Source organism: Akebia trifoliata, chromosome 3 (assembly GCF_017979445.1).
Source record: "Akebia trifoliata isolate Shusen 1 chromosome 3, ASM1797944v1, whole genome shotgun sequence".
NCBI classification, from domain to species: Eukaryota; Viridiplantae; Streptophyta; class Magnoliopsida; order Ranunculales; family Lardizabalaceae; genus Akebia; species Akebia trifoliata.
Window position 1 is genome coordinate 48031321 of NC_141377.1, and position 72089 is coordinate 48103409.

Below are 72089 nucleotides of genomic sequence, written 5' to 3' on the forward strand. Positions count from 1 at the left end.
TACATATTGCTTTGTTCCCTTATTATGAAGGCATGTTCTTTTCTATCTGAATTTCAGAAAAGTTAAGTGTACTTCAAGAATAACTGAAATAGTTCATCCTATTACTATTAACTTCTCTCTAACATGGTCATCCACTTATCTCCTAGGAATTAAATTCAATAGATTTACCATAATTATACTCCATGGCATAATTTTTTTTCCTTTATATTACAGTCACGAGTTGCGAACACCTATGGCTGCAGTGATTGGGTTGCTGGACATTTTAATATGCGATGATTGTCTAACAAATGAGCAATATGCAACAGTTACCCAAATTCGTAAATGCTCAACTGCTCTACTTCGGCTGCTAAATAATATTTTAGACCTTAGTAAGGTGAGAACCTTCGGTCAATTTTACTTTTGGTGAATGGAGACATGTAAAAAAAAAACTATAAATACGGTAGAAACCAACTTATTTGTTATATTAGATTGTAAGGTTGACAATTCCAGTCAGTCTGGGATATGCCCCCCAAGAATAGCCTTCCAAAGAAAATCAATTTATTAATGTTATTCATAAATTTTTGTAGGTTGAATCTGGAAAACTAGTACTGGAAGAAGCTGAATTTGACTTGGGACGAGAACTCGAAGGACTGGTGGATATGTTTTCTGTGCAATGCATTAACCACAATGTGGAGACTATTCTAGATCTCTCTGGTATGGTTGCACCCAATCATTTGAAACTTATCAAACCAATCTCATAAAACTCATCATCATCGAAGCCTTATCCCAAAGATTTGGGACCAGCTAAATGAATCATGTTCCTCCATTCTGATTAGGATTCAGGTTACGAAGTGGTAGTTTTTACACTTTCTGCCAACCTGATGCAACCCTCCTTTATCCAGTCTTGGGACCGGCAATGTAGTGTGAAGGAAACACTACACAGGCAGAGTTAAACCCATCTAAGAAAACTAACGCAAAATAATTAAGTCTAAAAACTGAAGTCGTTAATTATTATCCTTTGTTGGGTTATGTCTTCCATTCTTGATATATGAAGAGTTGTCGTGAATTCAACCTGGATCTTTTGATGATTTGCTAACGACCTGTATGATCTGTTTATTGAACCCATTTGGTTTGGACTTGGATCCGACTTGTTTACCCTCTTTGTAACCCTAAGTATATAAAGGGTAAGAGATGAAACCCTAAAGAGGTTGGAGAGATATACGAGAAGCAGAGAAATTGTAACCCAGTTCTTCTTTGGTTATCATAGTGAAATCGTCGTTTTCGCCGTGGAAGTAGGTCGATGCTTTGACCGAATCACGTATATCTTGTGTCTTGTGAGATTATTTATGTTCTTATTGATTTATACTTCAGATCTGAGGGTTTTTTCTAACATCCTTAATACGATGTCTTTTTAATATTAATTCCATCTTTCTTTTGTAGATGATATGCCAAGACTAGTTCTGGGAGACTCTGCCCGAGTGGTACAAATATTTGCAAATCTCATTAGCAATTCCATCAAGTTTACATCGTGTAAGTGGAACTTTGGTATCACTATCATTAACTGTGTCTTTATTCTGTATCTTGAATTGTTAAGTGGATCTAATTTAAGAACCATTATGCACTTTGAGAGAAAAGAAAAAGACCTGAGAGAATATTAGTGGTCAATCTCAACTGACAGTCTGGTACACTAGAAATTCACACCTCGTAGTAGATCGTCTAAATACTAAAAGCATAGGTTGTTTAGTCATTCGTTGAACAATAAATTTGTTGGGTGATAAACCAGGTGCTCCTTCCCAACTAGACAAATGGATGCCAACTGGAAGTACTCACTTACCTAACGTTTAGTTATTAAGTTTAGAACTAAAACAATATCCCAACCTGGTTGGTCCACTAGTATTACTCGGTCAAGCCTATTCACACCAAAACCAAGTTGGTCTACCAGTATTACTCGATCAAGCCTATTCACACACACTAATAAATGTTAGAAACAATGTACTGGTTTTTGAGGAAAGTGAGCGAAGAAGATTGAGATAAATTCTGATTTCTTACTTGAATGTAATAAAACAATATTTATCTATAATTAATGATTGAGGCATGGATGAAGCACTATCCTAAAGCAAATTTCGCCCCTACTACGGTACTGCAGTTCTATAGGTGTCCACTCTCCAAGATACAACAACCCATGCTCCGAGGGGGTACTCCGATTTGGAACGTTACAATGAACTTGATTAATTGAGTGCTCTCTCAGTGCAGTAATATTATAATGTAATATGTCGATTAAACAGAGAATATAGAAAAGAATTCGAAGTGGGAGTTCAGTGTGTAAAACCGACTAACCAAAAGATTTACATAGAAGAAAGGTGGCTGTCCAAACAGTCACAGAACCCTTTATTCGTGTCTCTCTACAATTTAAAATTTCAGTTAGAAATTTTAAAACAAAAATTGTGTAAAAATCTAGGTCAATTAAGACCTAGACCCAAGCCCGGTGCATGCTTGTGTGTGTTAAATGCGCAGGATGTGTGATGCCAACGCACACAAACTAAGGGATTTCAGAGGTTGGATCCAAATTCCAATTGAAACCCACTAGAACCTTGGGTTTCCCTCTTGGGCCCCTACGTGTGCGTGTATGCACACCCACTACCTCTACTAGCTTCAAGGCTAATAGAAACACATGACTATAAGAATTGCATTCTAACTCTTCTTCTAATCGATGTGGGACTAAGTCAACACAAGAGAAAAACAACAAAACTACCACTCTAAAAAGCAAAAAGCAAAAAGTAAAAAAGCAAAAGCAAAAGTGGAATGGGTGTATACCCAAGGGTTATTGCCCAGAAAATAAAGGGTTTTCCAATTCACCCTTTAAAATTCCAACAATAAATTGATTGTAAAGATGAGGATGTTGAGATGGATGAGTAGAAAGACTAGGAAAGATAAAATTAGAAATGAATACATATGATAAAATATAGGATTACTCCAATAGGCTATAAACTAAGAGTGGAATAAAGAAACATGTCATTTAATCAACCCCATATCTTTGGGATAAGGCTTTGATGATGGTGGTGGTGGTGGTGGTGATGAAGCCTAGTCACACATACTGTCCATGTGCAACGATTTTCCTCTCAATAAACGTACATTTGGATCACATTGATGATTCCAATAATCTGTTGGAATATCAGAGTAATAAGACTAAATCAAATCCATTCTCACAGAGATCAGGTTGAGCTGCCCAAGTTACATCAAATCAGCTGAATCTTTACGCCTTGGGTGGGAGCAGCCTTTGGATCTTGAATCACCTACCAAGTGATGAATTGGTCATATTCCACCAACCATTCAGTTCTGTACTGAAAGGTCTTATGGTTTCCTATGCATGAGAAACTTTTGTGATGAATTTTTCTGTTCTTTAAGGAGAGAAGAATAAGTATTATGTGCAGACTGCTTAGTTAAAATTTTCGAACAGCAAGTAGCTATTAGAAAAAAAGATCAATTGGAATATCTAAACAAGAAAATAATACAGAATTCCAGCAATAAAATATGAATCCATTTATTAGACTAAGTCAAGAGTGAGCTTGAAAATTTTACATTTTTTTTAATTTCTTACAGCGGGCCATATTATTTTGCGGGGATGGTGTGAGAGCTCCAATACTGCTACTTACACTGAGAGGTTTCCACTTGATCAGAAGGAATTACGATCGAGTCTCAAAACAAAGTCAAAGCAATACGGAAACCATGCAAAAAGCATCTCCAAGAAAAATAATAGAATTGTTCTATGGTTTGAAGTTGACGACACTGGCTGTGGTATGGACCTTATTGCTTTTTGAACTACACTACTAATTTGCCAAAAGCTTCTTGTTCTAGATAAATTGGTACTCATTTTCTTCTTCTATAGGAATTGATCCAAGCAAATGGGAGTCTGTATTTGAAAGTTTCGAACAAGCTGACCCCTCGACAACTCGAACGTAAGCAGTTTACATGGTCTTACTGCCCTTCTTGGTGTACTTAAATCAAAAGAAACAATAAATCCACAAGTCTTATATTATAATGGCCTAGTCACATGGTGCAGATGTTTGTAAATCTAGACCATCCTCTCGGTCAGCTAACTCTTGGCGTGTGTCACACTAAAATTACTTGAATCCAATAAGCTTATCCATCTAATTGAATCATCTGATTTTCATGGTTAGTGAAGTAAAAGTAAATGGCCCAAGGAGAAAAAATATATTATGTCATTGACCTTAATTTTTGTGCCAAATGTGAAGCAACATATAACCCATCTTTAGATTTGTCTAGATCAAATGAGCAGGTACACCCTGTCTACCATTAATTCCCATTTTGAACTTCTGATAATATCAAATTTCTGTGAAGTCTATCCAACAATGTACATGCATGTGGAACATGTAAATTATGAAGGTTCCATGACATTGTTCTGAACCTATTGTTTTTTTTTCCAGACATGGTGGGACTGGTCTTGGCTTATGCATAGTGCGCACCTTGGTGAGTCAAAACATTTGCAGTATTTCAATCCTTCATGGCTGTCAACTTTAAATTTCAAAACAATGTATATTAAAACAAGGGGAATGCTCCAATGAGGATGAAAGTAATAGACAAAACCACATTACCGCACCTGTTTTGTACATATGGAAAATAGTCAATGGTGTCAGAAATCATAACTTGGTGGCCAACAGTTCCACCTAGATATTAGAAATTTATAGATCTATTATAAGTGTCAGATGGATTTCTAATATTGCCTGATTCTGCCTTGTGCACACTCTTCTAAGTATAATATTCAAACCATTCTAGATATGCTTTATTTTCCTCATATGATGTGGTTGTCTTCAGGCTAACAAGATGGGTGGAGAAATCAAAGTTGTGAAGAAGGATGGTCCAGGAACTCTAATGCAATTATACTTGGTTCTCCATACACCTGTCGATGAAACCAGACCGAATAATCAACTAGAATTCACCAAACATAGCTTAATGGTGAGCAACAAGACTTAACTCTGATTTCATTTTTCTTTCTTAATATTTTTGGCAATAACCTTCCGATCTCCTTATTATGTTCACTGCAAAGAATGATATGCATCAATTTTTGGGATGAAAAACTCTCAATTCCAATGCAAACATTCAAATAGAAAATCTTTTCTGGAGTAGTCTAACGGAAACTCAACCAGTCCAGTTGAGAGGTTATATATGGAATCTCCCTACCAACTAAAACAGAAGAAAAATCAATATTAATTCAGTTGACCTGATTAACAACTCGACATAGTAAACCCTCGGCCTATGTTTTGTTTTTATTTTTTGGTGGGAGAAAAAGACATTAGACTTCAAAATTGCATCAATTTGTTTGGCTTCAGAGTCAACATGCCAAATTTTGTATATTAACATTAATATACTTAAAATGTGAATGCAGGTGATGCTTGCTCTTAATGGAATTATGGGTAGATCTATCATGTCCCTATGGTTAAGGAAAAATGGAGTTTTCACCTGGGAAGCATCCGAGTGGAATGAACTAACCCAGATACTTCAGGAGGTCTTTCATGGAAGCAATACAATCGCCAAGAAACAGTATTCAACTAGTGAAACTTCAAGACCTGAAGAAGTAGACACCCAAAACCTGACTCCAAAAGTTGTCATAGTAGTTGATGTAGGACTACTTGACCTAAGCACAAATATATGGAAAGAGCAGCTTAAGTTCCTAGACAAATATCATGGGAAGGCAAAGTTCGCATGGACGTTGAATCATGATACCTGCAATGCTATTAAGATGGAGCTTCGGAAGAGGGGGCATTTATTGATGGTAAATAAACCGCTATACAAAGCAAAAATGATTCAGATTTTGGAAGCCGTCATAAAAGAAAGAAATCTTGAACTTCAAGGAAAAAGTTTTAACTGTACAAGAGCTTCTATGATGCAAGGTGATTTGCATGAATGTCTTGAAATCGATCAATTTCATTATGATGCCACCAGCTCAGAGGATTCTGATGTGTCCAATGGAGGAAATTGTGCATTTCATGTCGGAGAAAAACCTCTGCCACCTCATTCTTTACATTGCAATGGGTTTGAGAACAGTTTAGTTGAACTCAGTCAAGTTTGTTCAACTAAGCCCACTTCGTATAATAATAATCAGGAACAGTTTTCTAATGCATCACATGGAAGAAAAGTATCCCTATTAACGGAATTTGATCAAAGGATCGTAAATAGTCCTAAAGAGCAAGATCATGCAAATTCAAGTAAAATTGTCCACAGAAGGAAATCTCTTGAAGGCTTGTGTATACTTATTGCAGAAGACACACCAGTACTACAAAGGGTCGCAACAATAATGCTGGAAAAAATGGGGGCCATGGTCAGAGCTGTAGGAGACGGACTTCAAGCTGTAGAGGCTCTGAAATGCATGTTTAGTGCAGAGGAGTGTACAAGGTGGGAATTTCCCTTGAAAGATGGAGAAACCATATCTCAAACAGAACTTCGGGAATTCCCGCCATTTGATCTGATCCTCATGGATTGCCAGGTAAGCAAGTTTGTATCTTACCTTAATTATGAAAGTTCAGTTCCTAACCTTGCAACGTTTCTTTGATTACTACAGATGCCAAAGATGGATGGTTACGAAGCAACAAAAGCAATCAGGAAATTTGAGGAGGGGACCGGCTCACACATACCAATTGTTGCTCTGACGGCTCATGCAATGTCATCGGACGAAGCCAAATGCTTGGAGGTGGGGATGGATGCTTATCTAACAAAGCCAATAGATTGCAAGCTGATGTTGTCCACCATTATTTCCCTAACAAAGAGGACGGCCTGATATGTATTCACAAAGAAGTGAAACTGTAAGAGGTCATGTACTGACACCAGTAAAGAAGCCTGTTGTCTGAGGTAGTATTCGGATGTCAATTTTAAAAACGTTCCAAGAAAAGCAGAACTTGCAATTTTCCACATGAAAGATGAAGTATTGCATGTGCTATATAGATGTTCAATATAACGATTTCAAGCATGTTACAGATCTTGTACTTTTATATCATTTTTCACATAAGCTGGGTATCAATCCTCAACTTTGTGGTTGCGAACTGTGAGCCCAAGCCCAAACAATACAATTTGTTCATGAAGTGTGAATGTCATACCTCTACACATAACACGCCATGCAAATCCCATGTGTGCATGTTAGGACATGTATAGAAGCAAACTTGCATGAATGACATTCAAAGTATTTCTACATGCAAAACTACCCATCTACATGCATGACTGCATGTTCATTAATACATATTACATACGGTGCAAACATGCCTAAGTAGGCTTGTATTTCTTCTTCTTCTTTTCACCTTTACTTTGTTGATGATCAAAATACATGAATACATTCACGCATAGATGTGAAAATCTTATTTGCATACATGCATAAGAGGTGGGGAAAATGGGAAATCAGATGTCAGACTGTCAGAGACATTAGACCAATTAATTTCAAATTCTAATCTTTGAACATAGTTATGCGGCAAATTCTTACTATTTAACAAGATTTATGGCTTGTGTTTTGGTCTAGACCTTTAGTCTGGTGTCTTGGTTTTTATTATTATTATTACATCTTTGTTTTCTGCCAAGTTCTCAAACAGTCTAAAAATGGTGTCCAAGTTCTCTTCATTGCTTCTCTTATATTTTCCCAAGAAATCCTAGCCACCCATTGAGTGATTTATCATTCTTTCATTGATTTGGGTTGTTTACAATGAAAAATGATGAAAGATGGTGAAACAAAAAGCTCATGTTTTCTTACTTCTTGCAGGCAATTAGTTGTCTCTTTGTATGCTGCTACGCTTCATATTATTGATCACACACAAAATTTGAGGGTGTTTTCTTAGAAAGTGGAAACTTTTTTGGTGCAATAAGTATATTTCTTAATTTTATGAAATTCAAGAAACATCTAAACTAAGCCAAATTCAGATCTTGTTCAATGAATTGAGCTTGGAGGGTGCGGAATTCAACACAAGCTCATCCTATGAAATAAGATCAAGGCCTGAATCTTGCCCATGCCTCTCATGGGCGAGGCATTGGCTTGAAAATAATGCCCCTCTTTCATATTTTAGAAATTTAATCCAGTCATAAATACAATGTCCTTACCCAAACATATTTGGCTCAGCTTGAGCAGCTGTAATGTTCTTAAAACAAGCGGATATTAAATAAGATTTACGTTCATAGAATAAAATGTTGAGCAATCATGAAATAACAAGTGCCCACAGATGTAAGATGACAGTGTTGAGTTGGATGACTCAGACAAAGGGCCTACTGGAGAAGAAAACAAAAATAGATAATTAGAATCAAGCATGTCAAAGAGAGACAAAACAACAATGACCAATGACAACACCCATGAGAAATGCTTTGTTGTTATTTAGAGATTCTAAAAGGACAGGAAAAGTGTATATTTTTCCATAAGTAGAAACATGTATATATTAATATTAACCAAAGTACTCAAGGCATTAACTGTGATCTGTATTTACAATAACAAAGCCTTACCCAAAGATTTAGCTCTGCTAAATGAATCACAGTCCTCCATTCTACTCTGTCCAAAGTTGTTTATTATAGAGAGTGAACTGATGCATCTTGCTAATGGGGAAGTAAAACTTATCTTTTAGTGGGAGTTGCCTTTGAACTCACTTATAGTCAAGCTTCCATATGCACATTGGTTTCCTAGGTAGAATGTTTATATATATATATATATCTTTGAACCTAGTTGGTTCCAAGTTTCCTAGGAAGAACACTATTATGCCTGTATAAGCCGAGATCATTCGCGCTCAAATTATCCCCTCTCATACCCCTTGAATAAGTTTATGTAATTGACTATGTATGTATTGAAGTGGTAGAACTTCTCCCGTCTTCTCTTTTATTTATCAATTAAGTTAAAGGGCACTCATTGTTGTGGTTTTGTTCACCTTGAATCCATTTTTGTTCTATTCGGTTGATAAATTTTGGGCTCCTAACTTCGATTAAGATTTGGAGACTTGAATTAGGGGTTGTGGGTATGTTTTTGTTTTCCCACAGTTAGTAAGTGCATTAGGGCCTGTTTATAGCATTAAGAGTTGAGAACATAATAGAAAGTGAACTCTCAAGCACTAAGTTGTGACTGTGAGTTGGTCTTACCTAACAAGAATGTAGACATCAAAACACCACAGAGAAGATGAGGACAGTTAAATCATTTCCGATTGGTCTTTCAAAGAAGACTGAAGTCAAGGGAGTTATGTCATCAGTTTGAAAACATCAGGGATGTATAAAGTATTTGACCAAAACATAAATATATTTTTTTTGGGAACGGGGAAGTAAAGGCTAAAGGAGAGAGTTGCCTTGTCGCCCAAGCTCCATTCACTCGCTCTCAAGTAGTCTCTCACCTGCAGAGCTACATTAGCAGAGGCAACATATAAGATCACAGAAGAAGAAACCTAAAAGACAGAAGAAGAAGGAAACAGAAACACAAGAAAATGGCTCGCTACGATCGTGCGATCACTGTCTTCTCTCCGGATGGCCATCTTTTCCAAGTCGAATACGCACTCGAGGCCGTACGAAAGGGAAACGCAGCTGTGGGTGTCCGAGGCACCGATACGATAGTTCTTGGTGTCGAGAAGAAGTCCACCGCCAAGCTTCAAGATTCCAGGTCTCTCTCTCTCTCTCTCTCACTCTCATGTAATAGATTTGTTCTTTAGATCTCGATAGAACCTTGAAATTGACGTTGTTCATGTTTGAAGTGAAAGGAATTGGGTTAGGGTTTTGAATCTTTTTTGCTATACCGTATCTGGACTCTGGAGAATGTAGATCGAAACGGAAACCTAGATCTTGATTCTTGAATTAGAGCACACGTTTTTTAATGTTAGTTTGAAGTGAAATCTGTGAGAAATTTCAAAGTTTCTGGTTATTGTGATTGTGAAATTTTATGAAAAGATTTATCATTTTGACATAAGTTTTGGAGAATTCACTGGTTGTAGATATTTCCATGGTTGTGCCTGCCTGCCCCACAGCCATGAAATTTCAATAACAGTCTCCCATTCGATTAACACGGACAACATAAGTTGTGTGCGTCTCATAGTTATAGTCAATCTGCTCTTTCTCAGTCGGCCGTCACTCTGTAGGGGCTGGCACGCCCCTATTAGAGCAGGGTTTTCTTCCATTCCCGTTCTTTCGTCTTAGGCTTCCCCTTGCTGTCAATACCAATTCACGGAGAAGGTACAAGTTCATTCCATAATGAAAGAAAGTTCTTCATTTCGAAACACCAAGGGGTTAGCCTAGTGGAAAGCCGAGCCTTGATAAAGCTCCCCAGGAAGGGTAGGTCAAGCGTTCAAAACCCCACAAAGCAATGAATTCCTTGGACAAAGCAATGATTTCCTTGGAGGGTCCTGTTGACCCTCAACTCAACCAGTTGCACGTAGGACTTTCCAAGGGGGCGGTGCGTGTGTCCATGGGATTAGTCTCACCCGAAGAGTGGGGATACCCACGATAATCAGAAAAAGGAAAAAAAGATAAGTTTCATTTTGAGCCTAGAGTCGCAGAGAAAAGTTCTTTTTTTAATTTTTTTTTTTTTTTTAATTTTTTAACTTTTTAATTTTTGCATAGAATAGTGGTAGGAAATAAAGAATTAGACTTCTAGGAACATCCCAACAAAGCTGGCATGAAAAATCTAATATCATACTTAGATCAATTAATAGATCTTTACTAGGCAGTCAACCGTTCACTAATTTCGAAAAGGAGAGCCCCATCTTTGGAGTGTGTGCATTGGAGGGAGGGTCCAAATTGCCCCTCATCTGGTAGTAGAATGATGCACACTGCCTGCATCAGCAAATTGTTTAAGAACATCTTTATATGATGAAGTTTCCATTATTTTTATTTTCTATTCATTTGGTTCTGTATTATTTTTTTTTTTTTTGGGGGGGGATACAATAGGCTGGGTTTGGCTTTGAACAGATCTGACCTTGGCTGAGCACAAGCTATTTCTTCTTATCCATCGCAATGAACTCTTGTCTAGATTGGGTGTAGTTAGCATCTCCTGGGCAGGACTTTGATGGAACCTGGTCCTGGCCCTAGCTATCACATTTTCTTTCTTGGAGATTTTTTATTTTGTGCTTGTAATCATTATCCAAATTTGCCTTATCTATTAATTAAAATTATTTTCTGACTTATCAAAAAAAAAAAAAAATTAAAATTATTTTCTGCTTATCTTCTTCAGATCAGTTAGAAAGATTGTTAACCTGGATGATCACATTGCACTGGCCTGTGCTGGTCTAAAAGCTGATGCACGAGTGCTGATAAACAGAGCACGGATTGAATGTCAGAGCCATAGGCTTACAGTCGAGGATCCTGTAACTGTTGAATATATCACACGCTACATTGCTGGCCTCCAGCAAAAGTATACACAGAGTGGTGGTGTCAGACCATTTGGCCTTTCAACTTTGATTGTGGGTTTTGACCCATACACTGGTGTTCCATCACTTTATCAAACAGATCCATCAGGGACATTTTCTGCTTGGAAAGCTAATGCAACTGGGAGAAACTCGAACTCTATGCGAGAATTTTTGGAGAAAAATTATAAGGAAACTTCTGGGCAGGAAACTGTAAAGCTGGCAATTCGTGCATTGCTTGAGGTATGTTGCTCTTTCAATTTAAATTTTATCTTTTCCTATAGATAGTTATTATTGAATAATTCATCTAGGTTATATATTTTAGGTCAGCTTTCTCCTGCTCTCATTTAGTTCTTTTGTCCTAATTAAAAAGCTGTTGCTAATGTAATGCATGTTGACTATCTGTACTTGTTGTTTCAAGTTGGTGATGTTAGATGCTCTCTCTTTTGATTGATGAAGTCAATGTTTTCAGACATTGATCGTGAGGCATGAGGCAGGCTAGCACCTTGAGGTGTTGGGTGTAAACCTAATATGCCAAAAAGTTTAACAAATAATATAACATTTTATAAATAATTAATATTAAGAATTAGAAAAATTAGAGTAACCACAAACATTTTCCAATCCAAGTTTGATATCCTCATTATCAAATTCCAATTTTAGTCCCCTACATTAGCTGTATTATTAAGTAGTACTGTTTAATATTTCAGCAAAAAAGAACTATTTTATTTTTGAATACTTAAATTTTTTTGCAGTAAAGGAGTATTTTATATTTATTATGAAAATTCTTCTAAATATTATTTTCAATAATTTTCTCTACATGATACTAAATACTACAAAAAAATTATTTATGGATGAAATCAATTCAACAATTTTATTTTGCATATCATCATCATCAATGTTGATAAAATCTATGCCTAGGCTCCTCTTTGGTGCGATTCTGTGAGTCTCCACGCGCAGTTCCTTGGATTGTTCGTTATCTCTTTGAAAAAAGAGGGGTGGGAGATTTTTTGGACTGCTCCTCGATTGGGCTGTCTTGGGACTTGGGCTTTAGAAGATTGCTCAACGATTGGGAGATTGAGGATGCTCAGGGTCTCTTGGGTTTGCTTGGAGCGGTGGCGGTTAACCTAGAATGTGAGGATGAGAGAGTTTGGAGTTTAGATAAGAGAGGTGTGTTCTTGATTAAATCTTTCTACTCCAAAATACTAAACCCGTTGGGTACATTTCCGTGTAGAGAGGTTTGGGGAGCTAAAATTCCGTCTAAGATTGCTTTGTTTGTTTGGGTGGGGGTTCAAGGGAAATTGTTAACATTGGATAATCTTATGAAAAGGGGGATCATTTTGGCCAACTTTTGTAGTCTTTGCAAATTTGTGAATCTCATCATCCTTCATTGTGGGTATGCTCGCAAGATTTGGTCTCATTTCCTTTACTTATTTGGCTCGGTGGGGTGCATGCCTAAATCTCTTTGGAATGTGCTCGATTGTTGGGCCCACCGGGGAGAAAGTTTCCAAGACTTTAAGAGGAAATTGTGGTTTTTGCTACCTTTTGCAATTTGGTGGAGCCTATGGTGCGAAAGGAACAACAGGGTCTTTGTGAATCGTGTTTGTGAAGTTCACAATGTGAACATTGATATCCTGGGCCCCATATATTGTGTCCCAAAAACTTCTGAAATTGTCCATAGAGAAGTCATCTGGTCTATTGTTATCTGGAAAGCCACGTGTCTTCATCTTATTAAACTTGGAATAAAATAAGGTAATCATGGTTAGATAAGTAACCCAAGGTAAACTAACCATAGTTAGTAACTAAATACGTTAGGAAAACCAAAGGGCCCTCTCTCGACTTGTAGATGTCACAGATCGGAACACCTTGTCAATCTCAATGGCCTCTCAAGATCAATTCAAAACCCAAGTTATCTGGAAGAGGCCGAACAGTAAACTCCTCTGTATACACATTCTTGTCGAAGTTCACCACTCCCTCTCTAATCCATTCCTTCCCTCCAAAATCCGTCTCATTAATATATTGACATTATAAATCACAGATTTCATAACTTCTGTCATTTGGAGAGAGAGATGAAGTGGAATCCTAGTCCTCTCATTGGAATCAATGAAATCTGGGCAGTCTGGGATGTTGAGAAGATTTGAAGGAGAAGGATGGGTTGCTTGGTCTTGCAAAACATCAAAAGAGTCTGTTACATTGTTCCTCAACTGCAACTCCATTCTGCATGAGCCTTTATTGGAAACTAGGTTTACCTTAGGTTATCGAGTCTCATATTTAAGAGTTAGACTGGTTTACTTTTGGACAGATCTTTGTTTCAGGTGTACGCCTTTAGCTGTTTTTGCGTTTCTTACTTGCAGCCTTGGGACCTTTATAGTGGGCCTGACTGTGAGACACGCCACAAATACCTTTGAAGACACTAGTTGAAATCCTGGCATTTGTATTGTGAATCTAAAGGGAAACTGTAAAATGATTTAATCGTGGAAGGATAACTTATAATTAAGAATTGAAAACTTTGAATATCAAAGAGGACAAGTTTGAATGATTTGGAAGATGAAATTGAATACTTGTGGGAATTATATATATATTTACATTTACATTGGGGATTGCAAATCGACAACAGAAAACAAAAAATTCACTTGAACAACATCAATTCTAGCTTATATCAACTAATTCAAGCATGACAAGCAATCCATTGGAGGAACCTAACCATTGTCTATTGCTGATTTTCTGATCCAAACCATCTATTTGATAGTGGTTATGTAAAGCCTCCAACCTATGATTTCATTGGTTGTCCAAAAGCCGGTGACTTTGATACGAAGGTTGGTATCATGAAAGTTTTATGCTCTCATGAGGATTGATGGGTACAGTACACATGCATTGAACTGGAGCATGGACTGAGAATGTATAATTCTGGGATCAATAGCATTACTCAAATTATGTCTTCTCACTAAATCAGGGCTATGTTTGTCTCCGGGGTAAGAGTTTTAACGAGTAGTCAGTGCAAATTTTCTTACCCCATCAAAGACAACAAGAAAAACAGTGCTAATAACTAAGTTGTGCACCATCAGCTAGGATAGTAAATTTATCTAACTTCACCTAGAAACTATAGAAAATCAAGATTTATTCAAATTCACAAACAACTTTGAATCCCTGAATGTTTGATTATGACCTAAAACTTGCAACAATGGGAGTCAATAAAAAAGGAAGCAAAACAGACCGACTTGTTCACCAAAGAATGAAGGAAATAAAAAATGAATGGTCTTCATAAATGAGAGTCAGCCATGCATTACTTGTAGGATTTTGTGATCTATGGTATATTTTCTTCTATATCAATATATGTTGAACATACTGGTGTATGTATCATGTATTCACATACATTGAAGGGCATTATCTTTTCTAAGGCTACTTAATTGATTTTCTTTCATGCTTAGGTTGTTGAGAGTGGGGGAAAGAACATAGAGATTGCTGTGATGACAAAGGAGCATGGGCTGCATCAACTTGAGGAATCTGAAATCGATGCCATTGTTGCTGAGATTGAAGCAGAGAAAGCAGCTGCAGAGGCTGCTAAGAAGGCCCCTCCTAAGGAAACATAATTCTCACTAGGTTTTTATACTTTTGAGACTTTTAATTTCTTGAAGAATACTTTTTTGTCTTTCCTTGAATTTCGGATTTATTTACTGTTAAGCATTATTCAGGTTTCATTAATACATTATACTGTGGCAATGTGGTAATTATCTGCTGGCTTATCTGATGAGCTTAAGTTCCGTTATGTCCAAGAGTGAATGGATGTTAAATCGATTTCCTCTTGTAAAATGTGAACTTGATTTTGTAAGATTATCCATTTGTGTTTGTGTTTGTGTTTGAAATGCATTTTTAGCATTGAAAAATGCTTCAAACTCGAAGTATCATTGACAAATACAGAGAATCACGTCCTGCTTCTACGGAAAGCCAAAAGTGCCATAAGTGAGAAGCTATACATACCTCTGCTTGTTCGACAATTGTGGGAACATTACAACTTTTAAATTACATGATTTTTGGATCATATTGTCCATATTTGTTTATTTCATTGTTAAAATACTACTACAATGTTTTTAAGATAATAAATTGATGATCAAAGATACAGAAACAAATTCTAATATAATTATCAATACATCCAAAGAAGCTATATCTCAAAAACAACTCCCACCAAACAGGACTATTGCAAAACCCCTTATTTGTAGCCAGTGAGAACCAGTCACAAGAATTGGTAAATTTAGGAAAAAATAATGGTTAATCGTATTCTGAAAGACAAAATGTTAGATGAACTTACAAAAGCATTCATACAATAATAAAAATAAAATAAAAAAGCGAAAAAATCTTAAATTAATAAAGAAGACCAAATAATCTTAATAAAATATATGAGATATTAAATTTGAAGAACATAGAAAATGAAAATTTTGAAGTGGTAAAACTAAATTTGAAGTCATGTAGTTCTAATTGAAAGATGAACAATGAAGAGTGATTTATGTTGACGGACTTAATATGTCAAAGATTTAAATGATGGCGATGGTGATGTTGATGATGATAAAATGATCATTATGGAAACCAACGAATGTTGGGCATAGTGGCCAGGGCGTCTCTCTTCAAAAAAGAGAGGTTTTGAGTTCAAACCCCCTCATTGGCCACCCACATGAATTTATCACAACTTATTTGGTATGTGTGGTTTGTGAGGTATTGCATGTACATGAGGGATTTGGGTGAGACTAGTTGCCTTGCCTCCTAGTCAGATTTATGAGTCTGAACATTGCATCATTGGGAAGAAAAAAAAAGAGAAAAAAGTGACCAATTTGGCATTGGGTCACCTTGGACTTTTATGAAATCCAGTGAACCGCTAAGATGTGAAAAGAAATGGAATGTCTTCCTACCTCCGCCGTATTTTGGACCCTCATTCTATAATCCAAGCACATTGGACATTATAATTTTCCTTAACAATGATGGATGGGAAGTAGTCATTTTCTTAAATAACAAAGTATTAAGGATCTTAGAATAAGTAGGAATGGAATGGGAACTCGGACATTCCTTAGCTTTCAGCAACTTTCAAATAACTTTAACTAAATCATGGATGGGTAGTGACCGAAGAGGGTTTTTGATTGGTTTAAGGAGTCAAAGAGTTTGAAACTGATCACTCTCGGTGGAAGTCGATGCTATTTTTTTAAATTTAGCAGGTAGCAGCTGCAGCTATGAGTAGTTGGTGTGATGAAGCTTGGAAGGTTCATGGAAGCTTCTAACATTTCTACCTAACTTGGTTTGAAAAAGGCATCAAGTGATGGGTGGTTGGTGAGACTTCATCACTACTGACCTCTTTTGTTTGTTTATGTCCATATGCTGACGTTACTTTTGGAGCAGCTACCACGCGTATCTCCTTTTGCTCTTTTATTTATTTATTTAGTATTGTTGTTGGGTTCAACTCGACTTTTTAAAATTTAAACGAATAAACATAGTTAAATATGGAGAAATAGAGAGAACAACAAGAGCATGATAATTTTTTATGGGATTCATTGCAAAATTGTCTGATTACATTAGAAGCCCATTTCTCTCCATCTTTCATGTGAGATCAATCCTCTATTTGTATTTGGGATAAGTGATACATCACAGTGACACACTTTTATTTTATTTTATTTTAAATCATGATGTTTTCAAAGTAAGCAATCGAATCATTGAACAATTAGTGAGCTATTGCTTCGTCTAGTCATATTAATAATCACGTTATGTATTTCTTGAAAATTCCAATGCCTTGCACTTGTCGCTCAAAAGGGCCATCTAATTTTTGTTGTATGTATATGTATATGTAAATGTTCAACTTTATTTAGTAAATAAATGTATAAGTTCTCATAAATGATTCTTGACTATTATTTTGATCAAATTTTTTTTATGATGATTATATATCAGTAATCAAAATAATACTTTTTTTATTTTTATTTTTTATTTTTTCCTTATTCATAGTCTAACAAGAGAATATCAAAATATTCCATCTCTTTGGACTTCAAAATGTGCCATAATACATTTATAGAAGGAACATATCAGACTTCTAATGCTAAGAGAATAACAAATTATCTTCTACAATTAATGTGAATTTTGGGTAGGAGTGTGATTATAATGAGTTTGACAATTCACATAGGTTTTATCTATTTAGATGGTCCCATCAAATTCATTCTCCCAACTGTATCCCAGTACTCTATTTCTAAGAGGTTTTGCATTTAATCGAGGTTGGTGGCATGGTACCTCAAGATATGTCATATTCAGAATTATAACATTAAAAAGAACTGAGAAATAAGAGGTTGAGATCGTTTGAGGTTGGCCATTTGTCGATGTGGAGCAACAGATATAGAAAAAAAAAAAAAAAAATTGAAAATATTATAATCTAAACAAAAAATTAAATAATCAATTTCTTAATTTAATTTTATTCCTTAACCGCAAAAAAGTCTGATTGAACCAAATGGTCCGATAACAGATTTTATATAAAAAAAATCAATTTGATTTTTGAATCACCAGGTTTTGTGAATGCTTGTCTTTTTATAAAAACAAGAATCTTTCCTAAATGCACTCAAAATAATACTTGAAGTAGTACTATGTGTGCAAAGAACCATCGATTTTCCTCAAATCTTAAGACTCAAATCTCGAGAGAACACATCTATGGTTTTGTGCTTACTCAAGTATACTCTGATCGATGCTCCTCCTGTCTAATTTCAAGCCATTTTTGTAATTTTCTAAAAACAAATGAAGGAATTTTAGGGTAAAAAGAATGCATATTTTTATTTTTTATATAAATATGTAAGTAATATCAGTTCAACCTAATTGAATCAAGATCCTACCCAGTTGGACCATTTTGAAATTTTATAATAATAATAATAATATTGACTATTTAAAGAATTATTGAAAAAGATTCACAATAAATGCAGAGAAAATCTAATATTCACCAATTATGGATGTTGGTAAGACTTTGATTTGGACCCCCACTAATAATTATATTGCATTGTGACAGTGTCAGTGGGTGACCGTTGTCTAGGTCAATCTTTGCTACCATCATCATAATCAATTAACATCTAAGTATAGACACCCTTAAATCGTTCTGTAAGGTGTTAAAAAATCCTCACATATTTTAAATATTGTTCTAACATTATTTAAGATTGTTATTTTATTTTTTTAATTTGGCATAATTAGATCAACATCATCATCTTCAAGATCTCATCTCAATAATCTAGATTTGTTCTAATGTACCTTATTCCTCCATTTAATTCTATATAAAACACAATAATGTTGTTGTTAGTGGTCTGGTGCCTAATCTGAACTGCATGAGCTAATCAACTTTTTTTTATAATAATAATAATAATTATTATCATTATTGTTGTTGTTGTTGTTGAAATGAGTTAGGAAGCCTATGAACTCAATGTTGCAGCCCTTAATTTGAATCCCAAATTAGATAAAAAGTTAAAAAAAAAAAAAAAAAAAAAAAAAGAGAAAAATACCCGTATTGCTTAAAATTAAACTTTAAATAATAATAAATAAAAAGAACACCTTGGGAAAACAAATCATTGGCCCTATAAATGGATAAATCCCACCAATTTTTCCAAAATAATTAAGCCGGCCAAAAATGAATTGAGGTAATAGGAAAAGATATTAAGGCACATACATCAATGGAAGATGAGGGGAGTTTAGGAGTGGTCATGGGGACATTTATCATAGAATAATGATTTTTTGATGCCCACTTCTGACATACACCCCCTGATGTGGCATAGGCTAGAACAATAGATCTTTATAGTCGGATACACAACCATGCATATTTTTGGGGATGTGTTGTTGTGTGTCCAAAGGAAAAAGATTTGTGGTTTCTAGCTCAAGCCACGTCAGGGAGTGTATGTCAAAGGGGTGTCAGAAAATCATGACTCTTTAACATAAGGTTCCAATGAAACTCTAGTAGAGATATTTGATGCAAGGGCAAATATGATATTTTAAGGCAAGTTATATAACTCTTGTGTTATTTTGAAATAATATTTCTTGATTTTTTTAATAAGAAGCTGGATGGTATGCACCTCCTACACCTCCACACATGCCACGAAAGTCACAATTCAAGGACTTAATGCCTAAAATCTCTCATTTTCAAAATTTCCTTGGATTGTGGCATGTGTTGAAGTGTAGGAGGAGGGTTTCAATCATCCACCCTGGGTGCATATGATCGGGATTCTTTTTTTTTATTATTATCACATATATCACTAGACCTAGGGATCCGAGCTCACAATTATAATCACCTCTTCTACTCTATATGTATCTTGGGCTGATCATTATACAACTTAGAGGAAAAGAAAAGGGAGAAAAACATGATTTTTGCACCATAATAATTAAAAGTTCCTCTAATATGTTGGAATTGATAATCTAGTTGCACCCCAATCTCATCTATTCTCCTGGTTTTGAGTAAAAGTGCAATCAAACTGGAAGATCTTTTGCAAGAACAACAAAGAAAAGGGGAAAAGAAAAACATTACTACTCCCATTAGTGGACAGAACATTATACTACATTACCTATATCAACTAAGTTAATATTGTAATATGTGTTAATAATTATACAAGTTGAAATAAGAGAAAAATAGAGAGTTGCCCATAATAAGATACCTTTTCTTTCTCTTCTCTGTTACTGCATCAACCCCAATTCAATTAAATTTTATCTCATAGCTTCTGTAATCCAACACTCCACCCTTGAAGCCTGAGAAATCACTGCTACTACTACTATTGCTGCTGAAACAACTGCACTCTTTACTATTTATCAAACCCAAGCAACAAGAGAAACATAGACTTATCTTCCCACCATTCTTCAATTGCTCTATTGGGTTTTGACAAGGAGGACTAATTTGAAGCTCAAGATTCAAGTCTGGAAATTGTTCTTCTTCGCTTTGGCTCTTCTCTTGTGTGGATTCAAACCCACAAACAATCTTATATTCTTCTTTAGCAACAACAGAAGTAAAAGATATGGTTTTAGCATCTGATACCGACTCATTTATCGGTCGGTGTGTCGTTGGGTCTACTCCTCGACTCAACAATTTCCTCCTTATGTGTGTGTTCCAATAATTCTTTATCTCGTTATCTGTTCTCCCTGGTAGTTTCCCTGCTATAAGGGACCACCTATAACAATAACAGTAACAATAACAAACATCATCATCATCATTAATCAAATTCTGTCTTTAAGTCATATATGTTCATGTATGCTAATAATAACCATTAAAGATCTAATGATCCATTTTAACAAATTGAATTGAACTCTATATATTGTAACATATAATTCAATGATGAGTAGACTTACTTGTTACCAAGTATGCTATGTAACTTGATAATTAGCTCATCTTCTTCTTCGGTGAAGTTACCGCGTTTAAGATCCGGACGTAAATAATTGATCCATCGAAGCCTACAACTCTTGCCACAACGATGAAGACCTGCAGCCTTGGGAAGGGACCTCCAACACCCTTCACCATGGGCTCGTATATATGCGATAAGACGATCATCTTCTTCTTTGGTCCATGCTCCTTTGTTAGTGTGAGATTTCTCACAACAAGGAGACCTACCCATGTAGTATTATTTACTAGTGTTGTTGGTGGTGGTGGTGGTGGTGTGGCTTTAAGCCGGCTTTAAAGATTTGAAATAGGCATTTATAAGATTTTTACTAGAAGGAAAGAAGGGGCTGTGACCCTTATTGCTTCTAGATTTGAGTTGGTGAGAATGTCATCTTGTTTTGTGAATCCCGAGGTAAAGATCCAAAATTTGGTGTACATAATTAAGATCTTGAGGGACTAGTTGGTGGCCTCTCTCTTAAGGATACAAGCATCATCATCATCATATAGTAGATTAAAGAAGACAAAGTCTAGGTAACCTTCAGGTAGGTATGAAGTAAGGTATTAAAGTATGGAGTGACAAAGCGTGATCCCTGCCTTATCTGAAGTTCTGAACTACTTTAGATAAATTAATGCAAATTACCCCACAAACCTTCTCTAACACATTAGACGACATGTATTACAATACAAATATACGAGTATATAATCTAATTATTTTATAGTGTATGGTTGGGAAAATAACCAAATGGGGTTGCAGGTTTCTTAGGGAATAATAGGAAATCGACAAAAATTTGACTCTGGTGAATCGAATTGGGACACAAATGAGTCATCCCTTCCATTCAGATTATCTGATATTATTTTATGAAAAATTATTATTTTGTTTCAAAATGTATATATAAAACAATCATACAAAAGATGTGACTAGATAGAATTGAATAGAGGAATAGGATTCATTTACCCAACCCCAAATTTTTGGGACAAGACTTCGATGATGATATATGAAACAATGATACATTTTCTTAATATTCCATCTGCTATAAGAATTCCATGATTCAGATCAATTAAATGTCCATGTTCGTGAATCACTCGACTCAGATTGGCCAATTTTTAATTTTGTTTTTAAGATCCCAAAAATAAAAAATTTGATTGTTGCTCATCTTAATTTAGGTTAGAAATTTTCCTAGTGGTTTGGATATTTTCATATAAAATATGTAAATACCAGTTGTAATTATTTAATGTATTGCTACTGTATGTATATAAAAAAGAGAGTAGAGTTTCTAGAAGGAGAGGTTGGGGGTAAAGGAAGGTGCAATAAAGAAAGGAGGATAGAAAGGGGAAGTGGTTGTGGTTGTTTGTGGGCTTTGGTTCACCTTCCACTTTTCTTTTTTGTTTCCAAACTTGTGGTGTAAGTTTGGGCAAGGAGGGTAGGGTTAGGGAGACCTTTTGTTGTTATCTCTTAGTATTTTGTTAACACTAGTGTTGCCTATGCCTACCACACATGATAGCCACTCTTTATTGAATTCCCCATGACCCTACCAACTTCAATCAACTCATAATCTTTTCTTCCACTTTTACATATATTAGAGAAAGATGGAGAGATTGGGGGAGGATGTTGCGTAAAATTAGACTTGGATGATTAACGGATATACTTCATCCTGATCAAATTAGAAGAAATTTTTTGTGAGACAAACTATTTATTAACGATATAATGTTGGTTAATCAAGAAGCAATATTTTCATAGTTTGAGCGTTGAAGAGTTGAAGACGTTGAGATGGATGAATGGAAAGACTAAGAAAGATACTATATGAATGAACGCATTTGTAAAAGTGCAGGGGTAAACCAAGGAAAGTCAATAGGGATGGTTTGATCATGTGAAAATGAATATGAACTCTCTTGAAATAAAAAATACATGAATTTGCACATAATGGAATAGGGGAATAACAACTCATTCAGCCGTCCATACATTTTTTGAGAAAGAACTTTGATGATGACCCAATAATATATTATAAAGAAAGAGAGAGAAAACTGACAAATGTTCTCCTTAATTTGTATTTATCTTTTTTGTTGTGTAGGCCTCTTTGGCTTGTTTTACCTACCTTTTTACCAATTCTTTTTCTGTCCTTTCTTGCTCAAGATTCAGTTCTTTCTGAATGATTTTAAGTGTGGAAGAATGTACCCACATTTTGTCTTTTACCTTTAAAAATTAGAGCTAAGTTTATCCATTTCTTTTGCTTTTGAGAAAAGTTACTGCAAAGCATATAAAATCTGTAAAGCTCTCTAATTGCTGATCAAAATCTTCACAAATTATGTTGTCAGACACATTAAGGACCTGTATGGAAGAAGAGGGCTCGGGGTAAAAGTTGGTAACTCACAAAAGTTTAGATTTTATTTATTTTTATGGGTACCTTAGAAAAAAAAATTTTGGTAACTGAGGTGTCTGGGCCTCAGGCCTCTTGCAGTAGCCGACTAATCCTTGGGCACATGCACTCCCTCCCCCTACTTGAACCGGATAATTTCTGGGATAAATCCCTGAGGATGGCCCCTAAGGAAAGATTCGAACTCAACACCTCCATGTCCTAGCCATCTCTCCAACCCTTTGGGATTGGAACTTTAGAAAGTTGATACTCTATTAACTCCTAAGGAATCACAACTCTCAACATATGATGTGAGACTTACAACTTATTATTAAGTTGATAACTCACCCTAGAGCCCACTGTAAGAAAACAAGTGACGACGATCATGATGGATCGTTGGTTTGCAGAGTCGTACCCTTGAGACTTGGATTTTTGAAGTTCAACTTCTTATAGTTGACAATGAGTTATTTACAACACCAGTGTGTGGTTGCCAGAGAATTCACCACATTGACAACTCCAGTCACCTCCATCATCATCAACACCACAAGTGAATCACTGGAAAATTAGTTGCTTTGATTGACTAAAATGTCCCAGTGATTATGATAAGTTTGCCTAACAATATGACTATCAAACTTATTTACTCTTTTCCTAATCTACCTATTTTTTGGAATTTAGAGATTCATCATTACAACTAAGAAAGAAAATTGATGATCTGTATTTTATCCAGAGTTAATAATTGCTTTTTCTCTCTGATTACATTTTAAGTCTATATATGTTATACAGAATGGATGAATTTAGGCAGACACCAATTCACAATCTGCCACAGATGCTGGCATCATGAATAATTCAGTCGTGCCCACTTAGGAGATCTCCCAATTCACACCCATACACACACAAACACACGTGCGCGCACACATACATCCCTACCCGCACAATTCAGTTGTGCCCACTTAGGAGATGACCAAATTCACACCCCTCCACACACACACGTGCGTGCGCACATATACACATCCCTGCACGCTTTTGAGATGGGATTAGTCCCTATGGTCATCATGATCCTATTTCATAGTTTGCATTTTCGTGATTAGTTGTTCATATAAGATGGGAATATGAGGTCCAAATAATCAGTAATAGGGGACAAAAGCCTGATGAGCAAGTCAACCTCTTCTTGGTAGGATTAACCCATCCTCTGCTTTTGTGGCATCTTTTCCATGTGTTGTTCTTGAGGAGGTTTGACTTGGGAACAAATTTAACTAAGAGCTCCATTCCAGAGTTCAGACCTAATCATTAATCGAGAAGTGATGGGAATGACTAAACCTGTGAATGCAAAAGATTCTCTTGAAAAACAATCCTAAAGATTCAATGAGTGGGACGGCGGAACGAAACAAAACCAATTCATTTATTCTGGGAGGTTATGGAATACCCCTACAAATGAAACAGACATTGAAAAGTAAATATTCAACCACGAAAGTCTTGAAGATTGCTATGTTTTGGGCAAATCAACAAAAGTCAAAATGAAAATGCATTCTATCATTCTGAAAGACGTTATAATATTAAAATAATAGAAATATACATCTAGTTATATATACAAACAAGGTATCAATCCCTACGCGACAGATTATCTAAAAAACTCTTATGATTCAAGTCAAACTGTTAAAAAAACATGCTCATGGGGTGCTCAATTTTTTCCTGATCAAAAGAAAAAAGGTAGCACCCTGTTAACACACATGATGAACCCCAAAAAAGAGAACCTTTAATTTCCTGCAAGATCCACAACCCCATAACAAAGAAGAGAGATTATAATTCCATGCCACCATTTTATAACACCAACCCAATGCGGGAATCAGTTTTCAGTTCCTAAAAAAAAAAGAAATTTTCCAGAGAAGCTAGAGAATGAGGACCTCACATCTTTCATAACATCTGATCATATTTATTTGATGTCAGGGAGAAGAATACAATTGTAAATCAGTTATAATTCAATAGAAAATAGTAGTAATATCAGTCATGTACATTATCCATATTCAACTAATTCATGTATTGATACCCATGCAATGCATGAGTGGGTTCAAATCAGTCCTATTCACTTGACTCTTCTGTGAACTTCATAAAAGTAACCCAGGGCAACAACAGCCACAGCAACTGCAACTCCCACAATGCTTTGTGCCAGTGTGGTACTGCTCTTTGACAAACAAGTGGAACAAGAGGAAGTTGGTGTGAATCCCAGTTCAGAAAGTTTCTTGTGAGATACTGCATAGTCTCTGAAAAAAGCATCTTCGTCCTGCCATGGCCAAAGTGAGGATTATGTGATTCAAAGCTAAACATATCTAGACACAACTCCGTACATTTATAGACAAGAAAATCTTTTTCATTCATCTGTCTGGTTTGCAACCCGAATTTTTCTGTAAAATGTGTCAGAAATGGGATACTAATTTCCTAGTCCAAACACAATATTTTCCCAAAAACTGCATGGTACAAGCCTAACAGAGCTGAAATGGAAGCTGATTAAAGTTTTCAGAATGGCTATTATTATAAGGTACCCCCCATTCACTTAGCCGACACCTATTGGACCATACATCCCAAAGCAATAATGATACTAAATACAACCCATCTAACTTATGGACATTACCTTTGACTTGTTACCCTTAGCCATAGCCTCTTTCTCATTTCATGGGTGGGAGTTGAAAGACATTAGATATCTATAAAATAAAACAGGACGGTTGACCCCACCTTAACCATCCCCCCTCCACCCACCCACCCACCCACAGACACCACGCACACACAAAGAAGGGTAAGGATTTATTCTCGCCATGAATCTTGATGACAATTTTAACTTTATTGCCATTTCTCCTCCCCTTTCCAATAATATCCATCCAACTTTATTGCATTTCCTATTCTACCCCCTTTTCCAAGAATGCATGTTCAACTTTATATATTGCCTTTCCTCTGCTCCCTCATTTTCCAATAATACCCCTCTAACTTTATTGGCTTTCCTCTTCTACCCCCCCTTAAGCCGGCATGGGCAAATTTTAGTACATCTCTAGAAGGGGATGTCCAACACTCTTGAGAAGGCCATATTTCTTGATAGCGGAGATGTGGCAAGGTACATAAACCAAAATTTTATGATCATTTTAATCATGCTAGAATCGATTCAGTTCATGGACTGTTTTCCACTTTAATAGTTCATGTAATTGTGTAATTTCTTACAGGTTATGGACACCAAAAATATCTATGGTTCTCAACCCCATATATTTACTCATCTAGATCACTTTTTAGAGTTAACTTTTGGCAAAACTAGCTAGAATTTGGGGGGACAATAGAACACTTGGTTGTGTTACCACTTTGATTTTTAAGACAAAAACAGAAAAATGGTGCTCACCCATTCAGGAAGTCATGGAGAACTCCAAATTAATAAAGGAATACAGTAACAAGTAAATGCTAAACTGTGGTGTGTTTGGACAAGTATTGTTAGAGCTCAAAATTTTGTTAAAGGAAAAACACGTGGAGATGTTACCTTTGCATATAGTTCAACATAACGATGTAACTCAGGATCTTCCAATAGAGCTTTGTCTGTGGGAAGTTTTAATAGACCTTTATTTTCCCCTTGCAGGAGCTCCCTAATACCACATTGGTACTTATAGTAAGATATATAATCGGGGGTCATTATCTCTTTTTCATTCCAAGTAAAGAAGATGACAGAAATTACAAAAATGATATATTTCCCATGGAAGTCTTACACAAAGTAAGAGTTGTCAAATTTCAGAGGGTCGTTTGTCCAAGCGCCATCAAATCCTGATCTCTCTAGATGTGCCTTTCCCTACAATTCCAAAACCAAATGAAGTATATAGATTGGTACACATTTTTTTTTTCTTATCATGGGTATCCCCACCCTTTGGATGAGACTAATCCAACAGCCACACGCACTGCCCCCTTGAAAAGTCCTACGTGTAGCTGGTTGAATCGAGGGTCAATTGGACCCTACAAGGAGGCCACAAGGAATTCATTGCTTCGTGGGGTTTCAAACACTTGACCTACCCTTCCTAAGGAGCTTATCAAGGCTCGGCTTGCCACTTGGCCAACCCCTTGGGGTTAGATTTGTATATATATATATATATATATATAGGGTACCGTTCAGCAAACAATCTTAGGGGAACAACATTGGGAGACAAAATTTGTTCTGTATGGCTTAAAAGTTACCATAGAGATCATCCTCACAAAAAATCAGCCTAATCTGAAACTTCTAACCCCATCAAAAGTGATTTACATATTAACAATAAAAATCGACGGTGCAGAATTCTTCAACTTTGTAAACCACTTTTGATGGGGTTTGAAGTTTTAGGTTGGGCTGATTTTTTGTAAGGATGATCTCCTCACCATAGAGATCATCCTCACAAAAAATCAGCCCACTCCAAAACCTTTAAGCCATATAGGAAATTTTGTCTCCCAACATTGTCCCCCTAATATTGTTTGTCGAATGCTCCCCGTATAGATCTATAAGGTGGCATTTGGAGGCCCTAAAGAGAGCCAAACATTGTGCCAAACGTTTTTTCAATGTATGGGTTGTTAGTTTTGGAATGGGCTCATTTTTTGTGATCTCTATGATGAGAAATCATCCTCACCAAAAATCAGCCCATTCCGAAACTTTTAACCTCGTCAAAAGTGGTTTACAAAAATCGGACGGTCCACGATTCTTCAACTTGTAAATTAGGGTTAGAAGTTCGAAATGAGCTGATTTTTTATGTGAATAATCTCTTCACCATAGAGATCATCCTCACAAAAAATCAGTGCATTCCGAAACTTCTAACCCCTATTTTGAAAAATGTTTGGCACAATGTTTGTCTCTCTTTAGGACCTCCAAATGCTCCTCATATATATATGGGGGCGGTTCATGGGACATATGTAAAAACAATGGTTTTTCAAAATATGGGTTAGAGATTTTGGATTGAGCTGATTTTTTGTGAGGATGGTCACTATGATGAGAAGAGCATCCTCACAAAAAATCAGCTCAATCTGAAACTTCTAAATCCATCAAAAGTGATTTACAAATTATTGGCAAAAAATTGACGGTCCATACTCAAAATCACTTTTAATGGGGTTAGAAGTTTCAGATTAGACTGATTTTTTTTTCCGGATGATCTTCCCGTCATAGAGATCATCCTCACAAAAAATCAGCTCAATCCAAAACTTCTAACCCAAATTTTGAAAATTTATTACATTGTTTTTACATATGTTTTTTCATATGTCCCTTGATCCGTTCCCTATATATATATATATATATATATAGAGAGAGAGAGAGAGAGAGAGAGAGAGAGAGAGATGAAAGTCATAGAGAACGGTACCAGCGTGTGGCCCCCAGACAATGCCACAATATCTTTGTCAGATAGACCCATCCGATAAAAGACGTCCCTCAAATGTGGTACACCTACAACCATGCCAAAGAAGCGTGATTCTAAGGAAGGTGCATGGATATAAAAAGGCATCTCAATCACACAGATTGCAATCTATAAGCATGGTTCTAAGTTTTTGTCTCTAGGTATGGATCATTACATGCAGAGACCGAGTTGACTCATAAATGCAGATGATTCTGACTGAGTTGGGTCGAGTGATCTTGAGTTGGGCAGAGCCATAGACAATCAAGGGTGATTAAATACATTCCAAGATCATATCTTAGCCTCTTGTCCTTGAGATTTGAAACCATGCCTAGAAGGGATTTATAATTACCCACTCATCAAACAAGGGTTGTATGTACCTGGAGAGAAACTCTACAAGTCTGTATAGATATCCACTGTGTTTGTAGTTGCACATATGTAACTAGCCACCTTTTAAAACTATAGAGCATAGGGCATGCAGAACAATAGGAAGTAACTAAAGTATGTGTCATAGTCTATGAACCACTTGCCTAAGGTAAAGTTACGCCACCATATTTTGTTAGACCAAGTCAAAAAGTATTGGGATACCTAGTTTAGCATCCGGAAGTCGTCCTTCTTCAGAAGAAGCCAATGAATCCTGATAGAAAGATAATAGATAGTCATTGACAAGCAATGACTCAGTAACCAGATATGTCCCAATAAAATGCCACATTAAAATACCTTTCTACCGGGAACAAAGTCAATGGTGGGCCCACCAGTCACCTCTACTGCAACAACACCAGCAAGCTGAAAAACATCGATCAATTTAAAATGCGTTAGTCCATGATTAAACCTCATATTGCTCAACAAGGGGTTCTTTGCACGAAGTAAACAACTAAAAGTCTAGAACACACTCCCTTGAATCGTATCTGTCATTATATTTCTAAATAATCCAGTTAAAGTGGTTCTAGTATTAGATGGGCATGTTGGTTTTTTTTTAGGGGTGTGTGTGGTGGGGGGGATAAGCAGAAATGGCAACTAGGATCATATTTGCCCGTGTTATTCCAAAAGCTAGGGAATGCATTCTCCAACTTTCCATGCCTGTTTGGCAACTCTGATGCTAATATAATTCCATGTATTGGACTTGGAAATGGCATCATAAAAAGGTATGTGACATCATTAAAATATCCAACTGATGGGTCATGCTGGTATTTTGTTAATATACCACCAGGATTACGATATCTCTTCCTCATAATTGTAGGGAGTATTACTAACATATCATCATATCTTCCATTGTCTCATGTGATACTAGGGATTTGTCGGCCTGCCGAGTCCATCAAGGGTGCCAGTTTAAGTCTTTCAGACACACCCTATCATATCTAACAACACAGTTCATTCCCATGTTCAACATTGAGACCCATTTCTTGTCAAACTCAGCATCATTAGGGCCTTGCAATCACGCAATTTCCTCACGCTTCACCCTGCCTGTGTTGTTTGTGTTACAATTCATTTACTACAACATGGAATTTGAGTTTGGAGATCCATAATGGAGAGTAAGAGTAAAATTATACAGTTTCTTTTCATCATTTTTCATAAAACCTCCAAACTTGAATCAACTACTAGAAACCAAGGCAGTAAAATAAGAGAGTTGCTATTGCCGCACCAACTTTTACTAATGTCACACCAACTGCGTGCAATTCTTTGGTGATTTATATAGGAATTGGTGTGGCATCAATAAAAGTTGGTGTAGCAATAGTAGCTCTCTAAAATAAACATAATTTGCTTGCTCTATCAATGTTAGTTGCAATCTCTCACGGTCACGTAATTCATGCTCCATCTTCTATTGCGCACCTTTATTTTGTTAATATGTTTCCAATCCCACAAAGCACATGATTAAATAATCAAAGTTTACTTCTCTAAAAATCATCATCTTTTTCGACTTGAGCAAACATAATTTCCAGACAATAAACAGAAAGATGATTTCCTTTAGATAATCACCTGGTAAAGGTCTGCATAAGTAATCTTTGGATGTTTTTTCTTCACTTGTTCTGATATCAGAAAGAAAGGAAAAAAAAAAAAAAAACGTCACAAAAGAAATCATTATTTTGATTTCTAAAAAATTCATTAAGATCGAAAAAAATTACAAGATAATCTTATGCAACCTCACAAATTCATCAAACAACGATGAGGCGGTATAAGGATCAACCATGTATCAATTTATTTAACTATTTCTAGATGATGTGTAATACTGATCTTGATGTTCAATTTATGGATGACACTTATAACCAACAACACTCAAACTAAATGTTTGTCATATAAAACAAACAGCAGGGCAGGCTACCTCAGCCACTCTATAGTCATTTTGAACTTTTTAGGAGCTACCATATAATCCCTATAATACAGTTGATAAATCCAAAGGCAGAACCCCTTTCGGTACTTTTCAAGAAAAAAATATTACTTCACATTAGAAAATGACAGACGATAGCGTGCATTTTGAAGATATTACATCCACTTGTGACACATTTAAGCCCATGCTTCGAAAAAAGGATATCATCAATTTTTAGGTAGTCAATTGCATTTTGAATCTATCGAATTCAACTGCTCTTAGTTATTGCTGCATTTAAACACTTCCACCGATGATGGAAAGAGATCAACCATGTATGCAATTTTTCTACTTATACAAATGATTAAGAAATTTAGGGAAAAGAGGAAGAATACCCACATATATGACAAAGCACCTATAGAGTTAATTCGATGCATATTGGGGAAGGAAGGAAACTCAAACGAATATATTGACATAATTAAGGACATATGTGAGAGATATGAATAGTGTGAGAACAAATACAGAGAAAACAAATAAGTTCCCGATTACAATTGGTTTTCATCCGAGATTCCTTTGAGCTCATATATGTTCGCTCTATTATAGATGAAGTAACCGCTAATATTCAAATTTATAGATGCATAATGTTAGTTGATGAGACTAGTGAGGGACTCAATGTAAAACTAGAATTCTAGAGAGTTGCTTTGAAGTCCAAGGGCTTTAAAATAAGTATAACCAAGTTAGAATATGTGGCATGCAAATTTAGCAATTACACCTATAGAGATGAAGAGAAAATACAAATAAGGCAAGGAAATACCTTGAAGCTACCATTTTCCATATACTTTGTTTTATTATCTATAAGAATTGAGGAAGTTATTGTCCGTAGAATTCGAGTTGGACAGTTACAGTCAATGTGTGCTTCTAAAATGTTATGTGAAAGATACGTCCCAATCAAACTAAACGTCAGAATTGTATAAAATAAAAGTAAGGAGCAGAAAGCTAGGGAATCAAGAAACAACATGTGCGTAGATTGAGTGTATATAGAGATGAGGATGCTAAGATGGCTTAGTGGAAAACGAGGAAATTGAACGCGTTGGGGAAATATTATATATATATATATATATATAGTCCCAATTGGTGATAAAAGAAAGGGAAGTATATTGAAATGGTTGGTCATTTGCAACAGAAGTTGATAACGACTCCATTTACAAGAAATAAACATGTTGAAGGTTCCGAAAAGTGGAAGGGAGACCAAAAGAAGGGACTGACATAGGGAGAGCAGATATGAAAACGATAAACTAACAAAAGACATGGCTTTACACAATATTAAATGGAGCAACAAGATTCGTTAAGCCAACCCCAAACCGTGAAGGATTGAAGTGCCACAAAATAAAGGAAAAAAGACTACTTCAAGAAATGACAAGTTTTATATATATAGGATGGTCACATCTGATCAAGAATTAATATAATCCATTCCATCTTTATCTTTTAAGTTAGTAAATGATTTCATAGAAGTTGACACAAATTCATATTGATGGCTCATACTCATGTAATATCTCCTACATATCCCAATACTTTCCATCATCCTATCTGACATCTCGTGATTGTTAGTATCCAAGCAAGGTGGTATTCTGATTTTCAAGTGAGACTACATTGCATTGGTTTTTTTTTTTTCCTTTTTACCAGCCTCCCCAAAAGTACACAGCCATCATACAAATAACAAGGAAACCCATAATAGGGCACAATATATCAAACACTTGTTTCAACTATACAAAAAATGTAAGTTCATGACTATGATGTGAACAGAAAACTATGAGAAGGCTACAATGCAAGGGCATCACCTTTTTGAAAACATTAACTATTTTTGTACTTATATAACAAAATAGTAAATATGCAGACACTGAGAAGTGCAAGCTCACCACAAAATTCTATTGCTATATTCAAGCCCTTGTTTGCACCATGTTTCAACTCTTCCTCATTCCTGATCGATCCATTAGGCCCACCCGTCTTTGTCTTAGCATCATAAGTGCCTGCATCATGCCACCTGTAGGATAAAAGAAAACATAATCTACTAGGACTTGGCCACTACACCCCTGTGGAGATACAAAGGTTGATTATTTAAAGGATGACAATGATTGAAATCCGTCAATAAGAAAACGTTTATTGCAAAATTCAATGCAATGTGAGTATATCAAGTTCACGAATGAAAAAAGTAAATACAAGTAATCTTTTAAGTAAAATTGCATTTTAAAAGAATCGATATTGTAATTGAATAACTTCAAGGGTACAAATTCAGGTAGTGAAAGGTTAGAAAAGGGGGTTGATTCTGGCACGTAAAATTCATTGGATGCATAAAACAAATCAAAACACAATCACACGTATGATTATCAAGGAAATTACAATGAAAAAAATGCAAATAAACCCCATTACAACACCAAAGGCATCAAACCAAACTACATGTAAAAGTAAAGTGAAACCCACCCCACTAAAACTGCAAAAAATAAAAAATAATAAATTCGAGAACCCACTTGAGAATTAAGCTAACATAAACGTAAACAGTTTAAATTTCTATGAAACGAAACTCTAGGGAACCAAAGAGGCACTAAAGACAAAGAAAATTTACAAAACTACAAGAAAAGGAATAGCAGAACTCGAAAGTCGAAATGGAAAAATTTGTAATACCCATTTGAGATAACTGAGAATAAAACAGAGCCCATAAACCCAAATTTGTAATTTAAGGGGAAAAAAAAAGTGAGAGGAGAAAATTACGCCAAACGAAGCATGATAGGCGCGCAGTTCTTGCTGGCAATGAGAGCACGAAGATCTCGACGAGACTTGTCGATTTGCTTGAGGTACTCTGCGTCAACTACAGGGGCTGCCATTGGAGTTACAACAGCGACAGTAATAGAGCTTCAAGAAGAAGAACGAAGGACAGATGACAGACACGGGTTCTCGTTTGTTTATAAAGATTTGAAAAATAAACAGAATAAGAATCAGTAAAAATTGGAATGAAGAAACTGATTTACGAGAAAGGAAGCAAAGTATTGATTTGCTTAGCAATAGAAGTAAATGATATATTCTGAGCTTTTTGAATTTAGATTAATTGTTTATTGCAATTCGGTGCTTTCTTGGATCGTATAAAAAATGAAACACGATTTTCATGTCATCCCACGTTATGATAAAAAATTATTAAATGCACCATAATATGGGATTTTATTTCTATATGCCCCAATTGTTTGGGGTAACTTGATAACCTTGTTAGTGAACTTTATCCAAATTATGGTTTTAAAACTCGGTTCCGTGTCTCGTCTCGTCCATGCCAGATATCGAATTGTTTCGGATGAGTTTTTTGATATGGTAAGACATCTCTTTCAAAATTTTGAAAAATGAACCTGGAGTTTTAAATCTCGTTCGAAAAATTGACTTGTTCATCCGTCTAGTCCATGCCTGATGTCGAGATGACTCGATATATCTCGATCTCGGACAAGTTTTGAAACCATGCTCTAGATGCCCTTCACTTAAAGTACAAAATTTTAAAAATTAAAATTCTAATTTGATAGGTACTGTTATTGTTGATCCTCAATGACACTTTAATTTAATGTAAATAAAATAGGAAACTCCACTTAATAATCATGTTAGCACCACTATCACTAGTGTAATCTTTTGAATATTTGTTGGGTTCGTATCATTTGGCATTAGAATCAAGCATATCAAATTCAAATATCAAAATGAGCGACTTAAGAAGAATACCTAAGAGCTTAAAAAGAAGGGTACCATGGTGAAAGCCACCACAAAATGGATATTTTAGTACTTTAACAAAAGGGGGAAGTCTCAAGGAAAGAGCCATATGAGAACCCAAAAGAAATAAATCCAACTTTAAAGGAACCTATTAATTTTTGTTTTGATTTCACACCTATTAATTTTTGTTAATATTTGAAATACCTACTTGAGAAACCCCACATGTAGTTTCAAAGAGAGCGTTCTATCGAATTTTTGAAACGGATTGGAAGCTTCAAAGTTTTACTAGGGTGAAAATTACCATAAAGTGAGCCTTCGTAATTAAATATTGACTATTGAGTGTGATGGTTTTATGATTCTAAAAAGAATATGAACTTAACTTCGTGCACCACTAACACCTAAATAATTCGGATGTATTGATTTAATTTGTATTGTAATAATTACCAGATGAACATCTAAATCATAAGTTACATTATGATGAAGATAGATAATAGAAAGTAATTCATCTCTTTTGAAAAGAAGTGAATTCACTCTTTTTTCAATGTCAAGCGATGAATCAGTTATATTTTTTCTTTAAAAGCAGCATAGCTTTTGATCAAATGTATGCTTGATAAATTATAAATGCATTTTTTAATCTCGAGGAGGTATATCGACATTTCAAAAATGATAAATTCATTGCTTTTGCAAAGTGACTAATCCGTTGGTTTTAAATATTAAATTCATCATTTTTGAAAAGTGGTGGGCTTGTCCTTGAATTGATCTTAACATTGAAAATGTATATTTTATTTTAAATTGATGAATATAATTACAAATCATCCAATGTATCACAAAAGCCATAGGAAAAATCAACATAAAATAGGTGATAAAATGAAATCCTTTTTTTTTTTTTTTTTGTGAAGGAACATTTTTCTTTTACTTACTGAGTTATATAAGTTATCGTCCAAAAAATAATTAAGGGTAAATTACATTTTAATCCTTTATAGTTTGGTATGATTTCATGTTGACCCCCTAATATTTTGAACAATTACACTTACCTATTCTTTCACATATGATATTAAGCTCAAATGCTATTTTACCCTCTCATTTTTATCTTTTTTTATGAAAATAATTAAATTTTGAAACTATAAAAATATCCTTGTCTGAACATTCACAAGGAAATTCATTTTTTTATGAGCATAATTTTATTTATTAAAAAGATTTAGATTTTGAAAAAAAAATGGTAAAATGATCTTTATAGAAAGTAAAATACCATTGTTTTTCACTGTTAGGTTGATGGCAAGTAGATGGAAGTCATCGAGGGGGGTTAAGTAAATTATTAGATAATTATAGGGGCCAACATAGAATTATTCCAAATTATGAGGGTGAAAGTGTAATTTTATTTTACTGAATTATAAGTTGCTGTTAACAAATAAGGGGCATTTTGCAAGAAAACTTTACGTTGCGATATATTAAAGTGATTTCCTCAATACACCCTAATTTTCCTACGATGTTAGTGTGATTTAACCCAATAAGGGATTGGTTGACATATTTAAATTAACTGAATTATATTTTGCCGCCAAAAATTCGAAGAATTTAGAAAGAAAATCTAATATGAGATGTGCTAAATAATTTTCCTTAAACTCAGTCATCGTCTCACTCGGTCACTCCTAATCCAATTGGAGAAACCGTTTACAATGTGAGATCTCGTTATTTGCCACAAAGCCGGAGTAGTTGTTTCGGTTCGATCTCATCTAATCCCAAAATAGTTCGATCTCCTCCAATCTTAAAAAAAAAAAATCTAGGGTTACGTATTTCAGATTTATGGTTTCAATTTCAAATCTCACTTGCTTTAATTCGTTGTAATTCTAACTAAAGAACGATGGGTGTTTGGGCCAGCCTTCCCAAAGATTTGTTGGTGGTGTTCTTTACGTTCGATTTCATGTTGTATGTGGTCCCTGGGGATCTGCTTTAGCAGAGAGATCACATCGCCTACCATACCAATTTCCATGGTTGATGTTACCCACTAAGGAGGAGGATGACACCACACAACATTGTGACTTCTTTAATCCATCCAACAAAAAGATTTATTCGTTAGAGCTACCCGATGCTGCTTGTAACAAATGTTGTTGTTGGGATCTTCGGAAGGATGGTTGGCTTTCGTGGAAGATAGTCGGAGATCTCAAATCAAACTTCCACCCGACGTTTCCAGATATATTGGATTTCCAGATCTCGAATGTTGGTGAAGGATATCTTTGGAGAGATTCCATGGGCAACACATATCCCTTTAGCCTAAAAAAGTTATCAGAATTTTACAAGGCAAAAATTTGTTCTTGGTTATTCTAATTCTTCACCACAAGCCTTGGGTAAATTTGACCTGAAGGCTTTTAAGTATATGTTTCTTGATTATTCTAATTCTCATAAGGGTTATAAATGTTGTCATCCACTTACTCATCTTCGATTCATCATGATGGACATCACATTCTTTGATGATCAGTGTTACTTTCCTAATCTTGATCGGCAATCTCTTCGGGGAGAGTGGTTCCTTCCATCCACTAATCACAAGTCTCTTCTGGAGTCATTTTTTGCGGTTTCACTATCTTTGCCAATTATTCCAGAATTTATTGTGGAAGTTGGCCAGCCAACCAAGTCAACGCCTAATCTTTTTGGACAAACTTACACTAGAAAGGGAAAATGAGTCATTGTTGATCCACTATGCCACACCATTGAGGAGCCAAATCATGTTCCCATGACTACTTCACATCCAGTTTTTTCAGATTCCAATGTTCCAATTGCTCATCGTAAAGGTAAACGTACTTGTATTTTGCATCCTATTTCTCAGTTTGTTTCCTACCATGATGTGTCTCCATCCTATCGCTCCTTTGTAGTTAATTTATCTTCTATTTCTGACTCATAATGTGTAAAATAAGCTCTCTCTAATCCCAAGAGGAAACGAGATATGAATGAGGAACCGAAAGCTTTAACAAAGAATGATACTTGGGAGTTGATGTCATTACCACAGGGAAAGAAATCTGTTAGCTGCAAGTGGGTGTTCACAATGAAATACAAGTCAGATGGATCGAATGACAGGTATAAGGCTAGGTTGATTGTTAAGGACGATGCCCATACCTATGGCAACGGTTATTAAGAAACCTTTGCCCTGGTAGCTAAAATGAATTCTATTCGTTTTCTTTTTTTTGGTTGCAAACTTCTCTTGGGAGCTTTACCAACTAGATGTGAAGAATGTTTTTTTGCATGGTGATTTGGATGAAGAAGTATACATGGATACTCATATAGGAGTTCATTTTTTCAATGCTAATGGGAAAGTGTGTCGTCTAAAGAAGTCCTTATATGATTTCAAATAGTCCCCACAAGTGTGGTTTTAGTGGTTCCGCCTTATTATGCAGGATGCGGGTTACAAATAATGTTAGGTTGATCACAGACTGTTTGTTAACCATAGTGGACCTTAAACTACAGTTCTTATTGTGTATGTTGACAATATTGTCTTACTGAGATCCAAATTTTGAAGCATCTTCTTGGAAATCGCTTTGAACTAAATGACCTTGCACTTCTGAAATTTTTTTTGGGTATTGAAATAGCTCGATCTTAGAGGGCATTTTTTATCTTACAATGCAAGTACGTGTTAGATCTCCTCCAGGAGGTTGGCAGATTTGGAGCTAAACCAATTGACACTCTAATTGAGCCAAATCACTGATTGAGTGAAAATAACAGTAAAGCTTTGGAAGATATCAGTCGTTAACAACGCTTGGTTAGTAAACTCATCTATTTATCTCTCACGCGACCAGACATTGCCTATGCAGTGAGTGTTGTTAGTCAATTCATGCATGTCCCTTGTGCTACACATCTTGATGTTACCCTTCATATCGTTCGATATCTAAAAGGATGTTCAAGGAAATGTTTGTTATTCTGTTCACATGGTCACATGCGTGTGGAGGCATGGACATATGCTGATTGGGCAGGTTCCATTACTGATTGTCATTCAACTTCTGGGTATTGCACTATGGTAGGTTGTAATTTGATTATTTGGCGCAATAAGAAATAGTCTGTAGTTGCTTGCTCAAGTGCCGAAGCTAAGTTCAGAGCCATGGCTCTTGGCATATGTGAGTTACTTTGGTTACGACGATTACTTCATGAGCTAGCTTGTTTACCTCTTCAGTCTTGTCAATTGTACTGTGATAACAAGGTTGCCATTAACATAACTCACAATCAAGTTCAACATGATTGCACCAAGCAAATTGAGGTCGACCGACATTTCGTCAAGGAGAAAGTTATTTTCGGTGATATCTGCATCATATTTGTTCCTACGTCACAATAGTTAGTCGGTGTCCTCAATAAAGCCTTGGGTCATGCCAATTTTGATACTCTTATAAGCAAGCTGGGCATGTGTAATATCTTTGCACCAACTTGAGGGGGAGTGTTATCAGGTAGAGATTATTTTTATTTTATTATGTTCATGTCCTTTTTAGTCTCTTCCTATTTATTATGTATCTCTATAAATAGGATTGAAAGAATAAATAAAAATATATGTTCTCTGGAATTTTGTTCTTCTCTTCTCTCTCCCTTTCTCTCTTTATCTTCTCTAAATCCTAGATTATATATTTTCAACAATATATATATATATATATATATATATATATATATATATATATATATATTGTTTAAAACGATGTAAATTTTGATCATGACATCTGTTTTACTAAAATTATCTATGCATTTTTGTCATCTCGTGAACATATATCAACTTTTGAAAATGACGAATTTATTGTTTTTTGCAAAGCAACAAATTCATTGCTTTTAAATAAATAAAATAACAAATTCTTTGCTTTTGGAAAAAGTGCTGGATTTGCCCTTGAATTGATCTTAGAGGGATATTCAGAATGCATATTTTAAATTGATGAATATTCTGTCGCAATTCATCTGAATGTTTTACAACAATTATTGGAAAAACCAAGTAACATAAAAATGTAAGAAAATGTATTTTGCATGCTTTAGATCATTTTTAATAAGTTGCTGCTAAAACATTAGGATCATTTTGCAAGAAAACTTTATAGGATTTTGTTAACATGTGCCCTTATGGGGTCTTGCTAACATGTGCCCTAAGGGCACCTGTTAAAGATCATTAAATATACTTTTGAAATAAGCATTTGAAGGTATTTTTGGTAAGAAAAACTTTTTTCTGCTCATTTTTGGTAAGAAAATAAATTTTCAAAGTGTATTTAATGCACCTTAAAGTTAAGGGTACACATTTAGGAGCATTAATACATCTTGGTATTAAGCATTTGAAGGTATATTTGGTAAGAAATTTTTTTTGAGCACATTTTTGGTAACAAAATAAATTTTCGAAGTGTATTAATGCACCTTAACATGTGCCCTTAGCCACTTGTTAACAAAAAACAACTTTTACATTAGGGTATATTAAGTAAGTTCTTTAATACACCCTTATTTTCCTATGTGATAGATTATTTGAATTTTTATATTAAGTAAAACCGCCAATAATTAAGAGAATTTAGAAAGAAAATCTTATATAAAGATGCACTAAGTCCTTCTGCCGTAGTCCCACATAATCCAATTGTCGAAACCGTAGACAAGCCATTAGATAAGTTTGAATTTGCAGGTGAGAAATCTGAAATATAGGGTTACATTTTTCATATTTGTGGTTTCAATTTCTATTTCGAATTTTATGTCCAAAAAATTAATGACTTTAATTCCTCCCTCACTTTAATATTTTCTCTACATGCCTCTTTCACAGATTCTAACAAACTAAACAACAATGGAAGATTGGGCCAATCTTCCAAAAGATTTGTTGGTGGAGATATCTAAGCGGCTTGCGATCAATGCTGATTACGTTCGGTTTCATGCTGTATGTCGTCCCTGGCGATCTGCTTTACCGGAGAAACCACATCGCCTACCATGCCAACTTCCATGGTTAATGCTACCCAACAAGGATGACGGCACCCCACATTGTGACTTCTTCAATCCATCCAACAATAAGGTTTATTCACTAGAGCTACCTGAGGCTTGTGGCAAATACTGCTGGGGGGCATCGGAAGGATGGTTAGCTTTTACGGAAGAGAATCCAAAAATCTCACTACTGAATCCTCTCACAAGAGCTCAAATCCAACTCCCACCAGTGACTACATTTCCACATATAGTGGATTTCCAGATTTCAAGAGTTGGTTGGGAATATCTTATAAGGGATTATGATGGCTTCATAGAATCCTTTAGCCTAAAAGAATTAGCAGAACGATACATGACAAAAATTGTTTTGTCCAAAAATCCTACGGTGGAAAATTATATTGCCGTGGCAATTTGTGGAGAATTAGGCGAATTGGGCTTTTGTAGATCAGGAGATGATAAGTGGACTATAATAAAAGATGCTGAAATTCATTTGGGCTACATCGATATCATTTATGTCAAGGAGCAATTATACGCCTTAAATTCTGAGGGAATAGTTGAAGTTTGGGATATCATCAGTCCTTCTTCAATGACAAGAACTGTTATATCAGAGGAAGAGTTACGTTACAGAACTGCCCAGAAGATGTATTTGGTAGATTTATCTGGGGAGCTCTTGCTGGTCATTAAGAAAGCAATAAAATCTGTTATTAGGTGCAAGGATGTTGAGTTCTATCAAACATCATGTTTCAAAGTTCTTAAGCTGAATGAGAATCAGAAGTGGGTCAAGGTGAAAAGCTTAGGTGACTCCATGTTGTTCCTTGGTCGCAACTCTTCTCTGTCTCTCTCTGCTAAGGACTTTCCTGGATGTAAAGCCAATTGCATATACTTCACTGATGATTATTTTTTGGGTCCTAGGCCTTACAATGCTCGCTTTCGTGGGGGTTTTGAGATGGGAGTGTTCAGCTTGGAGGATGGAAGTTTCAACCCATTTCCATGCTACATGGAGGAAATGTTTAGGTTAATTATTCAACGACCCATATGGGTCACACCCTCTCTGTATTCTATCTAGTAGTTTTTTTTAGTTTAGTTGTGTTTTAGGAAAGACTGTTATTAATTTTTTAAGCGTCCAGATCAATGTAGTAAAAACTGATTTTCGGAGAGTTGTTTAATTGAATTATTTGTGTTTTTAATGAAATATCAAATTCAGATTTCATAATCTTTATAACAATTACGATGAACTTTCTTATGAGGGCATTTAAGAAAGATCACATCTATTTCGCTTATTACCATGACATGGGGTCTTTTGCAGGATCTTTATGTTAGAGGAAAACAATGGTTTGTTATACATACTAGCGATAAATTTCATCCATCACCAAAGCCTGATTGGGTTTTACTCCCTCCCTATCGTAGACAGGTGCCCAAGGATTAATTTTGTGATATTTGTATCATGCTTATAAGTTTGGGAAACTTAAATTTTCAAGAACCGATGCTCCTAGTAATTTTTCTTTTTCTAGACTTCCCATGGACGATGAAATAAGATTTTAATTGTTTTAGTTCAAGCAGCTGTTAGTATAGCAATTTTAATGTAATTTGTTTCATAATATGCAGTTTACTAGATGTGATGTCGAATTATGTTTTTTTTATTTATGTTGATATACTTTGCGTTTCTTGTTAGTGATGGTAATGGATCTTGAATTTTACCTTCTTTTCTCAAACACTCAGAAGGGCTGAACAGTATCTTTTGATTATAACTCTAAATCAACAAGTTGAAATGAAAATGTGCTTTTAAAGACTGGCTTTTGATAATCATTTGGAGAGAGGGAATTGGTTTCATCTGGTTTTTATTGTATGGCCTGTGTAATTGTAGCTTGGATAATGTTAGGAACCCGATTCCTACTAATTATCTATAGAGTTTGTTGCTTATTTGAATTCTAGAAGAAGTATTATTTCTATTCTTATTAGAAGTCTGTTTTTAGCAGGAATCTTTGTTTATTTCCAGAATTCATTAGTAGTAGGAGTCTTTGCTCATTTAAAGAGGTTCTGTAATAGATTTTCCAGCAGAATTTTCAATAACAAATTAATTTATTATACAAGGAATGATTCCCCTTCTAAGTGAGTCGACTCTATAGGGTTTGGGTCCTATCAGATAATCTCTGTAGTGTTGATCAGATCAGTTTTATGTTGGAAGGAAATACGTCTAGTGACCCGTATCCATCTTTAAGAAAAGTAAAACTTCATTGTTCCAAAAAGCAGACATCAGTGTTTGAAGAGCGATGAAAACAGTGAAAGCAAAGCTGTTGAAGTGCTTGAAGAGCGATGAAAACAGTGAAAGCAAAGCTGTTGAAGTGCTTGCTATTAACATTGATGTTCATATGTAATGCTTGCCTTAAGCCCAGTAGTAGGTGGCTCATGTCAAAGTTGAGGAGGATATATGTGATAGTAGAGCTGGTTTGGAAAATGAGGCGGATAACCCCCGTTTCAGATGGGCAGGCTTATGCCAACAATTCAAGTACTTTTCTGGAAGGTGTTCCACAACAGATCCGGAGCTTCAAACATGTGCATGGTGCTAAGTATAAAGGTATTTATGATGCTTTCCTGTGAAGATTTCTGGTATGCTTTCCTGTGAATTTGGAATTTATCAAGTTGTTTGTTTTAGATTGTACAACGTAGGGCTCATAAACGTAAGACGATTATCGAGCTATTTGTGGATAGTTCCCCCTCTTGAAAACTTGTGAAAATCTTTGTGGGACTTTGTCCTTGTGGAAAGGGCATGGTTAGCAAATGATTTCATACAGGTAAGTTTTTTCATTTTATTTTAATAACATTCCTTATTTATTGCTAACATTTATTTCATTCTGTTATCTCTTCTTTTCGGAGGATTGCTTACTCTTGGTTTTTTATTTATGGTATTCTATGGGTTTTTCAGCCTTACTGTTTTTAATCTGACAGCATTTTATATTTTGATTCTATGGTATGTGTGTGTTCGGAAGATAACTGCTGCATCCCAAATATGTCAACAGGTTGCTTTTAATGGTGAGCTAAATTTTGGGAAACAAAATCTATGGAAGAAAACAAAGATAGTTACACCTTGATAGAACTGTGTTATGCAATTTTGACGTTCAGCTGAACCGTTTCTAAGGAGTGATGATCCTGGTTTTGGCCTTAAGACTGCAATTTACCTTCAGTTTGATCACAGAGAGGAGAAGATTGGAGAAATGACTCTGCCACTGGTTAGTTTATTTTGGCCAATTTTATTATAGTTTGCAAATGCTATGATGCAGTTTCTCTTGTACACACTTTAACTTTACATATCTTCTTATGTAGGAGATCACGTGTACTTTCACTTTGAAAGTAAGTTGATACTATGTGGTCGAGTGAGGTGCGTTTAATTATTTTCCATGATTTCATATTTTTAAAACTTTCCTAATTTTATCTTTTGTATTAGAGATGTCTATCTAGATTGGCGTTCAAAAATATTAGTATGAACAATGTTAAATTGCTTGAGGGCTTAGACTTATAGGCTCAGTTGGTTTGACACATAGCAAAACAACTTTGAGGTCATGGGTTCAATTCCAGCTTACCCATCAGAAAAAAATGTTAAATAGCTTGACTTTAATGCAAGATATTGATGGTAATTGGTCATATTCAGGCACACCCAAGCTCTCAGTTGAATCAATCAACTTACTCCTGATGATTTTATTTTTAATAATGGTGGACCTTGGTAGTAAATTGATTTTATAAACTTTATGTAGTTATTGATTTAATGACACCCAAGCTTAGATGGAGTCAACTAACTTGGCCTTCAATGGAATGTAGTGGCACATTAGGATTTGTGAGTAACTATCGACTTGATTTGTCTTTTGTTCAATTTGGTTTGACTTTGTCTTAGATAGATCTTGAATCGGACTTGTATCAATTTTGATCTCATTTAATCGTGTTTATATTATCTGAATCGAGTAGGTATTGGTGTTGGATGATCCAAACTTTGAGATTGAGCTTGAACCCATATTCCAAGGAGTCTTTTTCATAATGAATTACATTGAGCTATTGGATGATTCATGAGATGTTTTCATACTTCCATGAGTCTTTTTAACCAACAAATATTGTCAAAACAAAATTCAATATTTGTTGAGTTAAAATTATAGCTTGAGATCTTTCAAACTTGGGATAGCTTATCAACTGGGGTATCCTAAGACAGGCTTTGGTGTATGTGTAAGAGGGGAGAGTTTGAATATTTTCCCCAATCCCATTGTGGTTTAATTGGTGATGTGCTGGTAGAGTTTAATACATGAACGATACTTATCGCTCTGGTTAAGGGAGAACTTTATATGATTAAGATGGCAATCAATCTTGGCTAAAGGAGAAACTTTATAATAATGATGGCCAGCAGGTAATTAATAGGTTCATAGAATTAGTGTATTGGAGAAAGGATGTTGATGGATTATAGCAAGATTATAAAAAATGCGACTTTTTCTAAGATGCCTGCATACATACAGATACCAAATCTGAAAACAGGGATAAAATTTATTTTTCCTTAATTCTGGACACAGATATGGACATGAGTATTGACAATATATTAGCATTAAAAATATATTAAAGCTAAAGATATGATGTTTATTGAAGTAATTTTACTTTTTATGTACCAAGATACTCTTAAGACAGAATGATACGTTCAACCAAATGTTCTTAAAGGTGTTGGAGGCTTTTGCCTTGAGGCTCCCCTCGGAGCGAGGCTCACGTAAAATGCTTCTGCTTTAGTTAAAGAGGCAATGAAAAGGCTTACGCCTTTGGGGACTTGCACTCTTTTTTGCCACCTTTTGACTAACACGTAAGCCTTAATCCTTACAGGGGGTGATGGATTTATTTTTTTTCCTTCAATTTTTGTTATATTATTAAATATTAGACTAATAATAATAAGTTTGCCTCGGTATAACATTTATTTTACATACAACTTCTATAGCTCTTCCACTTACGCTACTTTTTTCTCTCAGTCAAATCTACACCTTTACTTCCCCTTCTAGCATTAGAGTGGTGTTATTTTGTACTTGGCCTGGTTGCTATACTCATAGTGTTGTGCTTTGTTTGATGGGGTTAAGACTTTTAAACTTGGATAGTTTGGAACTTTAGATACGATATAATTTAATTTGATTTTGATGAGTTTGGCATTTGGGGTTGGATGTTAAACTTTACAATGTGAAATTTGGAAATTGTCATATGATTCATTTTCTAAGTTAAAGTATAAATTGAGAGTGGAAGATCATGGAGAACAAGTGTTAATCTCCTATTGGTTGTTTGTGCAACAAAACCAATAAAATAGGAGAGTGTTCAACATGCTAAGTTAGGAGTTGGTTGTTGCCAGCTTAAATAACTCTCTTGATTGTGGAAAGAGTTCATGCAAATTAAATCTCTTTAATGAGAAAATCCAGATTTTTCCTCTCTTTAATGGATATGTTTAGGTTATTATTCAACAACCCAAAAGTTGGCCTTCACGGTCAGACATCAAATGCAAAGCATGGTGGCTTCATGACTCCAAAAGAACAGGGGCTTAATTTCCTGCACCACTAACACCTTGAAACTTTTGGTGTGGGTTCGGTTAGTATCATGATAATAGCCATATGATCACCTAGATCATAAGTTATACTATGATTAAGATAGAATAAAGCAATTAATTTGTCTTTTTTTAAAATAAGCGAATTTACAGCTTTCTACAATATCAATAAATTCGTCGTTTGATATTGACATCTTTTTTACTAAAATTATATGTGTATTTTTGGCATCTCATGAAGATATATTGGCTTTTGAAAAACGACGAATTTATTGTTTTTTTGCAAAGTGATGAATTCGTTGCTTTTGTGAAGTGGTGGATTTGCTCTTGAATTGATCCTAAAGGGATCCAAAATGCATATTTAAAATTGATGAATATTCAGTCACAATTAATCTGAATGTATTATAATAGCTATTGGATAAACCAAGTAACATAAAAAAGGTAAGAAAATGTATTTTGCATGCCTTAAATCATTTTTAATAAGTTGCTGCTCAAAAATTAGGTGCATTTTTCAAGAAAACATTATAGGGGTTTTGTTAACGTGTGCCCTAAGGCCACACGTTAAAGAGCATTAAATACACCTTGGAAATAAGCATTTGAAGGTATTTTTGGTAAGAAAAAATTTGAGTGCATTTTTTGTAAAAAAAATAAATTTCCAAAGTACTTTTAATGCACCTTAACGTTAAGGGTACATGTTAAGGTGCATTAAATACACCTTGGTAATAAGCATTTGAAGGTACTTTTGGTATGACACTTTTTTTAGCGCATTTTTGGTAAGAAAATAAATTTTCATAGTGTATTTAATGCACCTTTATGAGTGTCCTTAGGGACATGTTAACAAAATGCAACTTTTATGTTAGGGTATATTAAGTAATTTCTTTAATACACCCTAATTTTCCTATGTGATAGACCGGGAAGGGGCTCAATGCTTCAATCGATCGGTGAAAGGCTATATATACTTGGAATGATGGGATCGGGCACACATACACATGGTTCAAGGCGACCATCGGATCGTACGAGAGCGACTGTTTTAGTTCCTTACTGTCTTAGTTCGTGAGGCTCTCGTAAAGGAAGGGCCTTCAAGCTTCCCCCAAGCAATGAAGTTATTGGCGATGGATTGGTTGGGTTCAATGGCCGACTATGATTCACATACGACTCCAAACACTAAAAAACTACAGAGAACTATCTCACTTATTCTATTCCCTAATTACCAGATCTACACAACTATAAAAAGGGGGAAAGCAGTATCAATGACTGATGAGACCCTAGCAGCCTAAACCTCACTTGAAAGTGAATTTTTATATTAAGTAAAACCGCCAAAAATTAAGAGAATTTAGAAAGAAACTCTCATATAAATATGCAATGTCTTGTCTTCTGCTATAGTCCCACAGGGAACCCAATCGTAGAGATCGTATAAGTTAGAAGTTGTAGGTGAGAGATCTGAAATATAGGGTTACATTTATCATATTTGTGGTTTCAATTTCAATTTCGAATATTATGTAAAAAAAAAAAAAAAAAAAATTAATGAATTTGATTCCTCCCTCACTTTAATATTTTCTCTAGGTGCTTCTTTCACATATTCTAACAACCTATACAACAATGGATTGGGCCAATCTTCCAAAAGATTTGTTGGTTGAGATATCTAAGCGGCGTACGATCAATGTTGATTATGTTTGGTTTCAAGTTGTATGTCGTCCCTGGCGATCTGCTTTACCGGAGAAACCACATTGCCTTCCTTGCCAAATTCCATGGTTTATGCTACCCAACAAGCCCACATTGTGACTTCTTCAATCCATCAAACAATAAGGTTTATTTGCTAGAGCTACCCGAGGCGCGGGGAGCTTCAGAAGGATGGTTAGCTTTTATGGAATATAATCCAAAGATCTCACTACTGAATCCTCTCACAAGAGCTCAAATCCAACTCCCGCCAGTGACAACATTTCCTCATATATTGGATTTCCAAATTTCAAAAGTTGGAAGAGAATTGCCATGGAATTTTGTGGAGAATTATCTGAATTGACCTTTTGTAGATCAGGAGATTATAAGTGGACTATAATAGAAGATGCTGGAAGTCATTTGGGATACATCTATATCATTTATGTCAAGGAGCAATTATACGCCTTAAATTTTGCGGGAACAGTTGATGTTTGCGATATCACCAGTCCTCCAATGACAATAACTATTAAATCAGAGGAAGAGTTAAGTTACAAAATTGCCAATAAAATGTATTTGGTGGATTTATCTGGGGAGTTCTCGCTGGTCATTAAGAAAGCAAAAGAATCTGTTATTAAAATTGAAAATGGTACGGATGTTGTGTTCTATGAGACATCAGGTTTCAAAGTTCTTAAACTAAATGAGAATCAGAAGTGGATCAAGATGAAAAGCTTAGGTGACTCCATGTTGTTCCTTGTTCACAACTCTTCTTTGTCTCTCTCTGCTAAGGACTTTCGTGGATGTAAACCCAATTGCATATACTTCACCGACGATTATTTTTCGGTTTCTAGGCCTTCCAATGCTCACTTCCGTGGGGGTCATGATATGGCCATGTTCAACTTGGAGGATGGAAGTATCTACCCATTTCTGTGCTACATGAATATGTTTAAGTTAATTATTCAATGACCCATATGGGTCACACCCTCGCTGTATTCTATCTAGGAGTTTTGTTTTGTTGTGTTTAAGAAAAGACTCTTCTTAATTTATTATGCGTCCTGATCAATGTAATAAGAACCGATCTTCTTAGAGTTGTTTAATTGAACTATTTGTGTTTTTAATCAAATATCAAATTCAGGTTTCATAATCTCTATAATGATTACGATGAACTTTCTAATGAGGGTAACTCCCATTGCCACCCTGCATTTAAGTAAAATGACATTTATCTTGCTTATTACTATGAAAGGGAGTCTTTTGCAGGGTCTTTAAGTTAGAGGAAAGCAGTGTTGTTTTATATATACTCGCGAGAAATTTCATCCATTGCCAAAGCCTTTTTGGGTTATACTCCCTCCCTATGGTAGAGAGGTGCCCAAAGGATTAATTTTGTGATATTTTTCTCTGGCTGATTATTTTGGGAAACTTGAATTTTCAAGGACCAGTGCACCAAGTAATTTTTCATTCTCTAGACTTCCCATTGGACGATGAATTAAGATTTTAATTGTTTCAGTTCAAGCAGCTGTTAATATAGCAATGTCAATGTAATTTGTTTCATAATATGAAGTTTACTAGATGTAAAGTTGAATTATGTTTTTTTTTAACGTTGATGGTGGTGTACTTTGCATTTCTTGTTGGTGATGATAATGGATCTTGAATTTTACCTTCTTTTCTCAAACACTCTTATGTGATTTTCAAGACTGGCTTCTGATATTCATTTGGACAGGAAGCTGTATGCTCCGCAAGCTCATGGAAACACTTCTAGCATGACAAAAGGAAGCAGAATCAGACGTTAAAGCTTCCAAGACTTGTAGGCCAGCAACTTGATCAACATCCTCAAGTGTATGCTAAATATAAATTAGCAACGAAGAACCAACTTACTCAAATAACAAGATTTAAGCAACTTGGAATTTATTAAGTTGTTTGTTTTTACATTGTAATTCGTTATACTCACTTATTTCAGTGAACAGGTTAAACATAGAGGATTACTGAGCTATCTGTGGGTGGTTTCCGTCTGGAAAACTTGTGAAAATCTCACTGGGACTTTGTTGTTGAAGAAATGGCATGGTTAGCTAATGATTTCATGCAGGTCTGTTTTTCTTTTTATTTATTTATTTAGTTATTATTGCTAGCATGTGTTCTATTCTGTTATGATACACATATTTTGCTCTTCTTTTTGGAGGATTGCCTACTCTTGGTTTTAGATTTATGGTATTCCATGGGTTTTTGACCTAGATGCATTTTCCAGCCTAACTGTTCTTTAACCTGAGAGCATCCCAAATATGTCAATGGGTTGCTTTTACTGGTGAACTAAATTTTGGGAAACAAAAGCTCTATCTCGAAAAAAAAGGAACATAGTTTACACCTTGGTTAAGTGTGTGATGCAGTTTTGGTACGTTTCCGCTGAGATTTTCCATAGAGTGATGATCCAGGTTTGAACCTTGACTGCAATTTAGCTTCCATTAGATTGCAGAAGGTTATTGTGGATGAAGCTATGAAGGAGAGGATTGGAGAAATGGTCCTGGTTTTGGTTTGTTCATTTTGGCCAATTTTATTATAGTCCTTCTCCAAAGACAATTAACTATTAAACCACCACAGCGACAGTAGAGTTATGGCACAAAATTCGCCAGACCAAATATTTGGTGGATTGATCTGGGGAGCTCTTGCTGGTCTTTAAGAAAACAAAAGAATCTGTCATTAAAAATGAAAATGGTGTGGAAGTTGATTTCTATCAAACAGTATGTTTCAAAGTTCTTAAACCGAATGAGAGTCCGAAGAAGTGGGTCAAGGTGAAAAACTTAGGTGACTCCATGTTGTTCCTTGGTCACAACTCTTCTTTGTCTCTCTCTGCCAAGGATTCTCTGGATGTAAAGCCAATTGCATGTACTTTACGGATGATTATTCTATGGGTGCTCGGCCTTTCACAGATAGCTGCCGTAGGGTTCATGATATAGGCATGTTCAACTTGGAGGACGGAAGTGTCAAACCATTTCCATCCTACATGGATACGTTTAGATTAATTATTCAACGACCTATATGGGTAACACCCTCGCAGTATTCTATCTAGTAGTTTTGTTAAGTTGTGTTTGAGAAACGACAGTTCTTGATTTATGATGCATCTTGATTAATGTACTAAGAAACGATCTTCTGAGAGTTGTTTGATTGAATTATTTGTATTTAATCTAATATGGAATTTAGATTTCATAATCTTTGTAACAATTATGATGAACTTTCTTATGAGGGTTACTCTAATGGCCAACCTGCATTGAAGAAAAACCGCATCTATTTCTCTTATTACCATAAAAGGCAGTCTCGTGGGGTATTTAAGACTTTAAAGCCAGCAAACTTAATCGACAGCCTCAATGGAATACTAAAATACTTCCTGTTTCCAACGTATTCATCACACTATTTTGTTGGAGAGGAATTTGTTTCATCTGGTCTTGATTGTATGACCTGTGTAATTGTAGCTAAGGTTGGATAATCTCTGTAGTGTTGTTCAGATAAGTCTTATGTTGGAAGGAAATACGTCTAGTGACCAGTATCCATCTTTAAGGAAAGTAAAATTTCATTGTTCCAAAAAGCAGACATCAGTGTTTGAAGAGCGAAGAAAACAATGAAAGCAAAGCTGTTGAAATGCTTGCTATTAGCAATGATGAACATGTGTAATGTTTGCCTAAACCCCAGGACCAGTGGCTCGTGCCAAAGTTGAGGAGGAAATATGCGATAGTAGAGCTGGTTTGGAAAATGAGGTGGAACCTCTTTTAAAACATTGAGGGGATGAGTGACAATGTCAATAGTGTTTTGAAAACAGGGGGACCATCGGATAATCATTCTGGAGATAACTCCAATTTCAGATGGGCAAGCTTATGCCACCGAGAACTTCGAGTTCCTTCAACTCTGAGCTTCCATGGGTTAACTTTTCTGGGAGGTGTTTCACAACAAATCCAAACAAGGTGCATGAAGTATAAAGGTATTTCTGATGCTCTCCTGTGCAGATTTCTGGTGTGATTTGAGGAATTTGGAATTTGTCAAGTTATTTGTTTTACATTGTACTTCATAGGACTCACTTATTTCCGTAAACATGGCATGGTTAGCTAATGATTTCATGCAAGTCTGCTTTTATAGATAAGTTCCCAATTTTTATTTTTTATTTTTAACTTTCCATACTTATTTATTTATTGCCAACATGTTTTTAATTCTAATATGATATATGTATTTTGCTCGTGGTTTTATATTTACGGCATTCCATGGTGTTTTGAGCAAGATTCATTTTTCAGCCCTACTGTTCTTACTATGACAACTTTTTATATTGATTCTATGGTAGGAGCATGTTCGGAAGATAACTACTGCATCTCAAATATGTCAATGGGTTGCTTTTAATGGTGAACTAAATTTTGGGAAACAAAATCTATCCATGGAAGAAAACAAAGATAGTTTGCACCTTGGTAAAGTGTGTTATCGAATTTTGATGTTAAGCCGAGCTGTTTCCAAAGAGTAATGATCCTGGTTTTGGCCTTAAGACTGCAATTTACCTTCAGTTTGATCACAAAGAGGAGAGGATTGGAGAAATGACTCTGGCACTGGTTAGCTCATTTTGGCCAATTTTATTGTAGTTTGCAAATGCTATAATGCAGTTTCTCTTGTACATACTTAACTTTACATATCCTGTTATGTGGAAGATCATGTGTACTTTCAATTTGAAAATAAGTTGATACTCTGTGGTCGAGTAAGGTGGGTTTAACTATTTCCCTTGATTTCGTATCTTTAAAACTTTCCAAATTTTCATATTTTTATACTCAAGAATATTTTTAAACGTAATTTTACACTTTGTTATTCGCAACGATGTATCTTCCCAACTCTGCCATATTATTCTTATTCTTTAGGTACTGTCATTCATGTTTTGATTGTCAATGACAGTTTAATTGAATGTAAAATCAGGAAGCCCCTTTAAATGGCCATGTTAACATCACTAACACCTATGTAATATTTGGGTGCCTAAATGGAAGGGGGGATGGGGGAATACTTGAGGAAAGGGCAATATAAGGACCCAAAAGAAGGGTACTAGAGTGAAAATTGCCACACAGTGGGCCTTCATGATTGGACATTGACTGCTGAGTGTGATGGCTTTATGTTTCCAAAAGAATATGGGCTTAACTTCCAGCACCACTAACACCTAGATACTTTTGATGTGTTGGTTCTGTTTGTACCAGAATAATAGCCAAATGAACACCTAAATAATAAGTTACACTATAATTAAGATAAATAATAAAGTACTTATTGTTTCTTTGGTTATTTGTTGTATGTAAGAAACGCATTATCTTCCTTGTAGTTGTATGTAACTGTTATACTAGGACTGCGTGGAGCCAAATCTGTGCATGGCTGAATTGATTTAGTGAAGTGGCCATCCAAAAGGAGTACTATGCATTTGGTTCTCAGCCTACATGGTTGGAGTGCAGATATTTTTCAAGACTCTTATCAGGGAGACCATTCCCTTGAGGTGGAGAGCTCAGACACCATAGATAATGTGAAAGCCAAGATTCAAGTTAAGGAGGGCATTCCTTCTGATCAGGAGAGGCTTATCTTTGTTGGGAAGCAACTCGAGGAAATGGAAAGGGAGAAGAGGAGAAGTCAAAATCCCAAGGTAATGGAGTGTGAGAAGTATCATTCTTCTTGATTGCCCTCTTGAATATAAATAGGGAGAAAACCAAATAAATACTGAGTTGGTTAAAGAAGAAGACTGGGGAGCCCTGCTTAAGATGGAGGAAGAATACATTGAGAGCCTTTGCCTGCAGATATTGAAGTTCAAACCTCACTTGGTGATCATAGAGAAAGGCTTAGTGATCTGGGGTGCCATTATTTGAGTTAAGTTTTGACTTTTTGAGTTCAGGAAGATTGGGGATGAGTTCTTTGCATTCATTGTTGAGTGGAAAGGTCCAAAAGCATGTACTGTTCTTTTACAACATGCAACTAAGGATCTCTTGAATGAAGTAGAAAGAAATTTGCAGGTAAAAAAGTTGATCATATAAGCAGGAATTTTATCCTGAAAGTTTTTTTTTTTTTTTCATCTTCACTTTCTAAGAGTGCAGTGTATCAGTTTCTAGTTTCATCTGAGGTGAGTTTCTGTTGTAGTTTATTAAGTCAAACCTTTAGCTATCATCATAGCAGCATTATCTAGTGAATTGTGATGTACTCTGAAATCACTCTTTACCATATTCTTTTGGGATTTTCTAAGTCTGAAATGTGACACTGCCATTGGAATCAATTTCAGCTACATGACTGTAAAAAATTGTCTGGGCAGGTTGAAATTTCTCAAAGATGGAGAACCTTCAGAACTCATAGTGAGGATGTGAATAGGTCTTGTTCTATGCAATATATCTTATTACATGTTTCTTAATTAAATGCACAATTAGAACCAATATATGTTAGACATGTTACTTCTCTTCAACCGATTGAGGTGTATGGATGCTAAGGTTGTTACTTCAGTGATGTAAGATTAGAGAAAATAAACAGAAAATGATGTGAAATAAAATAATAAAATAAATTATAAATTCCGTAAAATAGAATCTTAATATTGAAAAGAGCGAGGCTTGTATTGGACACAATAGTCTTAAGTAGATTTCGCCCCTGTGATGTGTTAACAGTCTTTGGATGTCTATCGCTCCACACGTGTACAAGGTAGCACTCCTAGTGTACACATACAAATGACCTTTTACTGTGAATTATACTCTTAATGACACACAAAAAAAAATCTCTTGAAAATAGAAGGGCAGAAATGAGAACTTATAGAATTAAAAGTGTCTCTCTGGACAGTCGCCAAGACTGTTGAAAAGTGTGCTGGGGTTGTTATTTTTCAAACAGACACACATGTCTGTAGAGTTTTTTTGGTTGTGACTGTTCAAACAGATACACATGTCTGTAGAGTTGAAACATCAATTGTGTTTCTTAGAACAGTCACGAGTTATAACTCATTGAGTTCAACTCGGTCCAACAAAGTTTTAGCAAAAGTGGGCCTTTCACACGCACCTACGTGAGGTTTAAATCCGAAGATTTGCACCCCCCTGCGCACACACGCACTAAGGTTTTTCGGACCAATGGGTCCAAATCCTTTTTAGAACCCATGGGCCCTCACATGCGTGTGGGCTTGACCCATATCTTTCTCACACTTACTACATTATGTGAGAGCTTCTATATAAGAGTTACACTCTTTAGTTGTTTCTATCTAATGTGGGACTAAAATTTTACACCAGAACTTACAAACAAACCACTTAACTCTTACTTTAACTTTTGTTTTTACTTAGTTCCACTTCCATTCAAACATTAGGATAAATCAAACATTAATCCAACAATCCCCCACATGAATGGAGAAAGTCGAAACTAGATGAGGAATACGATAAAACATTTTAAAAATTACAAAGAATACAATAGAAAATGTACTGCATCAGGAAAGTCTGTCGGATTTACTAGACTAAGTAGTGAACATAAGTTTTGAATTATTCAGTCTTTCGTGTAAATCAAGACAATAGACTTCACACACTTCCTTTTCAATCACAGTAAGTTCTTACGTTTGTGTTCATTTTGATCATGAACAATCCCAAATTCATTAGTGCTCTAAAGAATCCAACCTTTTTAAGATTCTTATAGAACCGACCCAATTCTACACTCACATAGGTGATATCATATTAAAAGTACCTTGTTGTACCCCACTTGCAAATACAAGATATATGTACAATTAAAAGCTTAGCTTATCCTAAACACTCGCTTCAGGCAGCACTTAATGCATCACAAAAATGGGTAGAAGAAAAACCTTCTTAGTGCTATCGGTTGAGTCACTCACACTAGTTTTCCTATTACAACTAGTCCATGGGATCTCTAATCGCTAGGTTAGGTTTCCATTGAGGTGACTTATAATTATAGGCTTTAATCCCATTTCCCTCAATGCATGATATATCTAGTCTCTAGACAAATCTTTAGTAAGCAGATCAACAAGATTTTCTTTAGGCTTTATAAAATCGATAGAAATAACTCCATTTGAGAGCAATTGTCTAACAATGTTGTGTCTACGACGTATAAGTCGTGACTTCTCGTTATAAACAAAATTTTGTGCCCGGGCAATAGCTGCTTGGTTATCACAATGCACACAAATTGCAGGCACATGTTTTTCCCATAATGGAATATCCTCTAAGAAATGACGAAACCATTTTGCTTCTTCGCTGGTTTTATCTAAAACAATAAATTCAGATTCCATTGTAGAACGTGTTATACACGTTTGTTTCAAGAATTTCCATGAAATAGTTGCACCACCAAGTGTAAATACATAACCACTGGTGGACTTTGACTCTTTAGAGTTTGATATCCAATTAGCATCACTGTATCTTTCAAGTATAACTGGTATTATTATAGTGCAACCCATATTTTAGGGTGTACCTCAAGTATCTCAAAATCCTAACTAATGCTTCCCAATGAGTAACTCTTGGGTTATTTGTATATCTACTCAGTTTTCCAACCTAGTAAGCAATATCCAGTCTTGTGCAGTTCATGATATGTATTAGATTGCTTATTATTCGAGAATATTCTAGTTGGGATATGCTAGGACCAATATTTTTTTTAAAGTTATTACTAGGATCAAAAGGTGTTTTAGCATGGGCTAATATCACACTTGTTGAATTTCTTCAACATATTCTCAATATAGTGTAATTGAGACAAAATTAATTTGTCTAAAGTTCTTGTAATTTTAATTCTAAGAATAACATTAGCTACACTCAAATCCTTCATATCAAAGTTACTGGTCAATATTTTTTTAGTAGATCTAATGATATTCTTATTAGTCCCCATAATAGGCATATCATTCACATAAAGGCAAAGAATGATATAAGCATTATCAATGGTTTTATTATATATGCATTTGTCACATTCATTGATTTTGAAACCATTCTTTATCATGACACTATCAAATTTTTTGTGCCATTGTTTGGGTACTTGTTTTAATCCATAAAGTGATTTGACAAGACGACACTCTTTCTTCTCTTGTCCTTTGACAATAAAATCTTTTAGTTATTCCATGTAAATCTTTTCATTTAGTTCACTATTTAAAAATGTTGTTTTCATATCCATTTGATGTATTTCAAATTTATATAAGACAACAATCGCTATTAACATTGTAATGGATGTTAATCTTGTAATAGGTGAATATGTATCAAAATAATCCAAACCTTCTTTTTATTTGAATCATTTAGCAACAAGTCTTGCCTTATATTTATTTATGGAACCATCGGGTTTCATTTTTCGCTCAAAGATCCATTTGCAACCTATTGGTTTGTTTCCTGGTGGACAACTTACTAGTTCCCATGTATGATTTTGCATAATGGATTCAATCTCACTATTCACAGCCTTTTTCCAATACGAAGTTTCAGATGTGGATATGGCCTCCTTATAGCTTTGGGGTTCATTTTCTAACAAATAAGTTAAAAAATCTTGATCAAATGACGAAGAAATCCTTGCTTTCTTACTGCATCTTGGTTCATTATCATGATCATCGTTTGATGTAGTATCATGTGTTCTTTTATTAGAATATACATCATCCACAAGTTTTGAAGGAAACTTATTTTCAAAAAATACTACATCTCGTGATTCAATGATTATATTTTGATGCACATCAATCACATCTAATTTGTGCACAAGAAAACAATATGCACTATTATTGACATAGTAAATAAATACACAGTCAATAGTTTTGGGTCTTAACTTGGTTCTTTTAGGAACTGGGACCACTACTTTTACTAGGTACCCCCATACTTTCAAGAATTTGTACGAAGACATTTTGTCTTTTCATAATTCATAAGGCGTCTAATTAGTTTTCTTGTGAAGTATCTTGTTAAGAATGTAATTTGTGGAAAGCAAAGTTTCCCCCCACAAGTTTTGTGGTAAACCAAAACTAATTAGCATTTAACATTTCTTTTAATGTTAGATTTTTTCTTTCAACAACTCTATTTTGTTGAGGCGTGTATGATGTTATTGTTTGATGAATAATTCCATGTTGTGCTCATAACTCATCAAAAGGTAATTAATCATATTCACCATCTCTATCTGTTCTTAAGACTTTAATCTTTTTGTTGAGTTGATTCTCAACCTCATTTTTATAAATAATGAATATGTCCAAAGCTTCATCCTTACTTCTAAGTAAGTACACATAACTTTTACTTTCACTTCCATTCAAACATTAGGATAAATCCCACATTAATCCAACAAGGGTTGGGTCTCAGATTTCAAATGAGCATCTCAAGGCCATTGAATTATAGATGGAGCAAAGAAGAATTACAACTTGCAACTGGCACTGCAGTAGTCACCAATCTTTGGCACCATTTTGCAACTTCAGAGTGAATATGTAGGAGTTCCTGTAAGATTCCTAATCAAATCTTCTCAATGTTTTCATTTCCTATATGTTCATCTTCTTCCATCAATCCACTTTTTTGTAGTACAAGAAATGTGATTTGGGATTATGACACTGTAGCTTAAATCCTTAAACTGGAAATCGACACTCCTTTTTTGACGCTTCTTTTCTTAGTGGCCTCTTTGGACCATGTTTATCTTCACGAATAACTCCTTTATATGATAATTTACCTTTTGTTTTCATTTTTTTAACTTCATCTGTAGTTGTGCTGTAAGACAAAGAAGGCGTTGAAATATCATTCTGGTGAGTTAGGGGCCATTTTATACGTAACAGTTGATGATCAACAATTTCTATTTTTGATAATTCTGTCGTAGTACAATTGATAGGTTATGTTTTATTGTAGGTTTGCTGGCTGTTGTACTTTTATTGTGTTTTCTTCCAGCAGGGGGAGCGGTTCACGGCATCGTGATGGGCCCAAGGCAATGGCAAAGCAGTGGCAAGTAATCAGCAGTAGAAGTAGGCATTGAAGAAATTCATTAGTTTTTTAGTTCTTCTGTAAATGCATCTCCCGGTCTCTAGTTTCTTATCAGATCCTTTTTTTATTTTATAATTTTGTAAACTCGAACTTTATTCAAGTCTTTTGTATATAAATTAATGTGGAAGAAAACCTTGAATGGATCCATCTTTTGTAGTTGCTAGTGACTTGATTCCCTAGCTTCTTGAATTTGTTCTCTGGTTGGTTCTAATTTGAATGCAGGTGACAGGAGAGAAGAAAAAATGGTCAAATAATTATTTTTAAAATAACTTTAGACATCGGTTTTTTAGAAATTGATGTTTAAAGTCTAACAATATGCATCCGTTATCTTAAAACCGTTGTCTGTTGTTTACCTTGGACATAGGTTTTGATCACTTTAGATATCATGGAAAAACCAATATCTCTAGCTTTTTTTTTTTTTTTTTTGTAATAGTATATTTAAAAAAATGACAAATTCGTTACTTTTGCAAAGTGATGAATTCATTGCATTTAAATAAATAACAAATTCATCACTTTTAAAAAATGGTGGATTTGCCCTAATTGATCTTAGAAGGATATCGAAAATGTATATTTAAAATTAATGAAAATAGTCACAAATCATCTAAAATGTATTACAATAACAATGGGAAAAACCAACACAAATTGGGTGATAAAAAAATGTATTTCTTGTACTTGAAATCATTTTTAATGTGAATTGACATTTTTTTATTAACTGAATGATAAGTTATCGTTCAAAAAATTAATTAACTAAATTATAAATTTCAATTCAAAAGTTAGGGGAATTTTGTAGGAAAACTTTACATTAGTGTATATTAATACACCCTAATTTTCCTATGATGTTAGTGTATATTGTAAAAATTACAAAAAACAATTTTATAAGAAGCCTAAAAAGGTTGAAAGGCTTAGCAATTTGCAAAACGCTCGATTGTTTAGCGTGTTAAATCATTTTCGGTAATTTCCTAAAAATTATTATTTTTAAATAATTAATTAAAAATAAATCATCTTTTAGTAATTTTTCCAATAAGATTTATTTTAAAGAAAAGATGTTGAAAATCTTTGTAGCTTTGAACAAATCGAATGATTTCAAAAGAAATTTTGAATCATTTTGCATCTTTTCCATGGATTGCATGAAAAATCTATAAATATCTTATGAGTCGTGATAAATTAACTCATTTTTTGCACAAGCACTTGACGCAATTTGGCGTGAATACAAAAGATAAGGATCCAGAACAATGTGTTGTACCTAACAAGATTAGGTGGCACCCCATTGCATTCCAAGTGGTATTTGTGGACCCACTGACCGTATGGATATGTCATCCATCCCTTGGTGAACCTACATATCAAAAATCATAATATTTGATAATTTGCATCCATTGGATCTAAGCTCTTGAAAAAGAATTTGAATCCAACGATTCAAAATTATCCTTAAGACAACGCTAAAATCAATGGATGCACATCACCAAGTCAAACTGATATTTTGTGGGTAGGTTTAACAAGGGATGGACCATATATCCATTCGGTTAGTAGGTGCCAAAAATACCATGTGGTATGAAATGGGGTGCTACCTAGCCATTGTTAGTTACGACACGTTGTTACGGATCTATGCCCTTTGTATCCATGCCAAATTGTGTCAACATAGTCTATTTCTTTTTTTAATTGATTTCTCATTTTTATCTATTAAAAACAAATATTTTATATATACAAATCGGCCCAACCGAATTGAACCACAGCGAACCGGTCCGACCATTTAAAAGTATTTGTTTCCTTAAGAATAATGATTTTCGACTCCCCCCGTCTGACATACTCTCCTATCATCGGGATACACAACGTCACGCGTTATCACGACTCTTTCCTTAAACCCTAGTCATCGTCTAACTCACTCACTCTTAGTCGCACATTAAACCCTAGTCATCGTTTCACTCAAATCCCACGGAGACACAGAATCCAACTATTTATCGCTGCCGTGTTTAATCTCTTCTCTATCTCCTCGCAGACAGTCGAAGCACATGTTTCGGTTCGATCTAGGGTTACGTTTTTCAGATTTTTGGTTTCAATTTCAAATCTCCTTCACTTTAATTCATTCTAATTTTAACTAAAAACGATGGGTGTTTGGGCCAATCTTCCCAAAGATTTGTCAGTGGAGATATGGAAGCGGCTTACAATCAATGCTGATTATGTTCGATTTCATGCTGTATGTGGTACGTGGGGATCTGCTGTAGCAGAGAGATCACATCACCTACCATGCCAATTTCCATGGTTGATGTTACCCAGTAAGGAGGACGACGACACCACACGACATCGTGACTTCTTTAATCCATCCAACAATAAGGTTTATTCGCTAGAGCTACCCGACCCTGCTTGTAACAAACGTTACTTGTAACAAAGGTTGTTGGGATCTTCGGAAGGATGGTTGGCTTTTGTGGAAGAGAGAACAACGTTTCCAGATATATTGGATTTCCAAATCTCAAATGTTGGTGAAGAATATCTTTGGAGAGATTCATGGGCAACACATACCCCTTTAGCCCAAAAAAGTTATCGGAATTTTACATGGCTGGCGGACAATTATATTACCATGGCAATATGTGGAGATTTATCCAAATTGGCCTTTTGTAGATCAGGAGATGACAAGTGGACCGTAATTGAAGAAGAAGAAACTAAGCATATAGCCTTTGAGGATATCATTTATTTCCAGGAGCAATTCTACACCTTAAATTCCGATGAAAGAGTTGTTGTTTGTGATATCACCAGTAGTCCTAAACCACCACCTGTAGAGTTAGGTCGCCAAATTATCTCGAACAAGTATTTGGTGGATTTATTTGGGGAGCTTTTGCTGGTCTTTAAGAAAATAAAAGTATCTGTCATTAAAAATGAAAATGGTGTGGAAGTTGATTTCTATCAAACATTATTTTTCAAAGTTTTAAGCTGAATGAGAATCGGAAGAAGTGGGTCAAGGTGAAAAGCTTAAGTGACTCCATGTTGTTCCTTGGTCAGAACACTTTCCTGTCTCTCTCTGTCAAGGACTTTTCGGGATGTAAAGCCAATTGCATATACTTTACAGACGATTATTGTGTGAGTGGTCCTTTCCTCCGCAGAGCCTTCAAGGCCGACTGCAATTCAAGGTGGTACGAGCCAGTGCGAACTAACATCTTGAATCCCCACCTCCTATGTCTCCCTTTCCTGGCCATCAATCAAAGCATTCCAATCCACCTGGCACCGACCAATCCTTACCAAAGGTTCTGAAAGAAATAGAATCGAATAAGAGAGCGGGTCGAGACGCTCTTTCGAAAGTGAGATCACCCACAACACAGATAGTTGAGCCTTACACAGATAGCTGTCGTGGGGTCATGATATAGGCATGATCAGCATGTTCAACTTGGAGGACCGAAGTGTCAAACCATTTCCATGCTACATGGATATGTTGAGATTAATTATTCGACCCATATGGGGTCACCCTCTCTGTATTCTTTCTAGTAGTTTTGCTTTGTTTAATTGTGTTTGAGAAATGACTGTTCTTAATTTATTATGCGTCTTGATTAATGTAGTAAGAACTAAGAACCGATATTTTGAGAGTCATTTAATTGAGTTATTTGTGTTTAATTCAGATTTTATAATCTTTGTAACAATTCTGATGAATTTGCTTATGAGGGGTACTCTGAATCTGATTGCCAACCTGCATTGAAGAAAGACCGCATCTATTTTTATTATTAAAATTAAATGGAGTTTTGTGGGATATCGAAATTAGAGGTTAACAATGTTGAACCCTTATTTTGTTATGATAGTAATTAATGTTATTCATTGCCAAAGCCTGTTTGGGTTATTGTCCCTCTCTATGGTAGAGAGTTGTCCAAAGGGTTGCTTTTGTAATATTTGTCTCTAGCTGACAAGCTTGGGAAACTTGAATTTTCAAGAATTAATTCTCTAAGTGGTTTTTCTTTTTCTTCACATTAGACAATGAATTAAGAGTTCAATTGTTTCAGTTCAAGCGGTTAAGATAGCAATTTTAATGTAATTTTTATTTTTTATTTTTTATGTATGAAGTTTCTGGATGTGACGTCAAATTATGTTTTTTCATGTCAATAGTGATTTACTTTGCATTCTTGTTGTTGATGGTAATGGATCTTCAATTTTACCTTCTTTTCTCAGTCACAAGGCTGAACTGTATTTTCTGTTTGTAGCTTGAAATCAACAAGTTGAACTGAAAATTTGCTATTCAAGACTGGTTTCTGATAATCATTGGGATAGGAAGTTGTACACTACGCAAGCTCATGGAAACACTTCTGGCATGAAAAACACCAAGGTTTGTAGGCCAGCAAACTTAACTGACAGCCTCAAGTGAATGCTAAACAATTTTCACTTACTTTTTTTATTGGAGAGAGGGAATTGGTTTCATCTGGTCTTTTGCTTGTATGCCCTGTGCAATTGTAGCTAAGGTTGGATAATCTCTATAATGTTTTTCAGATCAGGCTTAGTTGGAAGGAAATATGTCTAGTAACCAGTATCCATCTTTAAGGAAAGTAAATTTTCGTTGTTCTAAAACGCAGACATCAGTGTTTGAAGAGCGAAGAAAACAGTGGAAGCGAAGTTGTTGAAGTGCTTGCTATTAACAATGATGATCATATGTAATGTTTTGTCTAAACCCCAGGAGTAGGTGGCTTGTGTCAAAGTTGAGGAGGAGACATGTGATAGTAGAGTTGGTTTGAAAAATGAGACGGAAACCTTTTATTGAACCTTGAGGGGATGGATCACAATGTCAGTAGTGTTTGTAAACTGAGTGAGCGCAGGGAATCTTTCTGGTGATAACTCCAATTTTAGATGGCCAGGCTTATGTCACCAAGTACTTTGAGTTCCTTCAACTATGAGCTTCCATAGGTTAACTTTTCTGGGATGTGTTTCACAACACATCCAAGCTAGGTGCATGAAGTATAAAGGTATTTCTGATGCTTTCCTGGGCAGCTTTCTGGTATGATTTGTGGAATTTGGAATTTATCTAGTTATTTGTTTTACATTGTACTTCATAGGGTTCACTTATTTCAGTAACCAGGCTAAACGTAAGACGATTATCGAGCTATCTGTTGATAGTTCCCCTCTGGAAAACTTGTGAAAATCTCCGTGGGGCTTTGTCCTTGAGGAAATGTCAGGGTTAGCTAATGATTTCATGCAGGTATGTTTTTATGGATAAGCTCCCAATATATATATATATATATATATATATATTCTTTATTTAATAGCTTTCCTTATTTATTGCTAACATTTGTTTCATTCTGTTCTCTCTTCTTTTTGGATGATTACTTACTCTTGGTTTATTATTTATGGTATTCCATGCGTTTTTCAGCCTTACTGTTCTTTAACTCGATAGCATTTTATATTTGATTCTATGGTATGAGTGTGTTCGGAAGATAACTGCTGCATCCCAAATATGTCAACAGGTTGCTTTTAATGGTGAGCTAAATTTTGGGAAACAAAATCTATCCATGAAAGAAAACAAATATAGTTATCCCTTGATAAAAATTGTGTTATTGGTGTTCAGCTGAGCTGTTTCCAAGGAGTGGTTTTGTCCTTAAGACTGCAATTTACCTTCAGTTTGATCACATATAGGAGAGGATTGGAGAAATGACACTGGCACTGGTTAGTTCAGCTTGGCCAATTTTATTATAGTTTGCAAATGCTATGATGCAATTTCTGTGTACATACATAAATTTACATATCCTGTTATTTAGAAGATCCTATGTACTTCCACTTTGAAAGTAAGTTGATAAGATGTGGTCGAGAAAGGTGAGTTTAATTATTTTCCATGATTTCATTTTTTTAAACTTTCCTAATTTTACGTAAGTTTATCATTTTATTAGTGATGCCTATCAAGATTGGTGTTGAAAAACATTAGTATGAACAATGTTAAATAGCTCGAGGGCTTAGACCTATAGCACAGTTGTTTTGACTCATTGCAAAACAACTTTGAAGTCGTGGGTTCAAGTCCAGCTTACCCATTAGAAGTCATTAATTCAGGCACGCCCAAGCTCTCAATTGAATCAACTTGGTCTTAAATAGGCCTTGAATCGGGCTTGTATCAATTTTGACCTCCCATTTAATCGTGCTCGTATTGTCTGAATCGATTAGGTATTGGTGTGGATGATCCAAACTTTGAGATTAAGCTTCAAACTATATTTCCAGGGGTCTTTTCATGAGTTACATTGATCTTTTGGATGACTCATGAGAGGTTTTCATATTTCCATGAGTCTTTTTTGCCAACAAACATTGTCAACGCAAAATCCCATCTTTATTGAGTTTGGCTTGAGATCTTTGAAGCTTGGGATAGCTTAACACAGGTTAATTTTAGTGTGTATAGCTTGGGTCTTAGTAGCTGGAATTCTCCTAATGACTCAAGTTGTTCTTTTTTTTAATGCTTATGTTCCCCATTGTGGTTTAATTGGTGATGTGCTTGTAGAGCTTTGGACACGAAAAATGCCTATATCTCTTGTTAATCGGAGAAATTTATATGATAGGATGGCAATGAATGATAATCTTGGCTAAAGGAGAAACTTTATAAGAATGTTGGGCAATCAAGTAAATAATAGGTTCGGAAAATTAGTGTATTGGAGATAGGATGTTTAGATGGATTAGTAGCAAGATTAACAAAAATAAAATTACAATTTTGTGATTTGAAGGGACCTTGGTTAGCTAATATGCGACTATTATGGAGATGCCCACGTACGTATGGATATCAAATCTGGAAACAGGTATATAATTAATTTTTTCCTAATTCTGGACACAGATATGGACATTAGTATTGAACATATATTAGCATTCAAAATATATTAAAGCAAAAGATTCTTGTTTATTGAAGTATTTAACTTTACTTTTATGTACCAAGGAACTCCCAAGACAAAATGCTACGTTCAACCAATGTTCTGAAAGGTGTTGGAGGCTTTTGCCTTGAGGATCACCTCAAAGCAAGGCTCACGTAAAATGGCAATGAAAAGGCTTACATCTTGGGGGACTCGCACTCTTTTTTGAGACCGGCAAGTCTTAATCCTTATAGTGGATGATGGATTTATTTATTTTTCTTCAATTTTTGTTATATTATTAAATATTAGACAAATAATTATAAGTTTGTCTCGGTATATCATTTATTTTACATAAACCTCTATAGCTCTTCTACTTACGCTACTTTTTTTCTTTCTCTCAGTCAAATCTACACCTTTACTTCCCCTTCTCGCATTAGAGTGGTGTTTTATTTTAGTACTTGGCCTGCTTGTTACAAACTGTGTTGTGCTTTGTTTGAGGGGTTAGAACTTTTAAAGTCAGAAAGTTTGAAACTTTGGATATGATATAATTTAATTTGATTTTGAAGAGTTTAGTATTAGGATTTGGATGTTAAACTTTGGAATATGAAATTGCAAATTGTCATTTTTTTTTTTTTCATTTTCTAAGTGAGTGGAAGATCATGGAGAACAAGTGTCAATCTCTTATTGGTTGTTTGTGCAACAAAACCAATAGAATAGGAGTGTTCAATGTGAGAGGGGTTTTAGGAGTTGATTGTCGCCAACGTAAATAACTCTCTTGATTTTTGAAAGAGTCCATGCAAATTAAATCTCTTTAATGGGAAAATCCAGATTTTTCCTCTCATAAATCATAATCACACTTTTCTCTCACCTTTTTCTCCAGCATGTAGATTATTCCCTCATTTTTTTTTAATAATATTGTTGTTTTGCAGGATATTAAATAGAAGTTATTGGGAAGAATCATAACCAATTAAAATCCTTCAAAGCACATGCAACAAATTGGAAAAAGAGTAGCCTTACACGTTGGAAACTTGGAGCAAGAATTTACAATTCTTCAAACTCTTTAAAGTCTCTTAAAAGAAGCTTTATGTTGTTGGAAGTGCTCTCACCATATTTGAGTCCAACTTTATTGTGAAACAACTTTGATGTTCATTGGTTCTACAACTTCATGGATGATTATTTTGGGGTTACTAACGCCTTACATAGATAGCTGCCATGGGGGTTATGATGTAGGTGTGTTCAACTTGGAGGACGGAAGTATCAAACCATTTCCAGGTTACATGGATATGTTTAGGTTAATTATTCAACAACCCAAAAGTGAGCCTTCGCGGTCAGACATCAAATGCAGAGCATGGTGGCTTCACGACTCCAAAAGAATAGGGGCTAAACTTCCTGCACTACTAACACCTAAATGCTTTTGGTTTGGGTTCGGTTAGTATCATGATAATTGCCAATGAACACCTAGATCATAAGCAATGCTATGATTAAGATAGAATAAAACAATTAATTCATTTTTTTTTTAAAGCAGCAAATTCACTACTTTCTACAATGTCAAGCGACGAATTCATTATTATTTTTGGTCTAAAAGTGATGTAACTTTTGATCATGACATGTTTTTTACTAAACTTATATATCCAATTTTGGCATCTCATGAAGATATATTGACTTTTGAAAAACGATTATTGTTTTTGCAAAGCAACGAATTCATTGCTTTTGGAAAGTGGTGGATTTGCCCTTGAATTGGGAGAATATCCAAAATGCATATTTTAAATTGATGAATATTCTGTCGCAATTCATCTGAACGTATTAAAACACCTATTGAAAAAATCAAGTAACATAAAATGGTAAGAAAATGTATTTTGTATACTTTAAATCATTACATATTTTATAAATAGCCACTGAAAATTAGGTGCATTGTGCAAGAAAACTTTGTAGGGTTTTGTTAACATGTGCCCTAAGGGCAATGTTAAAGAGCATTAAATACACCTTCAAAATAAGCATTTGTAGGTATTTTTGGTAAGAAAAACTTTTTTGAGTGTATCTTTGGTAAGAAAATAAATTTCCAACGTGTATTTAATGCACCTTAACGTCAAGGGGTACATGTTAAGGAACATTAAATACACCTAGGTAATAAGCATTTGAAGGTATTTTTGGTAAGAAAAACTTTTTTGAGAACATTTTTGGTAAGAAAATAAATTTCCAACGTATATTTAATGCACCTTAATGTGCCCTTAGGGACATGTTAACAAAACACTTGTATATTAGGGTACATTAAGAGTAATTTCTTTAATACACCCTAATTTTCCTATGTAATAGATTATTTGAATATTTATAATAAGTAAAACCGCCAGAAATTAAGAGAATTTAGAAAGAAAATCTTATATTAAGATGCAACGCCTAGTCCTTCTGCCATAGTCCCACAGACAAACAATTATAAAAGTTTCAGGTGAGAGATCTGAAATGTAGGGTTACATTTTTCATATTTGTGGTTTCAATTTCGATTTCAAATATTATGTACAAAAAAAAATAATGAATTTAATTCCTCCCTCAGTTTAATATTTTCTGTACGTGTTTCTTTCACAGATTCTAACAAACTAAACAACAATGGGTAGCTGGTCCAATCTTCCGAAAGATTTGTTGGTGGAGATATCTAAGCAGCTTACGATCAATGCTGATTATGTTCGGTTTCATGCTGTATGTCATTCCTGGCAATCTGCTTTACCGAAGAAACCACATTGCCTACCATGCCAACTTCCATGGTTAATGCTACCCAACAAGGATGACGACACCCCACATCGTGACTTTTTCAATCCATCCAACAATAAGGTTTATTCACTAGAGCTACCTGAGGCTTGTGGAAAATACTTCTGGGGAGCTTCAGAAGGATGGTTAGCTTTTATGGAAGATAATCCGAAGATCTCACTACTGAATCCTCTCACAAGAGCTCAAATCCAACTCCCACCGGTGACAACATTTCCTCATATATTGGATTTCCAGATTTCAAAAGTTGGTAGGGAATATCTTTTAATAGATTACCTGGGCATCACAAAAACCTTTAGCCTAAAAGAATTAGCAGAAGAATTCATGCATAAAATCGTTTTGTCCAAAAATCCTACGGTGGAAAATTATATTGCTGTGGCACTTTGTGGAGAATTATCTGAGTTGGCCTTTTGTAGACCAGGAGATGATAAGTGGACTATAATAGAAGATGCTGGAAGTCATTTGGGATACATCGATATCATTTATGTCAAGGAGCAATTATACGCCTTAAATTTCGCGGGAACAGTTGATGTTTGCGATATCACCAGTCCTTCTCCAATGACAATAACTATTAAATCAGAGGAAGAGTTAAGTTACAAAATTGCCGACAAAATGTATTTGGTGGATTTCTCTGGAGAGCTCTTGCTGGTCATTAAGAAAACAAAAGAATATGTTATTAAAATTGAAAATGGTACGGATGTTGTGTTCTATGAGACATCAGGTTTCAAAGTTCTTAAACTGAATGATAATCAGCAGTGGGTCAAGATGAAAAGCTTAGGTGACTCCATGTTGTTCCTTGGTCACAACTCTTCTTTGTCTCTCTCTGCGAAGGACTTTCCTGGATGTAAACCTAATTGCATATACTTCACGGACGATTATTTTTCGGGTTCTAGGCCTTACAATGCTCACTTCCGTGGGGGTCATGATATGGGCGTGTTCAACTTGGAGGATGGAAGTATCTACCCATTTCCGTGCGACATGAATATGTTTAGGTTAATTATTCAACGACCCATATGGGTCACACCCTCACTGTATTCTATCTAGGAGTTTTGTTTTGTTGTGTGTGAGAATAGACTCTTCTTAATTTATTATGCGTCCTGATCAATGTAGTAAGAATCGACCTTCTTAGAGTTGTTTAATTGAACTATTTGTGTTTTTAATCAAATATCAAATTCAGGTTTCATAATCTCTATAATGATTACGATGAACTTTCTAATAAGGGTTACTCCCATTGTCACCCTGCATTCAAGAAAAATCACATCTATTTTGCTTATTACTATGAAGGGAGTCTTTTGCAGGTCTTTAAGTTAGAGGAAAGCAGTGTTGTTTTATATATACTCGCAAGAAATTTCATCCATTGCCAAAGCTTTTTTGGGTTATACTCCCTCCCTAAGGTCGAGAGGTGCCCAAAGTATTAATTTTGTGATATTTTTCTCCGGCTGATTATTTTGGGAAACTTGAATTTTCAAGGACCAATGCGCCAAGTAAATTTTCTTTCTCTAGACTTCCCATTGGACGACGAATTAAGATTTTAATTGTTTCAGTTCAAGTAGCTGTTGATATAGCAATTTCAATGTAATTTGTTTCATAATATGAAGTTTACTAGATGTGATGTTGAATTATGTTTTTTTTTTTTTTTTTTACGTCGATGGTGGTGTACTTTGCATTTCTTGTTGGTGATGATAATGGATCTTGAATTTTACCTTCTTTTCTCAAACACTCTTATGTTATTTTCAAGACTGGCTTCTGATATTCATTTGGATAAGAAGCTGTATGCTCTGCAAGCTCATGGAACCACTTCTAGCATGACAAAAGGAAGCAGAATCAGAAGTTAAAGCTTCCAAGACTTGTAGGTAGGCCAGCAACTTGATCAACATCCTCAAGTGGATGCTGAATATAAATTAGCAACCGAGAACCAACTTTACTCAAATCAACAAGATTTGAGGAACTTGGAATTTATTAAGTTATTTGTTTTTATGTTGTAATCCGTTATACTCACTTATTTCAATGAACAGGTTAAACGTAATAGGATTACTGAGTTATCTGTTGGTGGTTTCTGTCTGGAAAACTGGTGAAAATCTCACTGGGACTTTGTTGTTGACGAAATGGCATGGTTAGCTAATGATTTCATGCAGGTCTGTTTTTACTTTCCTTATTTATTTAGTTATTATTGCTAATATGTGTTATATTCTGTTATTATACATGTATCTTTCTCTTCTTTTTGGAGGATTTCCTACTGTTGGTTTTAGATTTATGGTATTCCATGGGTTTTAGAAGAATTTTAGAAGAGAAAAGTCAAATCTCATAATGAGAGCTTGGCATATATTTATAACCAATAAAAAAGGGAATAGATATAAATGCCCTTACAAAGAAATAAACAGAAACAAACTAATATTAATAAAACTAGAACTAACTATCTATCATAATATTTCCAATACCCCCCTCAAGCTGGGGCAAATATATCAACTAGGCCCAGCTCGGCGAGATGAGAATTTGTGACAAAAGGTCCAATAGACTTTGTAAGCATATTGGCTAGTTGATTTGAACAAGAAACAAAGATTGTCTTAAGTGCACCAGATCGAACTTTCTCCCTGAGAAAGTGAATATCAACCTCGATGTGTTTAGTCCTTTCGTGAAGGATTGAGTTAGATGCAAGTATGATAGCAAACTTATTGTCACAGAACAACGAGCAGGAAATCCCAACTCTATTAGCAAAGATCTAAGCTAAAGAAGCTTACATGTGCCAAGGGCCATAGCACGATACTCAACTTCAGTAGAGGAACGAGAAATCACACTCTGTTTCTTACTTTTCCACGAGATAAGGTTACCACCATAGAAAGTACAGAAACCAGATGTAGATCTTCTATCTGTAAGAGAACCCGCATAATCAGCATCAATGAAACATAACAGATGTAGCTGAGCAGTAGATGAATAAAATAATCCCAGACCAGGACGAGACTTCAAGTAGCGAAGGATACGATACACGGCATCAAGATGAGATGTACGTGGAGCATACATAAACTGATTGACTACACTAACTGCGAAGGTCAAATCTGGTCTAGTGTTAGTCAGGTAAATCAAACGTCCTATGAGTCTCTGGTAAGATGAAGGATCAGATAAAAGTTCCCCAAATTCAACATGAAGGCAATGATTCTGATCCATTGGGGAAGAGGTGGGATGACAACTAAGCATACCAGTGTTCTGAAGAAAATCCAATGTATATTTACGTTGAGATAACGAAACACCACGGTGTGAGCGGGCTATCTCTAACCCCAAAAAGTACTTGAGAGGACCTAAGTCCTTAACCTCAAAAACACTACCCAACTGTCGCTTAACCCTGTCAATCCATTGTGCATCATCTCCAGTTACTATAATATCATCCGCATAAACTAAGACTATGGTATTACAGCCATCTACTCCTCGTTGAATAAAGCAAGTATGGTCAGAGTGGCATCTGGAAAAACCCATAAATAAAATAACCTCAGAAAAATGTTGGAACCTGGCTCGCGAAGATTGTTTTAGGCCATACAGAGATTTAAGAAGGCAACATACTTTCCCAGAATACTCCCCCTGAAGACGAAATCCAGGAGGGGAATCCATATAAATGACCTCTGTCAGATTACCATGGAGAAAGGCATTCTTCACATCAAGTTGGTGAAGGGGCCATGAATGATAGGCCGTTAAAGAAATAAGTAAACGAACAATAGAAAGTTTGGCTACAGGGGCAAAGGTGGCTCCAAAGTCCTTTCTCGAAGTGTGCGTAAATCCCTTAGCGACAAGTCGAGCCTTGTAGCAATCAACAGTACCATCTACGAGATATTTGATTGTGAAAACTCATTTTCAACCAACAGTCCGCTTCTCAGAAGGAATAAAAACAAGATCCCAGGTGTGATTCTTCTGCAATGCATCCATCTTAGTAGTAATGGCTCTAGTCCACATAGGATCACGTAAAGCCTCAGATACAGATCGAGGAACTCGAATAGAGTCTGTGGTGGCAAGATAGGCTCGATAGAAAGGAGAAAAATCCTGATAAGAAACAAACTGGACTATAGGGTGATTAGTAACACACCCTCGCTTACCTTTGCGAAGTGCAACAGGTAAGTGAGAG

General features: G+C 35.3%; 6 protein-coding genes across 7 annotated transcripts in view; 4 read left to right on the forward strand and 2 right to left on the reverse strand.

The window, feature by feature from the left end:
* The window catches only part of HK1 (histidine kinase 1), an 11829-nt gene extending 4856 nt beyond the window's left edge, over positions 1-6973 (forward strand). For both annotated transcript variants that reach the window (XM_086436157.1, XM_086436156.1), the window contains 9 exons: positions 214-373; positions 567-693; positions 1420-1509; positions 3580-3774; positions 3866-3935; positions 4425-4467; positions 4813-4953; positions 5384-6481; positions 6557-6973. In XM_086436157.1, the coding sequence (XP_086292283.1) occupies positions 214-373; positions 567-693; positions 1420-1509; positions 3580-3774; positions 3866-3935; positions 4425-4467; positions 4813-4953; positions 5384-6481; positions 6557-6772 (2140 nt within the window). In that variant the 3' untranslated portion in view covers positions 6773-6973. The remainder of the gene's footprint in view (positions 1-213; positions 374-566; positions 694-1419; positions 1510-3579; positions 3775-3865; positions 3936-4424; positions 4468-4812; positions 4954-5383; positions 6482-6556) is intronic.
* A 2293-nt stretch (positions 6974-9266) lies between these two features.
* On the forward strand, positions 9267-15061 carry LOC147407529 (proteasome subunit alpha type-7). Its single transcript, XM_086436158.1, has 3 exons — positions 9267-9598; positions 11162-11576; positions 14759-15061. The coding sequence occupies exons 1-3, from the start codon at positions 9426-9428 to the stop codon at positions 14918-14920; spliced, it is 750 nt and encodes a 249-aa protein (XP_086292284.1). The 5' UTR covers positions 9267-9425; the 3' UTR covers positions 14921-15061.
* A 4762-nt stretch (positions 15062-19823) lies between these two features.
* Positions 19824-21219, reverse strand: LOC147407530 (myb-related protein 308-like). Its single transcript, XM_086436160.1, has 2 exons — positions 20658-21219; positions 19824-20479 (listed from the first exon to the last, which is right to left on the reverse strand). The coding sequence occupies exons 1-2, from the start codon at positions 20918-20920 to the stop codon at positions 20011-20013; spliced, it is 732 nt and encodes a 243-aa protein (XP_086292286.1). The 5' UTR covers positions 20921-21219; the 3' UTR covers positions 19824-20010.
* A 3726-nt stretch (positions 21220-24945) lies between these two features.
* Positions 24946-33845, reverse strand: LOC147407531 (L-ascorbate peroxidase 3-like). Its single transcript, XM_086436161.1, has 9 exons — positions 33471-33845; positions 32621-32745; positions 30380-30429; positions 29123-29188; positions 28991-29039; positions 28373-28455; positions 26771-26850; positions 26548-26650; positions 24946-25314 (listed from the first exon to the last, which is right to left on the reverse strand). The coding sequence occupies exons 1-9, from the start codon at positions 33581-33583 to the stop codon at positions 25117-25119; spliced, it is 867 nt and encodes a 288-aa protein (XP_086292287.1). The 5' UTR covers positions 33584-33845; the 3' UTR covers positions 24946-25116.
* Positions 33846-36013: 2168 nt separating this feature from the next.
* On the forward strand, positions 36014-41539 carry LOC147407532 (F-box protein At2g26160-like). Its single transcript, XM_086436162.1, has 2 exons — positions 36014-38860; positions 40186-41539. Exon 2 carries the CDS (start codon positions 40207-40209, stop codon positions 41398-41400), a length of 1194 nt encoding a protein of 397 aa, XP_086292288.1. The 5' UTR covers positions 36014-38860; positions 40186-40206; the 3' UTR covers positions 41401-41539.
* Positions 41540-63637: 22098 nt separating this feature from the next.
* LOC147407533 (F-box protein SKIP23-like) lies at positions 63638-69274 on the forward strand. Its single transcript, XM_086436163.1, has 4 exons — positions 63638-63881; positions 63970-64067; positions 66154-66652; positions 67805-69274. Exon 4 carries the CDS (start codon positions 67826-67828, stop codon positions 69023-69025), a length of 1200 nt encoding a protein of 399 aa, XP_086292289.1. The 5' UTR covers positions 63638-63881; positions 63970-64067; positions 66154-66652; positions 67805-67825; the 3' UTR covers positions 69026-69274.
* Positions 69275-72089: the final 2815 nt, after the last annotated feature.

Excerpts from the sequence above, each read along its gene's own strand:
- LOC147407532 (XM_086436162.1), top strand. The coding sequence starts at position 40,207 with ATGGAAGATTGGGCCAATCTTCCAAAAGATTTGTTGGTGGAGATATCT.
- LOC147407530 (XM_086436160.1), bottom strand. The coding sequence starts at position 20,920 with ATGGGTAGGTCTCCTTGTTGTGAGAAATCTCACACTAACAAAGGAGCA. Across the intron at positions 20,480-20,657 it reads CATAGCATACTTGGTAACAA|GTGGTCCCTTATAGCAGGGA; the intron begins GTAAGTCTACTC and ends TTATTGTTATAG.
- LOC147407533 (XM_086436163.1), top strand. The coding sequence starts at position 67,826 with ATGGGTAGCTGGTCCAATCTTCCGAAAGATTTGTTGGTGGAGATATCT.
- LOC147407531 (XM_086436161.1), bottom strand. The coding sequence starts at position 33,583 with ATGGCAGCCCCTGTAGTTGACGCAGAGTACCTCAAGCAAATCGACAAG. Across the intron at positions 29,040-29,122 it reads ACTTTGTTCCCGGTAGAAAG|GATTCATTGGCTTCTTCTGA; the intron begins GTATTTTAATGT and ends TCTTTCTATCAG. Across the intron at positions 26,651-26,770 it reads TTTGACAACTCTTACTTTGT|GGAGCTCCTGCAAGGGGAAA; the intron begins GTAAGACTTCCA and ends ATGTGGTATTAG.
- LOC147407529 (XM_086436158.1), top strand. The coding sequence starts at position 9,426 with ATGGCTCGCTACGATCGTGCGATCACTGTCTTCTCTCCGGATGGCCAT. Across the intron at positions 9,599-11,161 it reads GCCAAGCTTCAAGATTCCAG|ATCAGTTAGAAAGATTGTTA; the intron begins GTCTCTCTCTCT and ends TATCTTCTTCAG. Across the intron at positions 11,577-14,758 it reads CAATTCGTGCATTGCTTGAG|GTTGTTGAGAGTGGGGGAAA; the intron begins GTATGTTGCTCT and ends TTTCATGCTTAG.